General features: G+C 39.0%; 1 protein-coding gene across 5 annotated transcripts; it reads left to right on the plus strand.

The window, feature by feature from the left end:
• Positions 1–5,057: 5,057 nt before the first annotated feature.
• Positions 5,058–51,003, plus strand: LOC139561368 (Fc receptor-like protein 5). Of its 5 annotated transcripts, none has more exons than XR_011672116.1 (8): positions 5,058–5,177; positions 16,023–16,067; positions 31,126–31,386; positions 36,357–36,632; positions 36,912–37,154; positions 42,025–42,110; positions 48,402–48,443; positions 50,390–51,003. XR_011672116.1 is itself a non-coding variant. In XM_071378399.1 (8 exons), exons 1-8 carry the CDS (start codon positions 5,147–5,149, stop codon positions 50,410–50,412), a joined length of 1,029 nt encoding a protein of 342 aa, XP_071234500.1. In that variant the 5' UTR covers positions 5,058–5,146; the 3' UTR covers positions 50,413–51,003. The 5 variants fall into 5 exon arrangements, 4 of the variants coding, with proteins under 4 accessions (XP_071234500.1, XP_071234501.1, XP_071234502.1 ...); XM_071378399.1 differs by having other exon boundaries at positions 42,003–42,110; XM_071378400.1 differs by lacking the exon at positions 48,402–48,443 and having other exon boundaries at positions 42,003–42,110.
• The last annotated feature ends 21,086 nt before the right edge of the window (positions 51,004–72,089 follow it).

Here is a 72,089-nt window from a genome sequence, read left to right on the forward strand (position 1 = left end):
CCATCCCGGATCATCAAAAAAGCTGACTAGCATAGCCTAGCCTAACGCGACAGGGATATCATATAATATAATTTTCATGAAATCACAAGTCCAATACAGCAAATGAAAGATAAACATCTTGTGAATCTAGCCATCATTTCCGATTTTAAAAATGTTTTACAGCGAAAACACAATATGTATTTCTATTAGCTAACCACCATCAACCGCATATTTTCCCAAAAAATTTACCGCATAGGTAGCTATCACAAAACCGACCAAATAGAGATATAATTAGTCACTAACGAAGAAACAACTTCATCAGATGACAGTCTTATAACATGTTATACAATAAATATGTTTTGTTCGAAAATGTGCATATTTGAGGTATAAATCATAGTTTTACATTGCAGCTACCATCAAAAATATCACCAAAGCAGCCAGCCAATAAATACAGAGAGCAACGTGAAATACCTAAATACTCATCATAAAACATTTATGAAAAATACATGGTGTACAGCAAATGAAAGATAAACATCCTGTGAATCCAGCCAATATTTCTGATTTTTTAAGTGTTTTACAGCAAAAACACAATATAGCATTATATTAGCTTACTACAATAGCCTACCACACTACCGCATTCATTCATCAAGGCACGTTAGCGATAGCAATAGGCACGTTAGCGTTAGCGAATAAACCAGCAAAAGATATTAAATTTCACTAACCTTCATAAACCTTCCTCAGATGACAGTCCTATAACATCAGGTTATACATACACTTGTGTTTTGTTCGAAAATGTGCATATTTAGAGCTGAAATCCGTGGTTATACAACGTAGCATAACGTAGCATAACGTGCAAACGTAGCATCTTTTTCCCAGAATGTGTAGATATTTCTATTAGACTCTCACCTATTCTGACCAAATAGCTATTCATAAACATTACAAAAAAATACATGTTGTATAGGAAACGATAGATCCATTAGTTCTTAATGCAATCGCAGTGTTAGAATTCTAAAAATATCTTCATTACGACATAAGACTTACAAAATATGACTAAACATTTTCCACAGAAATACGAAATAACATCATAAATGGTTCTTACTTTTGCTGAGCTTCCATCAGAATCTTGTACAAGGAGTCCTTTGTCCAGAATAAATCGTTGTTTGGTTTTAAAATGTCCTCTTCTCCTGTCGAATTAGCAACCTTAGCTAGCCAAGTGGCGCGAAGATGTCCATCTTCACCTAGCGCAGAGAACGGACAACTCCAAAACTCCCGATAAACGTTGAATAACCTGATAAAACTATAATGAAAAAACATTCTTTACGATGATATTATCACATGTATCAAATAAAATCAAAGCCGGAGATATTAGCCGTCTATACCGAACGCTTTTCAGAAGCCAATGCTGATGTCCTTCCTGCGCCTTGGTAGACAAAGGAAATTGTGGTCACGTCATTCCAAGAGCTCTTGTTCGACCTCAGATCAAGCTAGACACCCCATTCTACCTCCCACTGCCTGTTGACATCTAGTGGAAGGCGTACGAAGTGCATGTATATCCATAGATTTCAAGCAATTGAATAGGAAGGCCCTGGAACAGAGCCTCGATTTCAGATTTTTCACTTCCTGTCAGGAAGTTTGCTGCAAAATGAGTTCTGTTTTACTCACAGATATAATTCAAACGGTTTTAGAAACTTGAGAGTGTTTTCTATCCAATAGCAATAATAATATGCATATTGTACGATCTAGAATAGAGTACGAGGCAGTTTAATTTGGGCACGATTTTTTACAAAGTGGAAACAGCTCCCCCATATTGACAAGAAGTTTAATCAAATGGCCACTAAGACTATTTACCCCCAAGCAATAAGACTGCTGAACAATTAATCAAATGGCCAACCAGACTATTTACCCCCAAGCCATAAGACTGCTGAACAATTAACTTCTACTTGCTACGCATCCCGGATCCGGGAGCACCCCCCACAGTAAAAAAGCTGACTAGCATAGCCTAGCATAGCGTCACAAGTAAATACTAGCATCTAAATATCATTAAATCACAAGTCCAAGACACCAGATGAAAGATACAGATCTTGTGAATCCAGCCATCATTTCTGATTTTTAAAATGTTTTACAGGGAAGACACAATATGTAAATAGATTAGCTAACCACGATAGCAAAAGACACAACTTTTTTTTCCCACCATTTTTTTCCTGCATGGGTAGCTATCACAATTTCGACCAAATAAAGATATATATAGCCACTAACCAAGAAACAACTTCATAAGATGACAGTCTGATAACATATTTATTGTATAGCATATGTTTTTTTAGAAAAACTTGCATATTTCAGGTATAAATCACAGTTCTACATTGCAGCTGCAATCTGAAATAGTGCCGAAGCTGCCAGAATAATTACAGAGACCAACGTCAAATACCTAATTACACATCTTAAAACATTTCTGAAAAATACACAGCTTACAGCAAATGAAAGCCCAACATCTTGTGAATCCAGCCAATATGTAAGTGTTTTACAGCGAAAACACAATATAGCATTATATTAGCTTAGCACAATAGCCAGAAACACAAGCAATTTACCAGCAGCACAGGTTAGCGATCGTAACAATCCAGCAAAAGATATATAATTTTTGACTAACCTTGATATACTTCATCAGATGACAGTCCTGTAACATCATATTACACAATGCATATAGGTTTTGTTCGAAAATGTGCATATTTAGCAGCACAAATCGTGGTTATACAATGTGATCAGTGGCAACAGTTCATGCATTCTGGCCGGCGCCATCTTGGAAAGGCACCTAATCTAATCAATAAATAATCGTAAACTTGACTAAAAAATACAGGTTGGACAGCAAATGAAAGATGCATTAGTTATTAATGCAACCGCTGAGTTAGATTTTTAAAATTAACGTTACTAGACATACAGTGTGCGTTACAGCCAGACCAGTGCCGCAATAATGGCGGACAAATCCGTTTACATTTTTCCACATAAATACGGAATAACATCATAAATAGCTCTTACTTTTGGACGAGCTTCCATCAGAATCTTGGGCAAGTTGTCCTTTGTCCAAAAGAATCGTTGCTTGGTTGTAAAACGTCGTCTTCAACTTCAGAATTAGCAGCTAACAATAGCTACGTGGCACACACATGTCCAAATCCTCAAACGCAATACTACGGAAATTCCGAAAATAACAATATACTCGCATAAACTGATATAACTCGGTTTAAAATAACTTCGTTATGATGTTTCTAACACCTATATCGAATTAAATTACAGATGGAAATATCTAAGGCCGATAACTGAGCGTTTCAAAATGCCATCCTGAGGTCTTGCTTTGCGTAATGACGAACGTCGAAAAGAGAGCTCCCTTCGTTCCTTGGCCTTTTATAAGGTCTGAGATCTACGTAGAAACTCCATTCCAATTCTCATTGGTTACTGACATCCAGGGGAAGGCGGGTGCAGTTCATGTCGACCCATAGGATACATACATGCTTTAAACTGATCTGAGAACAGAGCCTCGTTCCTGTCATGAATTTCGCTGCAGAAAGAGTTCTGGTTCACCCACAGACATAATTCAAACGGTTTTAGAAACTAGAGATTGTTTTCTATCCAATAGTAATAATAATATGCATATTGTACGAGCAAGAATTGAGTATGAGGCAGTTTAATTTGGAGACGATATTTTCCAAAGTGGAAACAGCACCCCCTATATTGAGAAAAGGTTAATCAAATGGCCACTAAGACTATTTACCCCCAAGCCATAAGACTGCTGAACAATTAATCAAATTGCCGACTAAGACTATTTACCCCCCCTTTGTTTTTACACTGCTGCTACTCGCTGTTTATTATTTGTGCATGATCACTTTACAAATTACCTCGACTAACCTGTACCCCAGCACATTGACTTGGTACCGGTACCCCTTGTATATAGCCTCATTTTTGTTATGTCATTTTCTTGTGATACTTTTTGATTCGATTTTTTTATTTAGTAAATATTTTCTTAACTCTATTTCTTGAACTGCATTGTTGGTTAAGGGCCTGTCAGTAAACATTTCATGGTAAGGTCTACAACTGTTGTATTCAGCGCATGTGACAAATAACATTTGATTTGATTTTGCCTTGATGTCAGCTTTGCACACACTTGGCATTCTCTTAACCAGATTCACCTGGAATGCTTTTCACTCTGTGGTCCAACTCATCCCAAACCATCTCAATTGGGTTGAGGTTGGGTGATTGTGGAGGCCAGGTCATCTGATGCAGCAATCCATCACTCTCCTTCTTGGTCAAATAGCCCTTACTCAACCTGGTGGTGTGTTGGGTCATTGTCCTGTTGAAAAACAAATGATAGTCCCACTAAGCGTAAACCAGATGGAATGGAGTATCGCTGCAGAATGCTGTGCTAGCCACGTTTGTTAAGTGTGCCTTGAATTCTAAATAAATCACAAACACCGTCACCAGCAAAGCACACCAACACCATCACACCTCCTCCTCCATGCTTCACGGTGGGAACCACACATACAGAGTAGACTAGAGGTCAATCCTCTCAGATCTACATTAGCAGGGGTTAGAGGTCAAGCCTCTCAGATCTCAGTAGTGACTGATAGTAGGGGTTAGAGGTCAATCCTCTCAGATCTACAGTAGTGACTGATAGTAGGGGTTAGAGGTCAATCCTCTCAGATCTCAGTAGTGACTGATAGTAGGGGTTAGAGGTCAATCCTCTCAGATCTACAGTAGTGACTGATAGTAGGGGTTAGAGGTCAATCCTCTCAGATCTACAGTAGTGACGGATAGTAGGGGTTAGAGGTCAGTCCTCTTAGATCTACAGTAGTGAATGATATTAGGGGTCAGGGGTCAACCCTCTCAGAACTACAGTAGTGGCTGATAGTAGGGGTTAGAGGTCAATCCTCTCAGAATAACACAGTTGAGCACATGGGAATGGTTGGCATAAACGGATATGACCCTAGTCCAGGGGTGGGAGGAGTGGCAATGAAGAAATATACAGTGGTAGAGGAAGTATAGACACAGTAATCTACTCTCTCTTCCTCTGTTTCATACGTCGTCAGCAGGGTCTTGTGTGTGGTCAAAACAGGAAGGAGGAGGAGTACAGTTTTTAGTCTATAACTGGAGATCACAGAGTCTCACTCAGCAGCAAGACAGGATGGAACTCACACCACTCTGCTGGCAGCTCTGTAAGTTCTCACTCGCTCTCTCTCTGTGTGTGTGTGTGTGTGTGTGTGTGTGTGTGTGTGTGTGTGTGTGTGTGTGTGTGTGTGTGTGTGTGTGTGTGTGTGTGTGTGTGTGTGTGTGTGTGTGTGTGTGTGTGTGTGTGTGTGTGTCTCGGCAGGTAAGATGGAACACATCTATCTTATGATTATCTGTACGGTTTAATACAGCGGGAAGGTTGAGCTAAAATCTGTATTGTTTAATATTTACAGTTGAAGTCGGAAGTTTACATGCAGTTAGGTTGGAGTCATTAAAACTTGTTTTTCAACTACTCCACACATTTCTTGTCAAGAAACTATAGTTTTGGCAAGTTGGTTAGGACATCTACTTTGTGCATGACAAAAGTAATTTTTCCAACAATTGTTTACAGACAGATAATTTCACTTATAATTCACTGTATCACATTTCCAGTGGGTCAGAAGTTTACGTACACTAAGTTGACTGTGCCTTTAAACAGCTTGGAAAATTCCAGAAAACAATGTCATGGCTTTAGAGGCTTCAGATAGGCTAATTGACATAATTTGAGTCAATTGGAGGTGTACCTGTGGATGTATTTCAAGGCCTACCTTCAAACTCAGTGTCTCTTTGCTTGACATCATGGGAAAATCAAAAGAAATCAGCCAAGAACTCAGAAAAAAAATTGTAGACCTCCACAAGTCTGGTTCATCCTTGGGAGCAATTTCCAAACCCCTGAAGGTACCACACTTTCAGCATGACAATGATCCCAAACACACCGCCCGGGCAATGAAGGAGTGGCTTCGTAAGAAGCATTTCAAGGTCCTGGAGTGGCCTAGCCAGTCTCCAGATCTCAACCCCATAGAAAATCTTTGGAGGGAGTTGAAAGTCTGTGTTGCCCAGCAACAGCCCCAAAACATCACTGCTCTAGAGGAGATCTGCATGGAGGAATGGGCCAAAATACCAGCAACAGTGTGTGAAAACCTTGTGAAGACTTACAGAAAACGTTTGACCTCTGTCATTGCCAACAAAGGGTATATAACAAAGTATTGAGATAAACTTTTGTTATTGACCAAATACTTATTTTCCACCATAATTTGCAAATAAATTCATTAAAAATCCTACAATGTGATTTTCTGGATTTTCTTTTCTCATTTTGTCTGTCATAGTTGAAGTGTACATATGATGAAAATTACAGGCCTCTCTCATCTTTTTAAGTGGGAGAACTTGCACAATTGGTGGCTGACTAAATACTTTTTTGCCTCACTGTATATCGACAGAACCTGAAATGCCGTTCAGAAGAAAAAAAAAACGCGGTTTGCAAATGCACATGGAGACAAAGATCGTACTTTTTGGAGAAATGTCCTCTGGTCTGATGAAACAAAAATAGAACTGTTTGGCCATAATGACCATTGTTATGTTTGGAGGAAAAAGGGGGAAGCTTGCAAGCTGAAGACACCATCCCAACCGTGAAGCACGAGGGTGGCAGCATCATGTTGTGGGGGTGCTTTGCTGCAGGAGGGGCTGGTGCACTTCACAAAATAGATGGCTTAATAAGGATGGAAAACGATGTGGATATATTGAAGCAACATCTCAAGACATCAGTCAGGAAGTTAAAGCTTGGTTGCAATTGGGTCTTCCAAATGGACAATGACCCCAAGCATACTTCCAAAGTTGTGGCAAAATGGCTTAAGGACAACAAAGTCAATATATTGGAGTGTCCATCACAAAACCCTGACCTCAATCCTACAGAAAATTTGTTAGCAGAACTGAAAAAGCGCTTGTGAGCAAGGAGGCCTACACACATGACTCGGTTACACCAGCTCTGTCAGGAGGAATGGGCCAAAATTCACCCAACTTATTGTTGGAAGCTTGTGGAAAGCTACCCGAAATATTTGACCAAAGTTAAACAATTTAAAGGCAATGCTTCCAAATACAAAATGAGTGTATGTAAACATCTGACCCACTTGGAATGTGATGCTGACAAACATAATTCTCTCTACTATTTTTCTGACATTTCACATTCTTAAAATAAAGTGGTGATCCTAACTGACCTAAGACAGGGCATTTTTACTTGGATTAAATGTCAGGAATTGTGAAAAACAGAGTTTAAAACCTCTAACGGCCCTCTACCCCGGGTCCGGGATCACCCCCCACCCCCCCCACACTGATTAGCATAGCTAGCATAGCTTCACAAGTAGATAGTAGCATCTGAATATCATTAAATCACAAGTCCAAGACACCAGATGAAAGATACAGATCTTGTGAATAAACCCATCATTTCTGTTTTTTAAAATGTTTTACAGGGAAGACACAATATGTAAATCTATTAGCTAACCACGTTAGCAAAATACACCATCTTTGTTTGTCCACCATTTTTTCTCTCCACCACTAGCTATCACCAATTCGGCTAAACTAAGATATTGATAGCCACAAACCAAGAAAAAAACTCATCAGATGACAGTCTGATAACATATTTATGGTATAGGATAGGTGTTGTTAGAAAAAAGTGCATATTTCAGGTAGAAATCACAGTTTACAATTGCACCGACCATCACAAATCGACTAGAATTACTAGATAGAGCAACGTGTATGACCAATTTACTCATCATAAAACATTTCATAAAAATAGACAAAGCATAGCAATGGAAAGACACAGTTCTTGTGATTTCAGACCATATTTCAGATTTTCTAAGCGTTTTTCAGCGAAAACACAATAAATCGATAAGTTAGCATACCACATGTGCAAACGTTAGTAGAGCATCGATTCAAGTCAAAGAGAACTATAACGTAATCATCGCCAAAATATATTAATTTTTTCACTAACCTTCTCAGAATTCTTCCGATGACACTCCTGTAACATCATTTTACAACATACATATACAGTTTGTTCGAAAATGTGCATATTTAGCCATACAAAACCGTGGTTATACAATGGAAATAGTCACAACTCAAGCCTCAAAATGAGGGACGTCAGCTTTCAGAGTGATCTAGTTTAATCGAAAGCTAATCATATACTTGACTAAAAAATACAGGGTTGACAGGAATCGAAAGACAAATTAGTTCTTAATGCAACCGCTGACTTACATTTAAAAAATTATCCTTACTTTTCAATACAGGGTTCGCCAAGTGAAGCTATACCAAACAAAATGGCGAAATATGCGTTTAAAATATTTCGACAGAACAACGATTTATCATATTAAATATTGCTTACTTTGAGCTGTTCTTCCATCAGATTCTTGGGCAATGTATCCTTTCTATGTTATAAACTTATTTTGGTCGATAGATGTCCTCTGTCCTTCGAAATGTCCACTAACAACGACCGAGACCCCGAGACGTTCCCAAAGCTTAAAAGTGCACGACAAAGAAATTCCTCAGAATCGCACTAAACGGATATAAATTGCTATAAAACGGTTCAAATTATCTACATTATGATGTTTTTAACAACTATAACGAGTAAAAACATGACCAGACAAATATTACTGGTTAAACAACGATTTGGAATGAGGCAAGTCCGATGTCCTTCACGCTTCAGGCGCGCGACGAGAAAGGGAGGTACCCCCACGTTTTGTTCTGTTATGGTGGCTGTGATTGTGCAATCGACTCCATTCAAAACGTGATGACGTACAGACACCCAGAGGAAGACGTAGGCAGTGTCGGTTTCTTCATAGCATTGACTGTCGCCTTAAAAACAGACTCCAGATCAGGGGTAAACATTTCTGAAATCTGACCCCTGTCATGAAAAGTGCTGTAGATATAGTTCTGTACCACTCAGAGACAAAATTCCAACGGCTATAGAAACTAGAAAGTGTTTTCTATCCAATAATAACAATAATATGCATATTGTACGATCAAGAATTTAGCACGAGGCAGTTTAATTTGGAGACCCAAATATGCTAATGCAGAACAGCACCCCCTATAGTTCCAAGAAGTTAAATGTATTTGGCTAAGGTGTATGTAAACGTCCAACTTCAACTGCATATAGTTTAATATCTATATGGTATAATATCTATATGATTTAATATCTATATATTTAAATATCTATATATTTTAATATCTGTATGGTTTAATATCTATATAGTTTAATATCTATATAGTTCAATATCTGTATGGTTTAATATCTATATAATTTAATATCTGCATGGTTTAATATCTATATGGTTCAATATCTATATAGTTTAATATCTATATAGTTTAATATCTGTATGGTTTAATATCTATATGGTTTAACCTGTTGAGGACAGAGGGCGCTATTTTCACTTTGGGGGAAAATCGTGCCCAATTTAAACGGCCTCGTACTCAATTCTTGCTCGTACAATATGCATATTATTATTACTATTGGATGGAAAACACTCTCTAGTTTCTAAAACCGTTTGAATTATATCTGTGAGTAAAACAGAACTCATTTTGCAGCAAACTTCCTGATCAGGAAGTGGAAAATCTGAAAACGATGCTCTGTTCTAGGGCCTGCCTATAAATGGGCTTGATACGTATTAGTATACATGCACGTCATACACCTTCCACTAGATGTCAATAGGCAGTGAGAGAAGAAATGGAGTGTTTCTCTTGGTCTGAGGTGGAATAAAAGCTCTTGGCATGACGTGACACCCATTTCCTGTTTTCTGGAAAGCGCGAGAAGGAGCCTGGGATTGCCTTCTGGAAAGCTGTTGTTATAGACTGCTAATATCTCCGGCTTTGATTTTATTTGATAAATGTGACAATATCATCGTAAAGTATGTTTTTTCAATATAGTTTTATTAGGTTATTGAAATTTATTCGGGACGTTAGGCGTGTTGCGTTGTGTGCCTTTGTTCAGGAAGGAGAGCTTTGAGCCACTTGGCTAGTGTGCTTGCTAATTCAAGAGGGAAAAAGGACATTCTAAAACCAAACAACGATTGTTCACGACAAAGGACCTCTTGTACAACATTCTGATGGAAGATCTTCAAAAGTAGGACCCATTTTATGATGCTATTTCATATATCTGTCGACCTTGTGTACTATTAGTTTTGCGCCCAGGTTTTGGTTTCTCTCGCCATAACGTAAGCCTTATGTCGTAATGAAGTTATTTTTAGAATTCTAACACGGCGATTGCATTAAGAACTAATGTATCTATCGTTTCCTATACAACATGTATTTTTTAGTAACGTTTATGAATAGTTATTTGGTCAGAATAGGTGAGTTTTAGAAAAATATCCGCACATTCTGGGAAAAGATGCTACGTTAGCACAATGTATAACCACTGATTTCAGCTCTAAATATGCACATTTTCGAACAAAATATAAGTGTATGTATAACCTGATGTTCTCGGACTGTCATCTGATGAAGCTTATGAAAGTTAATCAAAAATTATATATCTTTTGCTGGTTTGTTACGATCGCTAACTTTTGCTGCTGGTAAATGGCTTGTGTTTCTGGCTATTGTGGTAAGCTAATATAATGCTATATTGTGTTTTCGCTGTAAAACACTTAAAAAATCTGAAATATTGGCTGGATTCACAAGATGCTTGTCTTTCATTTGCTGTACACCATTCATTTTTCAGAAATGTTTTATGATGAGTATTTAGGTATTCCATGTTGGTCTCTATAATTACTCTGGCTGCTTCGGTGCTATTTTTGGATGGAAAAAATTGTGCCCAAAATTGTGCAATGTAAAACTATGATTTATGCCTCAAATATGCAAATGTTTCGAACAAAACATAAATGTATTGTATAACATGTTATAACTGTCATCTGATGAAGTTGTTTCTTGGTTAGTGACTAATTTTATCTCTATTTTGTCGGTTTTGTGAAAACTACCTATGCGGTGGAAACATGGTGAAAATATGCGGTTGTGTGTTTGGCTATTTGGCCACAATGCTAGCCAAGGTTACTAACATTCCCACCCTCTCTTGGCGCAAAGAACGGAAAACTCCAAAAGTCCCAATAAACGTTGAATAAACTGATAAAACTCGGTTGAAAAAACCTACTTTATGATGTTATTATCATATGTATCAAATAAAATCAGAGCCAGAGATATTCGCCGTGTAAACCGAACACTTTTCAGAAGGCAATGTCGAGCTCCGCCGCGCGCCTGAGAAGACAAAGACATTTCCAGACCTGACACTCCAAAAGCTCTTGTTCGGCCTCAGATCAAGCTAGACACCCCATTCCACCTTCCACTGCCTGTTGACATCTAGTGGAAGGCCTATGAAGTGCATGCATATCGATAAATATAAGGCAATTGAATAGGCAGGCCCTGAAACAGAGCCTCGTTTTCAGATTTTTCACTTCCTGTATGGAAGTTTGCTGTTCTGTTTTACTCACAGATATAATTCAAACAGTTTTAGAAACTTGAGAGTGTTTTCTATCCAATAGTAATAATAATATGCATATTGTATGATCTAGAAAAGAGTACGAGGCCGTTTCATTTGGGCACAATTTTTTCCAAAGTGAAAACTGCGCCCCCCCCTCCCTATTGACAAGAAGTAATATCTGTATGGTTTAATATCTATATAGTTTAATATCTGTATAATCAAATCAAATCAAATCAAATTTTATTTGTCACATACACATGTTCAGTAGATGGTAATGCGAGTGTAGCAAAATGCTTGTGCTTCTAGTTCCGACAATGCAGTAATAACCAACAAGTAATCTAACCTAACAATTTCACAACAACTGCCTTATACACACAAGCGTAAAGGAATGAAAGAATATGTACATAAAGATATATGAATGAGTGATGGTACAGAACGGCATAGGCAAGATGCAGTAGATGGTAAGAGTACAGTATATACATATGAGATGAGTAATGTAGGGTATGTAAACACATACAAGTGGCATAGTTTGAAGTGGCTAGTGATTCATTTTTTACATACATTTTTACATTATTAAAGTGGCTGGAGTTGAGTCAGCAGCCACGTGGTGGCTGTTAAACAGTCTGATGGCCTTGAGATAGAAGCCGCTTTTCAGTCTCTCGGTCCCTGTTTTGATGCACCTGTACTGACCTCGCCTTCTGGATGATAGCGGGATGAACAGGCAGTGGCTCGGGTGGTTGTTGTCCTTGATGATCTTTATGGCCTTCCTGTGACATCGGGTGGTGTAGATGTCCTGGAAGGCAGGTAGTTTGCCCCCGGTGATGCGTTGTGCAAACCTCACTACCCTCTGGAGAGCCTTACAGTTGTGGGCGGAGCAGTTGCCGTACCAGGAGGTGATACAGCCCGACAGGATGCTCTCGATTGTGCATCTGTAAAAGTTTGTGAGTGTTTTTGATGACAAGCCAAATTTCTTCAGCCTCCTGAGGTTGAAGAGGCGCTGCTGCGCCTTCTTCACCACGCTGTCTGTGCGGGTGGACCAATTCAGTTTGTCCGTGATGTGTACGCCGAGGAACTTAAAACTTTCTATGCTCTCCACTACTGTCCCATCGATGTGGATAGGGGGGTGCTCCCTCTGCTGTTTCCTGAAGTCCACGATCATCTCCTTTGTTTTGTTGATGTTGAGTGTGAGGTTATTTTCCTGACACCACACTCCGAGGGCCCTCACCTCCTCCCTGTAGGCCGTCTCGTCGTTGTTGGTAATCAAGCCTACCACTGTAGTGTCGTCTGCAAACTTGATGATTGAGTTGGAGGCGTGCATGGCCACACAGTCGTGGGTGAACAGGGAGTACAGGAGAGGGCTCAGAACACACCCCTGTGGGGCCCCAGTGTTGAGGATCAGCGGGGTGGAGATGTTGTTACCTACCCTCACCACCTGGGGGTGGCCCGTCAGGAAGTCCAGGACCCAGTTGCACAGGGCGGGGTCAAGACCCAGGGTCTCGGGCTTGATGACAAGTTTGGAGGGTACTATGGTGCTAAATGCTGAGCTGTCGTCGATGAACAGCATTCTCACATAGGTATTCCTCTTGTCCAGATGCGTTAGGGCAGTGTGTGTGGTTGCGATCGCGTCGTCTGTGGACCTATTGGGCGATAAGCAAATTGGAGTGTGTCTAGGGTTTTCAGGTAGGGTGGAAGTGATATGGTCCTTGACTAGTCTCTCAAAGCACTTAATGATGACGGAAGTGAGTGCTACGGGGCGGTAGTCGTTTAGCTCAGTTACCTTAGCTTTCTTGTATTGTTCTCAAAGTGAGCGAAGAAGTTGTTTAGTCTGTCTGGGAGCAAGACATCCTGGTCCGCGACTGGTCTGGTTTTCCTTCTGTAGTCTGTGATTGACTGCAGACCCTGCGACATACCTCTTGTGTCTGAGCCTTTGAATTGCGACTCTACTTTGTCTCTATTCTGATGCTTAGCTTGTTTGATTGCCTTGCGGAGGGAATAGCTACACTGTTTGTATTTGGTCATGTTTCCGGTCACCTTGCCCTAATTAAAAGCAGTTGTTCGCGCTTTCAGTTTTGCGCGAATGCTGCCATCAACCCACGGTTTCTGATTTGGGAATGTTTTAATAGTTGCTGTGGGTACGACGTCGCCGATGCACTTGCTAATAAACCCGCTCACAGAATCAGCGTATTCGTTAATGTTGTTGTTTGACGCAATGCTGAAGATATCCGAGTCCACGTCATCGAAGCAATCTTGAAGCGTGGAATCAGATTGGTCGGACCAGCGTTGAACAGACCTGAGGGCGGGAGCTTCCTGTTTTAGATTTTGTCTATTGGCTGGAAGCAACAAAATGGAGTCGTGGTCAGCTTTTCCGAAAGGAGAGCGGGGGAGGGACTTATATGCGTCACGGAAGTTAGAATAACAATGTTCCAGGGTTTTACCAGCCCGGGTAGCACGATATGTTGATAGAATTTAGGGAGTCTTGTTTTCAGATTAGCCTTGGGATATGTGATTTCCGGTTTACACAGAGTCAAATGAAGTTCGTTCTGGGCCATCGATCTGTCTGCTTGGGGGGGAATATATGCGGTTGTGATTATAATCGAAATATAATATACATAGATTATATACATAGATTAATTATAATATACATAGATGCATGGGGTAATTGGACTCTAGCCTTGTCTCAGCCAGGTCAGCGGGGGGTTAATGGGACTGTAGTCTTGTCTCAGACAGGTCAGACAATCTGGACCCTCTCTTTCTAAAAATCTTCGATTAAATTGATGCAACCCCTTTTACTATCCTGTTCAACTTCTTTCGTATCGTCTGAGATCCCCAAAGATTGGAAAGCTGCCACGGTCATCCCTCTCTTCAAAGGGGGGGACACTCTAGACCCAAACTGCTACAGACCAATAACTATCCTACCCTGCCTTTCTAAGGTCTTCGAAAGCCAAGTTAACTGACAGATCACCGACCATTTCGAATCCCACTGTACATTCTCCACTATGCAATCTGGTTTCCGAGCTGGTCATGGGTGCACCTCAGCCACGCTCAAGGTCGTAAACGTTATCATAACCGCCATCGATAAAAGACAATACTGTTTCAGCCGTATTCATCGACCTGGACAAGGCATTCGACTCTGTCAATCATTGCATTTTTATCGGCAGACTCAACAGCCTTGCTTTCTCAAATGACTGCCTCGTCTGGATCACCAACTACTTCTCAGACAGAGTTCAGTGTGTCAAATCGGAGTGCCTGTTGTCCGGACCTCTGGCAGTATCTATGGGGTGCCACAGGGTTCAAATCTAGGGCCGACTCTTTTCTCAGTATACATCAATGATGTTGCTCTTGCTGCTGGTGATTCTCTGATCCACCTCTAGTCAGACGACACCATTCTGTAAACTTCTGGCCCTTCTTTGGACACTGTGTTAACTAACCTCCAGACGAGCTTCAATGCCATACATTTCTCCTTCCGTGGCCTCCAACTGCTCTTCACTGGAAGTAAAACTAAATGCATGCTCTTCAACCGATTGCTGCCAGCACCTTGCCGCCCATCCAGCATCTACTCTGTATTGTTCTTGCTTAGAATATGTGGACAATTACAAACACCTAGGTGTCTGGTTAGACTGTAAACTCTCCTTCCAGACTCACAATAAGCATCTCCAATCCAAAATTAAACCTAGAATTGGCTTTCTATTTCGCAACAAAGCATCCATACCCTGGTAAAACTGAATATCCTACCGATCCTTGACTTTGGCGATGTCATTCATAAAATAGCCTCCAACACTCTACTCAGCAAATTGCATGCAGTATTTCACAGTACCATCTGTTTTGTCACCAAAGCCCCATATAATACCCACCACCGCGATCTGTATGCTCTCGTTGGCTGGCCCTCGCTTTATATTTGTCCCCAAACCCACTGGCTCCAGGTCATCTATAATCTTTGCTAGGTAAAGTCCTGCCTTTTCTCAGCTCACTGGTCACCATAGCAGCACCCACCCGTAGTACGCGCTCCTGCAGGTATATTTCACCGCTCACTCCCAAAGCCTATTCCTCCTTTGGTCGCCTTTCCTTCCAGTTCTCTGCTGTCAATGACTGTAACGAATAACAGTAACAATTATTTGATGAAGTATTACATTTGGCCTTTACTACTATAACCCATAGAAACACATTGAATACCACATTCATAAATGGCAAAAAAAACTGTCAAAAAATGTAAAATAAGGAATAATGTTTTGAAGTTTCTGTCCTATATCAATGAGATATGTGACTCACCACCTGGATTCGGTTTTGAAATGTTGTTTTTTTACATTGGATAAAAGTAGAGCTACAAAATGGTGGATCATACACTACAGTTGAGGAACAATGGGAAAGTGATTCTTCTTTGTAAGCTGATCAACTTGTAAACTCACTTTTGAGAAAATTTGGTATCTATGATTTGGTATCTAGTGAAGAGCTCTTTGTCTACACCCATTCAGCATCGTTCACACTCTCTTAAGGAAATTAATATCTGTGGTGCTGCTCAGTCTTTACATCATGTAGAAATAGTGATAGTTCTCTCCGTGTGTTTCAGTGCTGTTGAGTACACTGGTATACTCTACCCTCGGACAAGGTGGAGGTGAGTACATTTCTCTATATTCATCACCTGTTCTATAATAGTACATTTCTCTATATTTATCACCTGTTCTATAATAGTAACATTTCTCTATATTCATCACCTGTTCTATAATAGTACATTTCTCTATATTTATCACCTGTTCTATAATAGTAACATTTCTCTATATCCATCACCTGTTCTATAATAGTAACATTTCTCTATATCCATCACCTGTTCTATAATAGTAACATTTATCAATATCCATCACCTGTTCTATAATAGTAACATTTCTCTATATTCATCACCTATTCCATAGTAGTAACATTTCCCTTGCTCTCTCTCAGCCAATCATCAGTCGTTTGTGTAAGTCCTGTGCTTGATGAATGTCCTTCCCTGCTAAAAGTCTGTTGTCAATTTGTTTACTGTGAAATAGCATTGTATCTGGTTGAACACAATTTTTTCCAGAAGTTTACTAAGGTTTGGTAACAGGCTGATTGGTTGGCTATTGGAGCCAGTAAAGGGCACTATTCTTAGGTAGCGGAATGAGTTTAGCTTCCCTCCAGGCCTGAGGGCAAACATTCTCTACTAGGTTCAAATTGAAGATATGGCAAATAGGAGTGGCAATATCGTCCGCTATTATCCTCAGTAATTTTCCATCCATCCAATAATTTCACACTGACTTTACAGAAATCAAAAGTACAATTCTTGTTCTTTCATAATTTGGTCAGATAATTGGATGTGTATTGTCAGCATTTGTTGCTGGCATGTCATAACTAAGTTTGCTTATCTTGCCAATGAATTTCTCTGATTCAACCCTGTTGTAAAGTGTTGATAAATGTAGCTCTGATTGAACCATGTTGTAAAGTGTTGATAAATGTAGCTCTGATTGAACCATGTTGTAAAGTGTTGATAACTGTAGCTCTGATTGAACCATGTTTAAAGTGTTGATAACTGTATCTCTGATTGAACCATGTTGTAAAGTGTTGATAACTGTATCTCTGATTGAACCATGTTGTAAAGTGTTGATAACTGTATCTCTGATTGAACCATGTTGTAAAGTGTTGATAACTGTATCTCTGATTGAACCATGTTGTAAAGTGTTGATAACTGTGTCTCTGATTGAACCATGTTGTAAAGTGTTGATAACTGTAGCTCTGATTGAACCATGTTGTAAAGTGTTGATAACTGTACCTGATAAAAAGTAAAGTAGTGCCAATCAGTTGGGCTGCCAGACTTATTTTCCATATCTTTTGCCTCATCTCTCTCAACCATACAACTTTTGAATTCCTCATCAATCCACAGGGATAACTGTTTTTACAGTCATTTTCTTAATGGGTGCTTGGTTATTAGTAACTGGAATAAGCAATTTTATAAATGTGTCAAGTTCACCATCTGGTTGCTCCTCATTAGACACCACGGACCAGCAAATATTCTTTATATCGTCAACATATGAATCTCTACCAAACTTATTGTATGACTTCTTATACACTATATTAGGCCCAGCCTTTGGAAGTTTGGATTTCCTAGATATGGCTACTATATTGTGATCACTACATCCTGTGGATCTGTAAACTGTTTTACAGAAACACATTTCTGCAGCGTTAGTAAAGATGTGATCAATAGATGTTGATGATTTCATAGATATCATCCTAACCAACTTGCCCTCCAAATACACCTCTGCTGTTTTCAATCAAGATCTCAGCAATCACTGCCTCATTGCCTGCATCCGTAATGGGTCTGCGGTCAAACGACCACCCCTCATCACTGTCAAACGCTCCCTAAAACACTTCAGCGAGCAGGCCTTTCTAATCGAAATGCCCCGGGTATCCTGGAACGATATTGACCTCATCCCGTCAGTAGAGGATGCCTGGCTATTCTTTAAAAGTGCCTTCCTCACCAAAAGGTTCTGGGACACTGTAAAGTCCATGGAGAATAACAGCACCTCCTCCCAGCTGCCCACTGCACTGAGGCTAGGAAATATTGTTACCACCGATAAATCCACTATAATTGAACATTTCAATAAGCATTTTGATACGGCTGGCCATGCTTTCACCTGGCTACCCCTACCCCGGTCAACAGCCCTGCGCTCCCCGAAGCAACTCGCCCAAACCTCCCCCATTTCTCCTTCACCCAAACCCAGATAGCTGATGTTCTGAAAGAGCTGCAAAATCTGGACCACTACAAATCAGCTGGGCTACAAATCAGACAATCTTGACAATCTGGCCACTCTTTTCTAAAATGATCTGCCGAAACTGTTGCAACCCCTATTACTTGCCTGTTCAACCTCTCTTTCGTATCGTCTGAGATTCCCATAGATTGGAAAGCTGACGCAGTCATCCCACTCTTCAAAGGGGGAGACACGCTAGACCCAAACTGTTACAGACCTATATCTATTCTACCCTGCCTTTCTAAGGTCTGCTCTTCAACCGATTGCTGCCCGCACCTGCCCGCCCATCCAGCATCACTACTCTGGACGGCTCTGACTAAGAATACGTGGACAACTACAAATACCTAGGCGTCTGGTTAGACTGTTAACTCTGCTTCCAGACTCACATTAAGCATCTCCAATCCAAAATTAAATCTAGAATCGGCTTCCTATTTCGCCGCAAAGCATCCTTCACTCATGCTGCCAAACATACCCTCGTAAAACTGACCATCAAACCGATCCTCGACTTCAGCGATGTCATTTATAAAATAGCCTCCAAAACCCTACTCAACAAATTGGATGCAGTCTATCACAGTGCCATCCATTTTGTCACCAAAGATCCATATACTACCCACCACTGCGACCTGTACGCTCTCGTTGGCTGGCCCTCGCCTCATACTCGTCGCCAAACCCACTGGCTACAGGTTATCTACAAGTCTCTGCTAGGTAAAGCCCCGCCTTATCTCAGCTCCAGCAGGTTTATCTGTTATGTTATATGAAGTGTTGTACCTGCTGATACAACAGGTGTATTATGAAGTGTTGTAATACAACAGGTGTATTATGAAGTGTTGTACCTGCTGATACAACAGGTGTTATATGAAGTGTTGTAATACAACAGGTGTTATATGAAGTGTTGTAATACAACAGGTGCTATATGAAGTGTTGTAATACAACAGGTGTTATATGAAGTGTTGTACCTGCTGATACAACAGGTGTATTATGAAGTGTTGAAATACAACAGGTGTTATATGAAGTGTTGTAATACAACAGGTGTTATATGAAGTGTTGTACCTGCTGATACAACAGGTGTTATATGAAGTGTTGTAATACAACAGGTGTATTATGAAGTGTTGTAATACAACAGGTGTTATATGAAGTGTTGTACCTGCTGATACAACAGGTGTATTATGAAGTGTTGTAATAAAACAGGTGTTATATTAAGTGTTGTAATACAACAGGTGTATTATGAAGTGTTGTAATACAACAGGTGTATTATGAAGTGTTGTAATAAAACAGGTGTTATATTAAGTGTTGTAATACAACAGGTGTATTATGAAGTGTTGTAATACAACAGGTGTTATATGAAGTGTTGTAATACAACAGGTGTATTATGAAGTGTTGTACCAGCTGATACAACAGGTGTTATAAGAAGTGTTGTACCTGCTGATACAACAGGTGTATTATGAACTGTTGTAATACAACAGGTGTTATATGAAGTGTTGTACCTGCTGATACAACAGGTGTATTATGAAGTGTTGTAATAAAACAGGTGTTATATTAAGTGTTGTAATACAACAGGTGTATTATGAAGTGTTGTAATACAACAGGTGTTATATGAAGTGTTGTAATACAACAGGTGTATTATGAAGTGTTGTACCAGCTGATACAACAGGTGTTATAAGAAGTGTTGTACCTGCTGATACAACAGGTGTATTATGAACTGTTGTAATACAACAGGTGTTATATGAAGTGTTGTACCTGATGATACAACAGGTGTTATATGAAGTGTTTTAATACAACAGGTGTATTATGAAGTGTTGTACCTGCTGATACAACAGGTGTATTATGAAGTGTTGTAATACAACAGGTGTTATATGAAGTGTTGTAATACAACAGGTGTTATATGAAGTGTTGTAATACAACAGGTGTTATATGAAGTGTTGTACCTGCTGATACAACAGGTGTATTATGAAGTGTTGTAATACAACAGTTGTATTATGAAGTGTTGTAATTCAACAGGTGTTATATGAAGTGTTGTAATACAACAGTTGTATTATGAAGTGTTGTAATTCAACAGGTGTTATATGAAGTGTTGTACCTGCTGATACAACAGGTGTATTATGAAGTGTTGTACCTGCTGATACAACAGGTGTATTATGAAGTGTTGTACCTGCTGATACAACAGGTGTTATATGAAGTGTTGTAATACAACAGGTGTTATATGAAGTGTGGTAATACAACAGGTGTTATATGAAGTGTTGTACCTGCTGATACAACAGGTGTATTATGAAGTGTTGTAATACAACAGGTGTTATATGAAGTGTTGTAATTCAACAGGTGTTATATGAAGTGTTGTACCTGCTGATACAACAGGTGTTATATGAAGTGTTGTAATTCAACAGGTGTTATATGAAGTGTTGTACCTGCTGATACAACAGGTGTATTATGAAGTGTTGTACCTGCTTACACAACAGGTGTATTTTGAAGTGTTGTAATACAACAGGTGTTATATGAAGTGTTGTAATACAACAGGTGTTATATGAAGTGTTGTAATACAACAGGTGTTATATGAAGTGTTGTAATACAACAGGTGTTATATGAAGTGTTGTAATACAACAGGTGTTATATGAAGTGTTGTAATACAACAGGTGTTATATGAAGTGGTGTACCTGCTGATACAACAGGTGTATTATGAAGTGTTGTAATACAACAGGTGTTATATGAAGTGTTGTAATACAACAGTTGTATTATGAAGTGTTGTAATTCAACAGGTGTTATATGAAGTGTTGTACCTGCTGATACAACAGGTGTATTATGAAGTGTTGTACCTGCTGATACAACAGGTGTATTATGAAGTGTTGTACCTGCTGATACAACAGGTGTTATATGAAGTGTTGTACCTGCTGATACAACAGGTGTATTATGAAGTGTTGTACCTGCTGATACAACAGGTGTATTATGAAGTGTTGTAATACAACAGGTGTTATATGAAGTGTGGTAATACAACAGGTGTTATATGAAGTGTTGTACCTGCTGATACAACAGGTGTATTATGAAGTGTTGTAATACAACAGGTGTATTATGAAGTGTTGTAATACAACAGGTGTATTATGAAGTGTTGTAATACAACAGGTGTTATATGAAGTGTTGTAATTCAACAGGTGTTATATGAAGTGTTGTACCTGCTGATACAACAGGTGTTATATGAAGTGTTGTAATTCAACAGGTGTTATATGAAGTGTTGTACCTGCTGATACAACAGGTGTATTATGAAGTGTTGTACCTGCTTACACAACAGGTGTATTATGAAGTGTTGTAATACAACAGGTGTTATATGAAGTGTTGTAATACAACAGGTGTTATATGAAGTGTTGTAATACAACAGGTGTTATATGAAGTGTTGTAATACAACAGGTGTTATATGAAGTGTTGTAATACAACAGGTGTTATATGAAGTGTTGTAATACAACAGGTGTTATATGAAGTGTTGTACCTGCTGATACAACAGGTGTATTATGAAGTGTTGTAATACAACAGGTGTTATATGAAGTGTTGTAATACAACAGTTGTATTATGAAGTGTTGTAATTCAACAGGTGTTATATGAAGTGTTGTACCTGCTGATACAACAGGTGTATTATGAAGTGTTGTACCTGCTGATACAACAGGTGTATTATGAAGTGTTGTACCTGCTGATACAACAGGTGTTATATGAAGTGTTGTAATACAACAGGTGTTATATGAAGTGTGGTAATACAACAGGTGTTATATGAAGTGTTGTACCTGCTGATACAACAGGTGTATTATGAAGTGTTGTAATACAACAGGTGTATTATGAAGTGTTGTAATACAACAGGTGTATTATGAAGTGTTGTAATACAACAGGTGTTATATGAAGTGTTGTAATTCAACAGGTGTTATATGAAGTGTTGTACCTGCTGATACAACAGGTGTTATATGAAGTGTTGTAATTCAACAGGTGTTATATGAAGTGTTGTACCTGCTGATACAACAGGTGTATTATGAAGTGTTGTACCTGCTTACACAACAGGTGTATTATGAAGTGTTGTAATACAACAGGTGTTATATGAAGTGTTGTAATACAACAGGTGTTATATGAAGTGTTGTAATACAACAGGTGTTATATGAAGTGTTGTAATACAACAGGTGTTATATGAAGTGTTGTAATACAACAGGTGTTATATGAAGTGTTGTACCTGCTGATACAACAGGTGTTATATGAAGTGTTGTACCTGCTGACACAACAGGTGTTATATGAAGTGTTGTAATACAACCGGTGTTATATGAAGTGTTGTACCTGCTGATACAACAGGTGTATTATGAAGTGTTGTACCTGCTGATACAACAGGTGTTATATGAAGTGTTGTACCTGCTGATACAACAGGTGTATTATGAAGTGTTGTACCTGCTGATACAACAGGTGTATTATGAAGTGTTGTAATACAACAGGTGTTATATGAAGTGTTGTTCCTGCTGATACAACAGGTGCTATATGAAGTGTTGTAATACAACAGGTGTTATATGAAGTGTTGTACCTGCTGATACAACAGGTTTATTATGAAGTGTTGTAATACAACAGGTGTTATATGAAGTGTTGTAATACAACAGGTGTATTATGAAGTGTTGTAATACAACAGGTGTTATATGAAGTGTTGTACCTGCTGATACAACAGGTGTTATATGAAGTGTTGTAATACAACAGGTGTATTATGAAGTGTTGTACCTGCTGATACAACAGGTGTTATATGAAGTGTTGAAATACAACAGGTGTTATATGAAGTGTTGTACCTGCTGATACAACAGGTGTTTTATGAAGTGTTGTAATACAACAGGTGTATTATGAAGTGTTGTACCTGCTGATACAACAGGTGTATTATGAAGTGTTGTAATACAACAGGTGTTATATGAAGTGTTGTACCTGCTGATACAACAGGTGTATTATGAAGTGTTGTACCTGCTGATACAACAGGTGTATTATGAAGTGTTGTACCTGCTGATACAACAGGTGTATTATGAAGTGTTGTACCTGCTGATACAACAGGTGTATTATGAAGTGTTGTACCTGCTGATACAACAGGTCTATTATGAAGTGTTGTAATACAACAGGTGTTATATGAAGTGTTGTAATACAACATGTGTTATATGAAGTGTTGTAATACAACAGGTGTTATATGAAGTGTTGTACCAGCTGATACAACAGGTGTTATATGAAGTGTTGTAATACAACAGGTGTTATATGAAGTGTTGTAATACAACAGGTGTTATATGAAGTGTTGTACCAGCTGATTCAACAGGTGTTATATGAAGTGTTGTAATACAACAGGTGTTATATGAAGTGTTGTAATACAACAGGTGTTATATGAAGTGTTGTAATACAACAGGTGTTATATGAAGTGTTGTACCTGCTGATACAACAGGTGTATTATGAAGTGTTGTAATACAACAGGTGTATTATGAAGTGTTGTAATACAACAGGTGTATTATGAAGTGTTGTAATACAACAGGTGTTATATGAAGTGTTGTACCTGCTGATACAACAGGTGTATTATGAAGTGTTGTACCAGCTGATACAACAGGTGTATTATGAAGTGTTGTACCTGCTTACACAACAGGTGTATTATGAAGTGTTGTAATACAACAGGTGTTATATGAAGTGTTGTAATACAACAGGTGTTATATGAAGTGTTGTAATACAACAGGTGTTATATGAAGTGTTGTAATACAACAGGTGTTATATGAAGTGTTGTACCTGCTGATACAACAGGTGTATTATGAAGTGTTGTAATACAACAGGTGTTATATGAAGTGTTGTACCTGCTGATACAACAGGTGTATTATGAAGTGTTGTACCTGCTGACACAACAGGTGTATTATGAAGTGTTGTAATACAACAGGTGTATTATGAAGTGTTGTACCTGCTGATACAACAGGTGTTATATGAAGTGTTGTACCTGCTGACACAACAGGTGTTATATGAAGTGTTGTAATACAACCGGTGTTATATGAAGTGTTGTACCTGCTGATACAACAGGTGTATTATGAAGTGTTGTAATACAACAGGTGTTATATGAAGTGTTGTACCTGCTGATACAACAGGTGTTATATGAAGTGTTGTACCTGCTGATACAACAGGTGTATTATGAAGTGTTGTACCTGCTGATACAACAGGTGTATTATGAAGTGTTGTACCTGCTGATACAACAGGTGTATTATGAAGTGTTGTACCTGCTGATACAACCGGTGTTATATGAAGTGTTGTACCTGCTGATACAACAGGTGTATTATGAAGTGTTGTACCTGCTGATTCAACAGGTGTATTATGAAGTGTTGTACCTGCTGATACAACAGGTGTATTATGAAGTGTTGTACCTGCTGATACAACAGGTGTATTATGAAGTGTTGTAATACAACAGGTGTTATATGAAGTGTTGTTCCTGCTGATACAACAGGTTTATTATGAAGTGTTGTAATACAACAGGTGTTATATGAAGTGTTGTAATACAACAGGTGTTATATGAAGTGTTGTACCTGCTGATACAACAGGTGTATTATGAAGTGTTGTAATACAACAGGTGTATTATGAAGTGTTGTACCTGCTGATACAACAGGTGTTATATGAAGTGTTGTAATACAACAGGTGTTATATGAAGTGTTGTACCTGCTGATACAACAGGTGTTATATGAAGTGTTGAAATACAACAGGTGTTATATGAAGTGTTGTACCTGCTGATACAACAGGTGTTTTATGAAGTGTTGTAATACAACAGGTGTATTATGAAGTGTTGTACCTGCTGATACAACAGGTGTATTATGAAGTGTTGTACCTGCTGATACAACAGGTCTATTATGAAGTGTTGTAATACAACAGGTGTTATATGAAGTGTTGTAATACAACATGTGTTATATGAAGTGTTGTAATACAACAGGTGTTATATGAAGTGTTGTAATACAACAGGTGTTATATGAAGTGTTGTACCAGCTGATTCAACAGGTGTTATATGAAGTGTTGTAATACAACAGGTGTTATATGAAGTGTTGTAATACAACAGGTGTTATATGAAGTGTTGTACCAGCTGATACAACAGGTGTTATATGAAGTGTTGTAATACAACAGGTGTTATATGAAGTGTTGTAATACAACAGGTGTTATATGAAGTGTTGTACCAGCTGATTCAACAGGTGTTATATGAAGTGTTGTAATACAACAGGTGTTATATGAAGTGTTGTAATACAACAGGTGTTATATGAAGTGTTGTAATACAACAGGTGTTATATGAAGTGTTGTACCTGCTGATACAACAGGTGTATTATGAAGTGTTGTAATACAACAGGTGTATTATGAAGTGTTGTAATACAACAGGTGTTATATGAAGTGTTGTACCTGCTGATACAACAGGTGTATTATGAAGTGTTGTACCAGCTGATACAACAGGTGTATTATGAAGTGTTGTAATACAACAGGTGTTATATGAAGTGTTGTAATACAACATGTGTTATATGAAGTGTTGTAATACAACAGGTGTTATATGAAGTGTTGTAATACAACAGGTGTATTATGAAGTGTTGTAATACAACAGGTGTTATATGAAGTGTTGTAATACAACAGGTGTTATATGAAGTGTTGTACCTGCTGATACAACAGGTGTATTATGAAGTGTTGTAATACAACAGGTGTTATATGAAGTGTTGTAATACAACATGTGTTATATGAAGTGTTGTAATACAACAGGTGTTATATGAAGTGTTGTAATACAACAGGTGTATTATGAAGTGTTGTAATACAACAGGTGTTATATGAAGTGTTGTAATACAACAGGTGTTATATGAAGTGTTGTACCTGCTGATACAACAGGTGTATTATGAAGTGTTGTAATACAACAGGTGTTATATGAAGTGTTGTACCTGCTGACACAACAGGTGTATTATGAAGTGTTGTAATACAACAGGTGTTATATGAAGTGTTGTACCTGCTGATACAACAGGTGTATTATGAAGTGTTGTACCTGCTGATACAACAGGTGTATTATGAAGTGTTGTACCTGCTGATACAACAGGTGTTATATGAAGTGTTGTAATACAACCGGTGTTATATGAAGTGTTGTACCTGCTGATACAACAGGTGTATTATGAAGTGTTGTACCTGCTGATACAACAGGTGTTATATGAAGTGTTGTAATACAACCGGTGTTATATGAAGTGTTGTACCTGCTGACACAACAGGTGTTATATGAAGTGTTGTAATACAACCGGTGTTATATGAAGTGTTGTACCTGCTGATACAACAGGTGTATTATGAAGTGTTGTACCTGCTGATACAACAGGTGTATTATGAAGTGTTGTACCTGCTGATACAACAGGTGTATTATGAAGTGTTGTACCTGCTGATACAACAGGTGTATTATGAAGTGTTGTACCTGCTGATACAACAGGTGTTATATGAAGTGTTGTAATACAACAGGTGTATTATGAAGTGTTGTACCTGCTGATACAACAGGTGTTATATGAAGTGTTGAAATACAACAGGTGTTATATGAAGTGTTGTACCTGCTGATACAACAGGTGTTTTATGAAGTGTTGTAATACAACAGGTGTATTATGAAGTGTTGTACCTGCTGATACAACAGGTGTATTATGAAGTGTTGTAATACAACAGGTGTATTATGAAGTGTTGTACCTGCTAATACAACAGGTGTATTATGAAGTGTTGTACCTGCTGATACAACAGGTGTATTATGAAGTGTTGTACCTGCTGATACAACAGGTGTATTATGAAGTGTTGTAATACAACAGGTGTATTATGAAGTGTTGTACCTGCTGATACAACAGGTGTATTATGAAGTGTTGTACCAGCTGATACAACAGGTGTATTATGAAGTGTTGTACCTGCTGATACAACAGGTGTATTATGAAGTGTTGTACCTGCTGATACAACAGGTGTATTATGAAGTGTTGTAATACAACAGGTGTTATATGAAGTGTTGTACCTGCTGATACAACAGGTGTTATATGAAGTGTTGTAATACAACAGGTGTTATATGAAGTGTTGTACCAGCTGATACAACAGGTGTTATATGAAGTGTTGTAATACAACAGGTGTTATATGAAGTGTTGTAATACAACAGGTGTTATATGAAGTGTTGTACCAGCTGATTCAACAGGTGTTATATGAAGTGTTGTAATACAACAGGTGTTATATGAAGTGTTGTAATACAACAGGTGTTATATGAAGTGTTGTAATACAACAGGTGTTATATGAAGTGTTGTAATACAACATGTGTTATATGAAGTGTTGTAATACAACAGGTGTTATATGAAGTGTTTTACCAGCACCTTGATTATTCATAGAGAACCTGCCGTGCATTAACCTGTGTAGCCCCGGGGTTCCGCTAGCCCGCCCACATTCCACTGAAAAGGCAGCGCGAAATTCAAAAAATATTTTTTCGAAATATTGAACTTTCACACATTAACAAGTCCAATACAGCAAATGAAAGATAAACATCTTGTGAATCCAGCCAACATGTCCGATTTTTAAAATGTTTTACAGCGAAAACACCACGTATATTTATGTTAGCTCACCACCAAATACAAAAAAGCACAGACATTTCTTTCACAGCACAGGTAGCTTGCACAAAACCGACCAAATAGAGATAGAATTAGTCACTAACCAAGAAACAACTTCATCAGATGACAGTCTTATAACATGTTATACAATAAATCTATGTTTTGTTCGAAAAATTTGCATATTTCAGGTATAGATCATAGTTTTACATTGCAGCTACAATCACAAATAGCACCGAAGCAGCTAGAACAATTACTGAGACCAACGTGAAATACCTAAATACTCATCATAAAACATTTATGAAAAATACATGGTGTACAGCAAATGAAAGATAAACATCTTGTGAATCCAGCCAATATTTCAGATTTTTTAAGTGTTTTACAGCGAAAAAACACAATATAGCATTATATTAGCTTACCACAATAGCCACAATAGCCAAAAACACAACCCATTTATCAGCAGCAAAAGTTAGCGATCGCAAAAAAACTGCAAAAGATATATAATTTTTCACTAACCTTGACAAGCTTCATCAGATGACAGTCCTATAACATCAGGTTGTACAATACACTTTTGTTTTGTTCGAAAATGTGCATATTTAGAGCCGAAATCTGTGGTTATACATTGTGAAAACGTAGCAACTTTTTCCCAGAATCTCCGGATATATTTCTGACACTCACCCATTCTGACCAAATAACTATTCATAAACTTTACTAAAAAATACATGTTGTACAGCAAATTAATGATACACTAGTTCTTAATGCAATCGCCGTGTTAGAATTCTAAAAATAACTTTAGTACGACATACAGCTTACATTATAGCGAGACAGCGCCAAAAATCAGGGCGGAAAATAATAATCAACATTTTCGACAGAAATACGAAATAACATCCTAAATGGTTCTTACTTTTGCTGAGCTTCCATCAGAATCTTGTACAAGGGGTCCTTTGTCCAGAACAATCGTTGTTTGGTTTTATAATGTCCTTTTTTCCTGTCGAATTAGCAACCAAAATCTAGCCAAGTGGCGCGAAGCTGTCCATCTCCACGAAACGCAGAGAACGGAACACGCCAAAACTCCCGATAAACTTTCAATAATCTGCTAAAACTATATTGAAAAAACATACTTTACGATGATATTATCACATTTATCAAATAAAATCAAAGCCGGAGATATTAGCCGTCTATAACGAAAGCTTTTCAGAAGTCAATCCAGAGTTCCTTCCCGCGCCTTGCTGAACAAAGGAAATTGGGGTCATGTCATTCCAAGAGCTCTCTTTTGACCTCAGATCAAGCTATACACCCCATTTCATCTCTCACTGCCTGTTGACATCTAGTGGAAGGCGTATGAAGTGCATGTATATCCATAGATTTCAAGCAAATGAATAGGGAGGCCCTGGAACAGAGCCTCGATTTCAGATTTTTCACTTCCTGACAGGAAGTTTGCTGCAAAATGAGTTCTGTTTTACTCACAGATATAATTCAAACGGTTTTAGAAACGTGAGAGTGTTTTCTATCCAATAGTAATAATAATATGCATATTGTACGATCTAGAATAGAGTACGAGGCCGTTTAAATTGGGCACGATTTTTTCCCAACGTGAAAATAGCGCCCTCTATCCCAAACAGGTTTTAAAGGGGCAATCTGCAGTTGCTACATTTATTTTTGGATTTAATGAAGATTTTCCACATGTTGTTACGTTATTCTGAAATGGATTTAAAAAAAAAGGTTCTCATCAATCTGTACATTATATATACGTATATATATATTTTTTAATATACATTTGCTAGAATAAGATAAAACCTTTTTTTCACTTTGTCATTATGGGGTATTGTATATATATATACACCAGGATATATATATATATATATATACAATATCCCATAATGACAAAGTGAAAAAAAGGTTTTTACTTATTCTAGCAAATGTATATAAAAATATATAATTACCTTTTTCACGGCGCAACTAGAGAATATTATATAGTTTACCACCATCTGATCGAGTCAGAAAACAGGAAGGTTATATCGTTTACCACCATCTGATCTAGTCAGAATACAGGAAGGTTATATAGTTTAACATCTGATCTAGTCAGAATACAGGAAGGTTATATAGTTTAACATCTGATCTAGTCAGAATACAGGAAGTTTATATAGTTTAACATCTGATCTAGTCAGAATACAGGAAGGTTATATAGTTTAACACCATCTAGTCAGAATATAGGAAGGTTATATAGTTTAACACCATCTAGTCAGAATACAGGAAGGTTATATAGTTTAATAACACCATCTAGTCAGAATACAGGAAGGTTATATAGTTTAACATCATCTGATCTAGTCAGAATACAGGAAGGTTATATAGTTTAACATCATCTGATCTAGTCAGAATACAGGAAGGTTATATAGTTTAACATCTGATCTAGTCAGAATACAGGAAGGTTATATAGTTTAACTCCATCTGATCTAGTCAGAATACAGGAAGGTTATATAGTTTAACACCATCTGATCTAGTCAGAATACCGGAAGGTTATATAGTTTAACACCATCTAATCTAGTCAGAATACAGGAAGGTTATATAGTTTAACACCATCTAGTCAGAATACAGGAAGGTTACATAGTTTATTAACTCAACAACTTTTGTGGATTGGGGTGATCAGTCCTTGGTTCCAAATATTGGGGAAGATGCCAGAGCTAAGGATGATGTTAAAGAGTTTAAGTATAGCCAATTGGAATTAGTTGTCTGTAGATTTTATCATTTCACTTAGGATACCATCAACACCACAGGCCTTTTAGGTTGGAGGGTTTGTATTTTGTCCTGTAGTTCATTCAAGATAATTGGAGAATCCAGTGAGTTCTGGTCGTCTTTAATAGTTGATTCTAGGATTTGTATTTGATCATGTGTATGTTTTTGCTGTTTGTTCTTTGTTATAGAGCCAAAAAGATTGTAGAAGTTGTTTATCCATAAATCTCCATTTTGGATAGATAATTCTTCATGTTGTTGTTTGTTTAGTGTTTTCCAATTTTCCCAGAAGTGGTTGGAGTCTATGGATTCTTCAATGACATTCAGTTGATTTCTGATGTGGTGTTCCTTCTTTTTCCGTAGTCCATTTCTGTATTGTTTTAGTGATTCACCATAGTGAAGGCAAAGGCTCAGGTTTTCTGGGTTTCTATGTTTTTGGTTGGATAGGTTTCTCAATATTTTTCTTCGGTTCTTCAAACCATTTGTCATTGTTGTTCATTTTCTTTGATTGTATCTCTCTCTCTCTCTCTCTCTCTCTCTCTCTCTCTCTCTCTCTCTCTCTCTCTCCCTCTCTCTCTCTCTCTCTCTCTCTCTCAAATCTCTCCCTCTCAAATCTCTCTTTCAGCCTCTCTGAGCATCAGTCCGGACAGTTCTCAGTTCTTTAAATATAAGTCTGTCTCTCTGAGCTGTGAAGTTCAGGGGAACTCTGCTGGATGGAGACTGAAGAGAAACACAGTCTATGGGGAGCGTTCAGATTGTGGAAGAAAATGGGGAAAACAACAAGGGTCTTCATGCATCGTGTCACTAATACCATCAGACAGTGGAGTGTACTGGTGTGAGTCTGGGTCTGGAGAACACAGCAATGCTGTCAACATCACAGTACCTGGTATGTCCACGAACACCATCTACTAACATTATAGTGTTTAGTGGTTCATCTGGTTTCAGATAGCTGATGATATGTTTATATATGATGTTTATATTTTATATACAGCTGGATCTGTGATCCTGCGAGAGGTCCCGGGTTCATATCCCGGATGAGCCCCCACTTATGTTACAAATCCCTTTTGGCCCGACAGTCTAGGGGGGGATGGTAGTGGGACCCGTAACACAACTCATGCAAATTATAGTAGTGAAAACGTAACAGTGAGAACAAATAACACAGACAACTTAATTACCGTCAAACACTAAATGTTTATTTAAAAACACACGGTAATGGGGGGAGCAGGAAAAGGGGCTGAGCGGGACCCAAGAAATGAAATAATAATAATTCAAAACACCCCTAAGCTAGACTAGCCTACTTCACAAATAGCTAACTAACCAAAAATACATGGGGTGGTCCGCCCAGTTCTAACTAGTGTTTTTATAACAAAGTTTACCTACGGGTAGTGTAGCCCAAGGGCAACTTGTCTGGTTACCCCCTTTTCCCACCATCAAACAAACACTCTGGGTGATAGGCGCTTGACACACGGTGCGTAATTGATAAGGATTTTAACACCTGTTTGAAGAGTTTGGATAGGAAATTGGTACCTTGATCACTTTGTACAACCATAGGTAATCCGAATGTCGTGAAGAATTTTATTAAGGCTTTACTCACTACCGGGGCTGTAATCCTACGCAGAGGAATGGCCTCGGGGTATCTTGTTGCCATACACATAATTGTCAACAGAAACTGGTTACCCGATTTTGTCTTCGGTAACGGTCCAACACAATCAACCACCACATGTTCGAATGGTTCACCTATGACAGGTATTGGACAAAGAGGAGCGGGAGGAATAACCTGATTTGGTTTTCCTGTTGTCTGACATGTGTGGCAGGTACGACAGTACTGAGCCACATCTTGTTTTAAACCTGGCCAAAAGAAATGGCGAAGGATCCGATCATATGTTTTTGTGATTCCTAAATGACCAGACCATGGGTGATCATGAGCAAGGGATAACACATTTTGTCGAAAGGCTGTAGGAATCACTATTTGGTAAACAGCATTCCAATCTCCGCCCGCGTCATCATGGGATGTCCATTTACGCATGAGGAGATTACCATCAATGAAGTAAGCCACGTTTTTCTTCTTTACCTCTTCCAATGAGACAACACTAGAAAAACATTTAGCAAGCTTGGTGTCAACCTTTTGGTTAGCAACCAGCTGCTCACGAGTGACTGGTAACTGTATTGCATCAGCAATAAGTTCAACATTCTTCGCTTCTTTCCTGGGCTGTTTGTCAGAGGTGATCAGCTTCCCAGAGGTAGCGCACAACCCATCCTCTTGATCATCCTCTTTGAACAGAACAGTGTTCGACAAATCTATCACGTCACTCTCTTGTCGTGCCTGAGCACGAGTGACAGCACAAGCAGGGAACACATGTGGATAACTCTGTGCCAGCTCATCGGAGAGAGAGTGGTCACTTTTATCCATTACCTCCAAAACGGGTACTACCTTTCCTCCGGCAATATCGTTACCCATTATAAAGGTCACACCTTTTATTGGCAACCTAGGACGTACCCCCACTCTGAATATTCCACTGATTAACTCAGAGTGTACTTTCACAAAGTGCAATGGCACTGGAACAAAACCCATTTCAATACCCTGAACTAACACACTGGAACCACAGTATGTATCGTCGGATAAGGGCAACACATCAGACAATATAAACGACTGCGCCGCACCAGTATCTCTAAGGATTTTAACCGGACGCTGAGACGCTTCGTCATTCGCTAGGGACACAAACCCCTCGAAAATGAACGGTTCATAACTACGGTCGGGAACTGGGTCTTTCAAAATACATTTACCCTTAGGCACCTGTTTCGTTTCAGACCTCACAACCGTACGAATTAGACCAACACCTGTTGGTGGCTTGGCACGAAGAGGCATCCCTTGTTTACGTTTTAGCAGGAAGCAATCATTAATCATATGTCCCACCTTATGACAATAGAAACAGGGGCGCTCATTTTTCTGGCGTGCTTGATATACTGCTGGCCGACTAGGGCTATAAGTAGGCAATTCTGTAACTCTACTCTCAGTATGAGCCGAAAACACACTCTTGTGCGTCAACACAAACTCGTCTGCCAACACAGACGCTTCTGACAGGGAGGATACTTTCTGTTCGTTTAGGTACACTACAATGCGTTCCGGTAAGCAATTTTTTAACTCTTCCAACAAGATTAACTCCCGGAGAGAGTTAAAATCAGTTACCTTGCTAGCAGCATGCCATTTATCAAACAGATTTCCCTTCTCTCTAGCAAATTCCACATAAGTCTTACTAGAAGACTTTTTATGAGACCTAAATCTCTGTCGGTATGCCTCAGGCACAAGCTCATAGGCGCGAAGAACAGTAGCTTTGACCACTTCATAATTTAAACTGTCTTCAAGAGGTAGCGCTGACAAAACCTCTTGGGCTTTACCAGTTAATTTACACTGAAGTAATAGGCACCATACCTCTTCAGGCCATTTCAAGGCTACGGCTATACGTTCAAATACACAAAAATAGGAGTCAACCTCTGACTCTCTGAACACAGGTACTAAGGCAATCTGCCTACTAATGTCAAAAGTGTTGGAAGCTACAGCTGGTGAGGACTCCTCACTAACAGTCGCTGCAGGCCTGAAGGCTAGCCTCGCTGTCTCTGCCTCCAGTTCCATCTGGCGCATTTTTAACTCTTTTTCTGCCTCAATTTTACACATCTCCATTTTTAACTCCATCTGCCGCTGTTCTGCCTCAATTTTACACTGCCGCTGTTCTCGTTCTGCCTCAAGTTTACACATCTCCAACTGGAGAGTCTCTCGCCTAATTTGGGCTCTCTCTTCCGCCTCCAGTTGGAACTGTACGGAACGGACATCCCTCCTGGCATCACCGGTTGAAAGTGGGGAGAGTGGATCAAAACGGGGCAATGTGGCAGGTGCTTTAGCCTCGCCCTCAGACACCACTGGGCTTAGAGGAGCAGCAACATCCCCTACAGGGGTAGTAGGCTCAGGCAGCGGTAATACAAGCACCTGCTCTTCCAACAAAACATTTAACACTAGTTGTTGAACCTCCGCTTTAACTAAACCCGGCGGAATCGATACCGAATAATGGTCAGCCAAGGTCATTAAATCTACCCTACGACATCTATCAAAAACCTCCCACGAAGGGTTATCCAAAAAAGGACTTCAAATCAAAAGTAGCCATCTTGAACTACCACACAAGAGCCAACCAAAATAGCAAACACTAATGCTACTTCAGCTATAACGTTCAACACTGAACTAGACCACTAAAACAATCTGCACAAGTGGTATGGGTGTCAGCAATGACAGATCCCGGATGAGCCCCCACTTATGTTACGAATCCCTTTTGGCCCGACAGTCTAGGGGCGATGGTAGTGGGACCCGTAACACAACTCATGCAAATTATAGTAGTGAAAACGTAACAGTGAGAACAAATAACACAGACAACTTAATTACCGTCAAACACTAAATGTTTATTGATAAACACACGGTAAATGGGGGGAGCAGGAAAAGGGGCTGAGCGGGACCCAAGGAATGAAAGAATAATAATTCAAAACACCCCTAAGCTAGACTAGCCTACTTCACAAATAGCTAACTAACCAAAAATACATGGGGTGGTCCGCCCAGTTCTAACTAGTGTTTTTAACAATCTTTAACTACGGGTAGTGTAGCCCAAGGGCAACTTGTCTGGTTACCCCCTTTTCCCACCATCAAACAAACACTCAAACAACATAACCAAAACAATACTCAGAGGTGGGGACAAAGTGACATGTAGCTGCAAACCATACAAGCGATCTAACAGAAGTAACAGAAGGCATGTTACAAAGAGATTGAGCTGGGGAGAAAACAACTGACAGGGGTTTTAAACCAAGGGAAAGGGACTGTGATTGGGTAAGGGAAAAGGAGCAGGTGTCTTCTGATTAGCGACTGATTGATGACTGATTGGGGAATGATGATGGTCACCTGTGAGTAGGGGAGAAGGAGAGAAAAGATATACACACAGGATACACACAGAACACTTGTATCCGTAACACCTGTTTATATATTATATACCGCTGGAGCTGTGATCCTGGAGAGACCTGTTTATATATGATGTTTATATATTATAGACAGCTGGAGCTGTGATCCTGGAGATACCTGTTTATATATTATATACAGCTGGAGCTGTGATCCTGGAGAGACCTGTTTATATATGATGTTTATATATTATAGACAGATGGAGCTGTGATCCTGGAGAGACCTGTTTATATATAATGTTTATATATTATATACAGCTGGAGCTGTGATCCTGGAGAGACCTGTTTATATATGATGTTTATATATTATATACAGCTGGTGCTGTGATCCTGGAGAGACCTGTTTATATATTATATACAGCTGGAGCTGTGATCCTGGAGAGACCTGTTTATATAGGATGTTTATATATTATATACAGCTGGAGCTGTGATCCTGGAGAGACCTGTTTATATAGGATGTTTATATATTATATACAGCTGGTGCTGTGATCCTGGAGAGACCTGTTTATATATGATGTTTATATATTATATATAGTTGAAGCTGTGATCCTGGGGAGTCAGAAACTGAATCTGGTGTAGACTGGTAGAACAAATCAAAGTTAAACTCAGATGTGATACAGACTCAGCTCTGGAATATATTACAACAGTACAGAAATCCGACTGACACTCAACGTATCTCTGTCTCTCTCTGTCTCTCGGTCTATGTCTCTCTGTCTATGTCTCTCTCGCTTTCTCTCTCTCTCTCTTTCTATGGCTCTCTCTCTCTATGTCTCTCTCTTTCTATGTCTCTCTCTGTCTGTATCTCTGTCTCTCTCTCTCTCTCTCTCTCTCTCTCTTCCGTCCTCTCGCTCTCTCGCTCTCGCTCAGTTCTCTTTAATCCAGCGTCTCTGAGCGTCAGTCCTGACAGTTCTCAGTTCCTTAAATATGAGTCTGTCTCTCTGAGCTGTGAGGTTCAGGGGAACTCTGCTGGATGGAGACTGAAGAGATACACAGCCTATGGGGAGCGTTCAGATTGTGGAAGAAAATGGGGAAAACCAGAAGGGTCTTCATGCATCGTGTATCTAATACCATCACACAGTGGAGTGTACTGGTGTGAGTCTGGGTCTGGAGAACACAGCAATGCTGTCAACATCACAGTACCTGGTATGTCCACAAACACCATCTACTAACATTATAGTGTTTAGTGGTTCATCTGGTTTCAGATAGCTGATGTTATGTTTATATATGATGTTTATATATTATATACAGCTGGAGCTGTGATCCTGGAGAGACCTGTTTATATATGATGTTTATATATTATATACAGCTGGTGCTGTGATCCTGGAGAGACCTGTTTATATATGATGTTTATATATTATATACAGCTGGTGCTGTGATCCTGGAGAGACCTGTTTATATATGATGTTTATATATTATATACAGATGGAGCTGTGATCCTGGAGAGCCCTGCCCTTCCTGTGACTGAGGGAGATTCTGTGACCCTGCACTGCAGATATCAGGGAACTCCCTCTGACCTCACAGCTGATTTTTACAAAGATGGATCCCTCATCAGGAATGAGACTACAGGAGAGATGACCATCCCTGCAGTATCCAGGTCAGATGAAGGACTCTACAAGTGTACCAACTCTAAAGGAGAATCACCAGAGAGCTGGATGACTGTGACAGGTGAGAATATGAGAATCCCTGACTTTCAGATTATTTGGTCTTTCTTTACACTGTTAATTGGTGCTAAAACCTGCATTATAAACTGGGGTGGTTCGAGCCCTGAATGCTGACTGGCTGGAAGCTACCAGCATGACAACATATTTATGTTTACTGCTCTAATTACGTTGGAAACCAGTTTTTTCAATAAGGCACCTATGAGGGTTGTGGTATATTGTCAATATACCATGGCTAAGGTCAGTATCCAGGCACTCCGCATTGCGTCATGCCAAGAACAGCCCTTAGCCGTGGTATATTTCAGTGAAAATGCCCTCAAAGTGTTTGGAGGATATATCAGCATGGGTGTTGTTAGGCCCGAGACGAGGGCATTACCACTTTTATACAAAAGGTTAACAACATATTCAAATAATGTTTGACATATTTTCATAAAAAACGTTATTTTCATGAATTTATTCTTACTATTTCATCCTTCCACAAGATATAGTCGCGACACAAATAAAATAAAAAGAGGTCGAACCACCAGACACCTTGGTGTACCGGGATTCAGAGCCTGAGAGTTTGGAGCTGATGGTGGCTGTTTGTGATACATTTTGCCTTCTTAGCTTTTTGATGTTGCCCAGAAATACATGATTGGAGGGGGTGAATTCAGAGTCCTTCATACTGCACCAGCTGTGACAGAAGGGCGGTTCATTTAGAAACTGGTTGAGCCCACTACGGAGAGTCCTTCATAAGACACCAGCTGTGACAGAAGGGCGGTTCATTTAGAAACTGGTTGAGCCCACTACAGAGTCCCAGATAGCTACTTAAACTGTACTGCTCCCCCTTCCCATGTCCTACATTTCCATAAACCGTCGGAGAAGGATGTTAAACTCTTCCTTATTTATAGTTTTGAAGTCAACATCTTTTTTCTTCTGTGCTAGCCAGCCCTCGAAGCAAAAGCCAGTTTGTTTTCTGAACTTAGTTTCTGTTGATGCTGCTTTTCTCTAGGTCATTCAATGCAGTAATCAATATGTCTGGCATTATTACCATCTCTCCACCAGTCATCTATAGTCTGGTACTATTACCATCTCTCTACCAGTCATCTATAGTCTGGTATTATTAGCATCTCTCTACCAGTCATCTATAGTCTGGTACTATTACCATCTCTCTACCAGTCATCTATAGTCTGGTATTAATAACATCTCTCTACCAGTCATCTATAGTCTGGTATTAATACCATCTCTCTACCAGTCATCTATAGTCTGGTATTAATACCATCTCTCTACCAGTCATCTATAGTCTGGTATTAATACCATCTCTCTACCAGTCATCTATAGTCTGGTATTAATACCATCTCTCTACCAGTCATCTATAGTCTGGTATTATTACCATCTCTCTACCAGTCATCTATAGTCTGGTATTAATAACATCTCTCTACCAGTCATCTATAGTCTGGTATTAATACCATCTCTCTACCAGTCATCTATAGTCGTGACTGGAGAGACAGACAGAAAGGTTTATATAAATCCCTGCTGTTGAAAACCAACTGTCTAAAAGATATGTTTAGATGTTGTTTTTTTTGCTTTTTCAATTTTTTTTGAGAGGAATGGAAGATTCGATATAGTCCGATAGTTTTTTATATTTTCTGGGTCAAGGTTTGGCTTTTTCAAGAGAGGCTTTATTACTGCCCCTTTTAGTGAGTTTGGTACACGTCCGGTGGATAGAGAGCCATTTATTATGTTCAACATAGGAGGGCCAAGCACAGGAAGCAGCTCTTTCAGTAGTTTAGTTGGAATAGGGTCCAGTATGCAGCTTGAAGGTTTAGAGGCCATGACAGTAGTAGACAAGGCATATTGACATTAGAGAGAAGCATAAAGCAATCACAGGTGTTGATTGGGAGAGCTAAGACAACAACGGGTGAGACAACAACGGGTAAACAGCTAAGACAACAACAACAGGTAAACAGCTAAGACAACAACAACGGGTAAACAGCTAAGACAACAACAACGGGTAAACAGCTAAGACAACAACAACGGGTAAACAGCTAAGACAACAACAACGGGTAAACAGCTAGGACAACAACAACGGGTAAACAGCTAAGACAACAACAACGGGTAAACAGCTAGGACAACAACAACGGGTAAACAGCTAAGACAACAACAACGGGTCAACAGCTAGGACAACAGCAACGGGTCAACACCTAAGACAACAACAACGGGTTAACAGCTAAGACAACAACAACGGGTCAACAGCTAGGACAACAACAACGGGTAAACAGCTAGGACAACAACAACGGGTCAACAGCTAGGACAACAACAACGGGTAAACAGCTAGGACAACAACAACGGGTAAACAGCTAGGACAATAACAACGGGTAAACAGCTAGGACAACAACAACGGGTCAACAGCTAGGACAACAACAACGGGTAATCAGCTAAGACAACAACAACGGGTCAACAGCTAAGACAACAACAACGGGTCAACAGCTAGGACAACAACAACGGGTAAACAGCTAGGACAACAACAACGGGTCAACAGCTAAGACAACAACAACGGGTAAATGGCGATGAATGGGCAGAGAGGGTCAGTTTTAATCTTTCTCGCCCAGGGGTTCCGCTAGCGGAACACCCACAACATTCCGCTGCCTTCGCAGAGCGCAAAATTCAAAAAATATTTTTTTGAAATATTTAACTTCCACACATTAACAAGTCCAATACAGCAAATTAAAGATAAACATCTTGTGAATCCAGCCAACACTGGGCTAAAGCTGGAGAATATTGCCGCTCTCGTGAAGAGCTGGAGGCAGCTAAAGCTGAGAGGCGGATGTATGAGGAGGCAGCACGGAAGCGTGGCTGGAAGCCAGAGAGGCAGCCCCAAAAATGTCTTGAAGTCAGGTAGGAGACCTGCGCCAACTTCCCGGGCTTACCATGGAGAGCGAGAGTACGGGCAGACACCATGTTATGCGGAAGAGCGCACGGTGTCTCCTGTAAGTGTTGGGCAGGCTCGGTGTTCAAGAGCTCCAGTACGCCTTCACGGTCCGGTATATCCGGTGCCACCTCCTCGCCCCAGCCCAGTACCACCAGTGCCAACACCACGCACCAGGCTTACTGTGCGTCTCCAGAGCCCTGTACACACTGTTCCTTCTCCCCGCACTCGCCCTGAGGTGCGAGCCCTCAGCCCAGTACCACCCACCAGTGCCGGTACCACGCACCAGGCTTATAGTGCGCCTCGAGAGTCCAGTGTTCCCTGTTCCTGCTCCCCGCACTAGCCTTGAGGTGCGTGTCCTCAGCCCAGTACCACCAGTTCCGGCACCACGCACCAGGCCTACTGTGCGCCTCAGCAGGTGAGAGTCTGCCCGTCTGCCCAGCGCCATCTGAGCTGCCCGTCTGCCCAGCGCCATCTGAGCTGCCCATCTGCCCAGCGCCATCTGAGCTGCCCGACTGCCCAGCGCCATCTGAGCCGCCCGTCTGCCCAGCGCCATCTGAGCCGCCCGTCTGCCCAGCGCCATCTGAGCCGCCCGTCTGTCCAGCGCCATCTGAGCCGTCCGCCAGTCAGGAGCTGCCAGAGCCGCCCGCCAGTCAGGAGCTGCCAGAGCCGCCGCCAGTCAGGAGCTGCCAGAGCCGCCGCCAGTCAGGAGCTGCCAGAGCCGCCGCCAGTCAGGAGCTGCCAGAGCCGCCCGCCAGTCAGGAGCTGCCAGAGCCGCCGCCGGTCAGGAGCTGCCAGAGCCGCCCGCCAGTCAGGAGCTGCCAGAGCCGCCCGCCAGTCAGGAGCTGCCAGAGCTGCCCTCCAGTCATGAGCCGCCCTCCAGTGAGCCGCCCTCCAGTCATGAGCCGCCCTCCAGTCATGAGCCGCCCTCCAGTCATGAGCCGCCCTCCAGTCATGAGCTAGCCTCTAGTCATGAGCTAGCCTCTAGTCATGAGCTGGCCTCCAGTCATGAGCTGGCCTCCAGTCATGAGCTGCCCTCCAGTCATGAGTTGCCATTAGTCCGGAGCTACCTCTCAGTCCAGAGCTACCTCTCAGTCCGGAGCTACCTCTCAGTCCGGAGCTACCTCTCAGTCCGGAGCTACCTCTCAGTCCGGAGCTACCTCTCAGTCCTGAGCTACCTCTCGGTCCTGAGCTACCTCTCAGTCATGAGCTGCCCTTCAGTCAGGAGGAGTTTCCTCAGTCCAGAGGCGCTCCTCAGTCCAGTGGGGACTTTTGTTAGGGTTCCTAGGTCAAGGACGGCGGCGAGGGTCGCCACTCAAAGGACGCTAAGGAGGTGGACAAAGACAATGGTGGAGTGGGTCCCTCGTCCAGCGCCAGAGCCACCACCGCGGAGAGATGCCCACCCAGACCCTCCCCTATAGGTTTAGGTTGTGCGGTCGGAGTCCGCACCTTGGGGGGAGGGGGGGGGGGGGGGGGGTACTGTCACGTTCTGACCATAGTTCGTTTGTGTTTTCCTTGTTTTAGTGTTGGTCAGGACGTGAGCTGGGTGGGCATTCTATGTTTTGTGTTTCTATGTTGGGTATGTTGTTTGGCCTAATATGGTTCTCAATCAGAGGCAGGTGTTTGTCATTGTCTCTGATTGGGAACCATATTAAGGTAGCCTGTTTTGTGTGGGGATTTGTGGGTGGTTGTTTCCTGTCTTTGTGTTTCTCTGCACCAGATAGGGCTGTTTCGTTTTGCCACGTTTGTTATTTGATTAAAATATGTTGAACACAGAATACGCTGCGTCTTGGTCCGATCCCTGCTACACCTCTTCAGACGAAGAGGAGGAAGGCTGCCGTTACAATTATGAACAGAATAACATGAAAATAAACTGAACATTTACATTATGAACATAATAACTAACCATACCTTGCCATTACCATCTCTATCCACCACCATCTCTAGTTTTGTCCATGTCTCTGCTCAGGCTGTTGTGTAGTCTACTGGTAGGGTCTCCCTACCTGCTGGTGACCATCATACTGCTGGTGAAATGCTGCAGGAGCAGGACTCAAGGTGAGAACCTGAGTATATACAGGATCACCTCAATCCAACAAAATACCTGTTGTAAATCATAATTATATCACAAGGACTGACAAAACTGTAGTAGCTCTGACTGAACCATGTTGTAAAGTGTTGATAACTGTATCTCTGATTGAACCATGTTGTAAAGTGTTGATAACTGTAGCTCTGATTGAACCATGTTGTAAAGTGTTGATAACTGTATCTCTGATTGAACCATGTTGTAAAGTGTTGATAACTGTAGCTCTGATTGAACCATGTTGTAAAGTGTTGATAACTGTATCTCTGATTGAACCATGTTGTAAAGTATTGATAACTGTAGCTCTGATTGAACCATGTTGTAAAGTGTTGATAACTGTATCTCTGATTGAACCATGTTGTAAAGTGTTGATAACTGTAGCTCTGATTGAACCATGTTGTAAAGTGTTGATACCTGTTTCTCTTATTGAACCATGTTGTAATGATAACTGTATCTCTGATTGAACCATGTTGTAAAGTGTTGATAACTGTAGCTCTGATTGAACCATGTTGTAAAGTGTTGATAACTGTAGCTCTGATTCAACCATGTTGTAAAGTGTTGATAACTGTGTCATGTTTTGTCATTGATTATCATGTCTTGTCCCTGTGCTTCCCTTCTATTCGTTTCCCTCTGCTGGTCTTATTAGGTTCTTTCCCTCTTTCTATCCCTCTCTCTCCCCCTCCCTCTCTCCCTCTCTCGCTCTCTCTCTCTATCGTTCCGTTCCTGCTCCCAGCTGTTCCTCATTCTCCTAACTACCTCATTTACTCTTTCACACCTGTCCCCTATTTTGCCCTCTGATTAGAGTCCCTATTTCTCCCTCTGTTTTCCGCTTCTGTCCTTGTCGGATCCTTGTTTGATGTTTGCTGTTCTGTGTCCTTGTTCCGCCCTGTCGTGTTTTTGCCTTCTTCAGATGCTGCGTGTGAGCAGGTGTCTATGTCAGCTACGGCCTGTGCCTTCCCGAAGCGACCTGCAGTCTGTGGTCGCGTCTCCAGTCGTTCCTCTCTACTGACGAGAGGATTTCAGTTTTCCTGTTTTGGATTTACCTAAGATAATATCCAGGAGTATCGTTTTTTGTTTAAGACTGGAATAAAGACTCTGTTTCTATTAAGTCGCTTTTGGGTCCTCATTCACCAGCATAACAGAAGGATCCGACCAAGAATGGACCCAGCGACTACGGATTCTCGCAACACTGCCGTCGAGTTCCAGGGAGCAATGCTCGGCAGACACGAGCAGGAATTGTCTGCTGCTCGTCATGCCGTTGAGACCCTGGCCGCTCAGGTCTCCGACCTCTCAGGACAGTTTCAGAGTCTTCGTCTCGTGCCACCAGCTACTTCCTGGTCTTCCGAGTCTCCGGAACCTAGGGTTAATAACCCACCATGTTACTCTGGGCAGCCCACTGAGTGTCGCTCCTTTCTCACCCAGTGTGATATTGTGTTCTCTCTCCAGCCCAACACATACTCAAGAGAGAGAGCTCGGATCGCTTACGTCATATCACTCCTTACTGGTCGGGCTCGGGAGTGGGGCACAGCTATCTGGGAGGCAAGGGCTGAGTGTTCTAACGATTATCAGAACTTTAAAGAGGAGATGATACGGGTTTTTGATCGTTCAGTTTTTGGGAAGGAGGCTTCCAGGGCCCTGGCTTCCCTATGTCAAGGTGATCGATCCATAACGGATTATTCTATAGAGTTTCGCACTCTTGCTGCCTCCAGTGACTGGAACGAGCCGGCGTTGCTCGCTCGTTTTCTGGAGGGACTCCACGCTGAGGTTAAGGATGAGATTCTCTCCCGGGAGGTTCCTTCCAGCGTGGACTCTTTGATTGCACTCGCCATCCGCATAGAACGACGGGTAGATCTTCGTCACCGAGCTCGTGGAAGAGAGCTCGCGTTAACGGTGTTCCCCCTCTCCGCATCTCAACCATCTCCTCCCACCGGCTCAGAGACTGAGCCCATGCAGCTGGGAGGTATTCGCATCTCGACTAAGGAGAGGGAACGGAGAATCACCAACCGCCTTTGCCTCTATTGCGGTTCTGCTGGGCATTTTGTCATGTCATGTCCAGTAAAAGCCAGAGCTCATCAGTAAGCGGAGGGCTACTGGTGAGCGCTACTACTCAGGTCTCTCCATCAAGATCCTGTACTACCTTGTCGGTCCATCTACGCTGGACCGGTTCGGCTGCTTCCTGCAGTGCCTTGATAGACTCTGGGGCTGAGGGTTGTTTTATGGACGAAGCATGGGCTCGGAAACATGACATTCCTCTCAGACAGTTAGGGAAGCCCACGCCCATGTTCGCCTTAGATGGTAGTCTTCTCCCCAGTATCAGATGTGAGACACTACCTTTAACCCTCACAGTATCTGGTAACCACAGTGAGACCATTTCCTTTTTGATTTTTCGTTCACCTTTTACACCTGTTGTTTTGGGTCATCCCTGGCTAGTATGTCATAATCCTTCTATTAATTGGTCTAGTAATTCTATCCTATCCTGGAACGTTTCTTGTCATGTGAAGTGTTTAATGTCTGCTATCCCTCCTGTTTCTTCTGTCCCCTCTTCTCAGGAGGAACCTGGTGATTTGACAGGAGTGCCGGAGGAATATCATGATCTGCGCACGGTCTTCAGTCGGTCCAGAGCCAACTCTCTTCCTCCTCACCGGTCGTATGATTGTTGTATTGATCTCCTTCCGGGGACCACTCCCCCTCGGGGTAGACTATACTCTCTGTCGGCTCCCGAACGTAAGGCTCTCGAGGATTATCTGTCTGTTTCTCTCGACGCCGGTACCGTGGTGCCTTCTTCCTCTCCCGCCGGAGCGGGGGGTTTTTTTGTTAAGAAGAAGGACGGTACTCTGCGCCCCTGCGTGGATTATCGAGGGCTGAATGACATAACGGTTAAGAATCGTTATCCGCTTCCCCTTATGTCGTCAGCCTTCGAGATTCTGCAGGGAGCCAGGTTCTTTACTAAGTTGGACCTTCGTAACGCTTACCATCTCGTGCGCATCAGAGAGGGGGACGAGTGGAAAACGGCGTTTAACACTCCGTTAGGGCATTTTGAATACCGGGTTCTGCCGTTCGGTCTCGCTAATGCTCCAGCTGTCTTTCAGGCATTAGTTAATGATGTACTGAGAGACATGCTGAACATCTTTGTTTTCGTTTACCTTGACGATATCCTGATTTTTTCACCGTCACTCGAGATTCATGTTCAGCACGTTCGACGTGTACTCCAGCGCCTTTTAGAGAATTGTCTCTACGTGAAGGCTGAGAAGTGCGCCTTTCATGTCTCCTCTGTCACATTTCTCGGTTCTGTTATTTCCGCTGAAGGCATTCAGATGGATCCCGCTAAGGTCCAGGCTGTCAGCGATTGGCCCGTTCCTAAGTCACGTGTCGAGTTGCAGCGCTTTCTCGGTTTCGCTAATTTCTATCGGCGTTTCATTCGTAATTTCGGTCAAGTGGCTGCCCCTCTCACAGCTCTGACTTCTGTCAAGACGTGCTTTAAGTGGTCCGGTTCCGCCCAGGGAGCTTTTGATCTCCTCAAGAAGCGTTTTACATCCGCTCCTATCCTTGTTACTCCTGACGTCACTAAACAATTCATTGTCGAGGTTGACGCTTCAGAGGTGGGCGTGGGAGCCATTCTGTCCCAGCACTTCCATTCTGACGATAAGGTCCATCCTTGCGCTTATTTTTCTCATCGCCTGTCGCCATCGGAACGCAACTATGATGTGGGTAACCGCGAACTGCTTGCCATCCGCTTAGCCATAGGCGAATGGCGACAGTGGTTGGAGGGGGCGACCGTCCCTTTTGTCGTTTGGACTGACCATAAGAACCTTGAGTACATCCGTTCTGCCAAACGACTTAATGCACGTCAAGCTCGTTGGGCGTTGTTTTTCGCTCGTTTCGAGTTCGTGATTTCTTATCGCCCGGGAAATAAGAACACCAAGCCTGATGCCTTATCCCGTCTCTTTAGTTCTTCTGTGGCTTCTACCGACCCCGAGGGGATTCTCCCTGAAGGGCGTGTTGTCGGGTTGACTGTCTGGGGAATTGAGAGACAGGTAAAGCAAGCACTCACTCACACTGCGTCGCCGCGCGCTTGTCCTAGTAACCTTCTGTTCGTTCCTGTCTCTACTCGTCTGGCTGTTCTTCAGTGGGCTCACTCTGCCAAGTTAGCTGGCCACCCCGGCGTTCGGGGTACGCTTGCTTCTATTCGCCAGCGGTTTTGGTGGCCTACTCAGGAGCGTGACACGCGCCGTTTCGTGGCTGCTTGTTCGGACTGCGCGCAGACTAAGTCAGGTAACTCTCCTCCTGCCGGTCGTCTCAGACCGCTTCCCATTCCTTCTCGACCATGGTCTCACATCGCCTTAGACTTTATTACCGGTCTGCCTTCGTCTGCGGGGAAGACTGTGATTCTTACGGTTGTCGATAGGTTCTCTAAGGCGGCACATTTCATTCCCCTCGCTAAGCTTCCTTCCGCTAAGGAGACGGCACAAATCATCATTGAGAATGTGTTCAGAATTCATGGCCTCCCGTTAGACGCCGTTTCAGACAGAGGCCCGCAATTCACGTCACAGTTTTGGAGGGAGTTCTGTCGTTTGATTGGTGCTTCCGTCAGTCTCTCTTCCGGGTTTCATCCCCAGTCTAACGGTCAAGCAGAAAGGGCCAATCAGTCGATTGGTCGCATATTACGCAGCCTTTCTTTTCGAAACCCTGCGTCTTGGGCAGAACAGCTCCCCTGGGCAGAATACGCTCACAACTCGCTTCCTTCGTCTGCTACCGGGCTATCTCCGTTTCAGAGTAGTCTTGGGTACCAGCCTCCTCTGTTCTCGTCCCAGCTCGCCGAGTCCAGCGTTCCCTCCGCTCAGGCTTTTGTCCAACGTTGTGAGCGCACCTGGAGGAGGGTCAGGTCTGCACTTTGCCGTTACAGGGCGCAGACTGTGAGAGCCGCCAATAAACGTAGGATTAAGAGTCCTAGGTATTGTCGCGGTCAGAGAGTGTGGCTTTCCACTCGTAACCTTCCCCTTACGACAGCTTCTCGCAAGTTGACTCCGCGGTTCATTGGTCCGTTCCGTGTCTCTCAGGTCGTCAATCCTGTCGCTGTGCGACTGCTTCTTCCGCGACATCTTCGTCGCGTCCACCCTGTCTTCCATGTCTCCTGTGTCAAGCCTTTTCTTCGCGCCCCCGTTCGTCTTCCCTCCCCCCCCCCCATCCTTGTCGAGGGCGCACCTATTTACACGGTACGGAAGATCATGGACATGCGTTCTCGGGGACGTGGTCACCAGTACTTAGTGGATTGGGAGGGTTACGGTCCTGAGGAGAGGAGTTGGGTTCCATCTCGGGACGTGCTGGACCGTTCGTTGATTGATGATTTCCTCCGTTGCCGCCAGGGTTCCTCCTCGAGTGCGCCAGGAGGCGCTCGGTGAGTGGGGGGGTACTGTCATGTTTTGTCATTGATTATCATGTCTTGTCCCTGTGCTTCCCTTCTATTCGTTTCCCTCTGCTGGTCTTATTAGGTTCTTTCCCTCTTTCTATCCCTCTCTCTCCTCCTCCCTCTCTCCCTCTCTCGCTCTCTCTCTCTATCGTTCCGTTCCTGCTCCCAGCTGTTCCTCATTCTCCTAACTACCTCATTTACTCTTTCACACCTGTCCCCTATTTTGCCCTCTGATTAGAGTCCCTATTTCCCCCTCTGTTTTCCGCTTCTGTCCTTGTCGGATCCTTGTTTGATGTTTGCTGTTCTGTGTCCTTGTTCCGCCCTGTCGTGTTTTTGCCTTCTTCAGATGCTGCGTGTGAGCAGGTGTCTATGTCAGCTACGGCCTGTGCCTTCCCGAAGCGACCTGCAGTCTGTGGTCGCGTCTCCAGTCGTTCCTCTCTACTGACGAGAGGATTTCAGTTTTCCTGTTTTGGATTTACCTAAGATAATATCCAGGAGTATCGTTTTTTGTTTAAGACTGGAATAAAGACTCTGTTTCTATTAAGTCGCTTTTGGGTCCTCATTCACCAGCATAACAAACAGTAGCTCTGATTGAACCATGTTGTAAAGTGTTGATAACTGTATCTCTGATTGAACCATGTTGTAAAGTGTTGATAACTGTAGCTCTGATTGAACCATGTTGTAAAGTGTTGATAACTGTATCTCTGATTGAACCATGTTGTAAAGTGTTGATAACTGTATCTCTGATTGAACCATGTTGTAAAGTGTTGATAACTGTATCTCTGATTGAACCATGTTGTAAAGTGTTGATAACTGTAGCTCTGATTGAACCATGTTGTAATGATAACTGTCTGTTTAGGTGAAACCAGGGTACCCAGGAAGACACACCAAGACCAATTAGGTGAGTTTCTACCTTACAACACAACAGCTACAGGGGCACAATATGGTATTCTGAACACAGTGTGTACTATAGTATGTTACCTCTTAGTAGAAGTAGAAAGTAGGACGGTTTGAGTCAACTACCACAATATGGTATTCTGAACACAGTGTGTACTATATTATGTACCTCTTAGTAGAAGTAGAAAGTAGGATGGATTAGAGTCAACTAACAAAATATGTCACTGATATGAATACAAAAATGTACCTTTATTTAACAAGTCAGTTAAGAACAAATTCTTATTTTCAATGATGGCCTAGGAACTGTGGGTTAACTTCACTAGGGTATGTGGGACGGTAGCGTCCCACCTCGTCAACAGCCAGTGAAACTGCAGGGCGCCAAATTCAAATACAGAAATATTATAAAAATTCAGAAAACAAAACATATTTTAAATAGGTTTACAGATTAACTTCTTGTGAATCCAAACACGGTGTCAGATTTAAAAAATGCTTTACGGCGAAAGCATACCTTACGATTATTTGAGAACATAGTCCACTAGACAATTCATTACAAACAGTAACCAGCCAAGTAGAACAGTTACACAAGCCAGAAATAGAGATACAATTAATCCCTTACCTTTGATGATCTTCATATGGTTGCACTCAGCAGAAATTCATTTACTCAATAAATGTTCCTTTTGTTCGATAAAGTCTCTTTATATCGAAAAACCTCCGTTTTGTTCGGGCGTTTTCTTCAGTAATCCACATGCTCAAACGCAGTCAAAACAGGAAGACAAAGAAATCCAAATTGTATCAGTAAAGTTCATAGAAACATGTCAAATTATGTTTATATTCAATCCTCAGGTCCTCAGGTTGTTTTTAGACTAAATAATCGATAATATTTCAACCGGACAATAACGTCGTCAATTTAAAAGGTTAACAAGAAAGGCTATCTCTGTCGTGCGCATGAAAAAGCTCTGTGACACTTTAGGGTCCAGTCATTCCGACTGCTCTTATTCCCTCATTTTTCAGAATACAAGCCTGAAACAATTTCTAAAGACTGTTGACATCTAGTGGAAGGCATAGAAACTGCAATTTGAGTCCTAAGTCAATGGATACTGTAATGACATTGAATAGAAAACTACAAACCCCCCCGTAAAACTACTTCCTGAATGGATTTTCCTCAGGTTTTCGCCTGCCAAATCAGTTCTGTTATACTCACAGACACTATTTTAACAGTTTTGGAAACTTTAGAGTGTTTTGCATATCATATCTTCTGGGCCCCAGAAGCAGGCAGTTTAATTTGGGCATGCATTTCATCCAAAATTCCAAATGCTGCCCCCTACCCTAGTGAAGTTAACTGCCTTGTTCAGGGGCAGAACGACAGATTTTTACCTTGTCAGCTCGGGGATTTGATATTGCAACCTTGCAGTTACTAGTCCAACACTCTAACCGATAGGCTACCTGCATTTAGAAGTAAATAGCCTGGGTATTGACAAGGAGTAAATATCACAGGTATTGATGAGGACTAAATAGCCAAGGGATTCATAAGGAGTAATTATCCCATGTATTTATAAGGAGTAAATAACCTGGGTATTTATAAGGAGTAAATAGCCCAGGTATTGTTAAGTAGTAAAAAGACCAGGTATTGATAAGTAGTAAATAGCCCAAGTATTGATAAGTAGTAAATAGCCCAGGTATTGATAATGAGGAAATAGCCCAGGTTTTGATAAATAGTCCTGGTTTTAATAAATGGTAAAAAGCCCTGGTATTGATAATTAGTAAATTGCCCTGGTATTGATAAGGGAGAACTGGACATAAGCAGGAGCCTCATTGGAAGTAATTTGATAGGATTCTAAGTAGCACAGTATTGACTAGTAAATCATCTGATCTGATTAACATTTCTAAGTGGTTCTGTATTGGATAAGTAAATACATGGCCACACTGATGAACTACTTCTGTGTTGAACAGGTGATCATGTTGAAGAAGAGTGAGGCTGAGATCACCTGATCACCATAACAACCATCAGAATGGAACTCATGGAATTCTAATATAGAACTGTGAGTCACAATGCTGTATGTTGTTACATTGTAGCTCCACCTGCTGGAACAATAGTGGCATTTGATCAAATGTGATCTATTAACTGATACATGTATTATTCTGATTGGAATGTGTTTTAATATAATGTTGTGTTGTATATTCATTCATCAGCTTTAACATCAGTCATATACTGGTCATATACTGTAGAGCATTATGGTTGATACATTGTAAATGCCTTCACCTTTTATGTCAATACAGATCAACTGATAGGTGTTGAGGTTCAGGTTCAGTATAATGTTATACCGTTACATGTTACAGAGTTAGAAAACATACAGTAGAGGAGAATTCAATTATTCTAAATATTTTCTATATTTTCCCATTTTGGTCTCTATAGTAGTTCATCATTATTCTATTTAAACATGAAACTTATGTAGGCCTATTGTTTAATTTTGGTTGTTTTGTGAAAAATGATAATTATTCTATTAATCATCTTGCTAAGATATTGCTTTTGTCTTTGTAGCATATAGAATTAAATAAATGATTTTCCTCAATCATGTAGCCTGTTTTTTTATCTGTTCTGAATGACATCACAACCAGTTTGTTTTTAATCCCCTTACAGCCCCCAGGGCCTTGAGTATCTTCTAAATGCTCCATTCCAGGTTCCCTCTACAGCTCCCAGAGCCTTGAGTATCTTCTAAATACTCCATTCCAGGTTCCCCCTACAGCCCCAAGGTCCTTGAGTATCTTCTAAATACTCCATTCCAGGATTCCCCTACAGCCCCCAGGGCCTTGAGTATCTTCTAAATGCTCCATTCCAGGTTCCCCCTACAGCCCCCAGGACCTTGAGTATCTTCTAAATACTCCATTCCAGGTTTCCCTTACAGCCCCCAGGGCCTTGAGTATCTTCTAAATGCTCCATTCCAGGTTCCCCCTACAGCCCCCAGGGCCTTGAGTATCTTCTAAATACTCCATTCCAGGTTTCCCTTACAGCCCCCAGGGCCTTGAGTATCTTCTAAATGCTCCATTCCATGTTCCCCCTACAGCCCCCAGGTCCTTGAGTATCTTCTAAATGCTCCATTCCAGGTTTCCCCTACAGCCCTCAGTAATTTCTGCCATACTGCTCACAACTATCTAGTCAACAACTGCCAGTGAAAGTCACATTTATTTTATATGATCAATGTTCTGCACATCCCAGGTTGTTGTAAAATGAAATATTTACTACAGCCTACTTGTTGTCCAGTGGCTGTAAATCTTGGTGGGGATTTTTCTTCTTCGATGTTTGTTGTGTTTGTTATGAATATTGTATCATGTTGTGTTTGTTATGAATGATGTAGCATGTTGTGTTATGAATGATGTAGCACGTTGTGTTATGAATGATGTAGCATGTTGTGTTATGAATGATGTAACATGTTGTGTTTGTTATGAATGATGTAGCATGTTGTTTTATAAATTATGTAGCATGTTGTGTTATGTATGATGTGGCATGTTGTGTTTGTTATGAATATTGTATCATGTTGTGTTTGTTAAGGATGATGTAGCATGTTGTTTTTGTTATGAATGATGTAGCATGCTATGTTTGTTATGAATGATGTAGCATGTTGTGTTATGAATGAATATTGTATCATGTTGTGTTTGTTTGCATCCTGTAGCTCTAACTCCAAAAAGTTCTGGGATACTGTAAAGTCCATGGAAAACAAGAGCACCTCCTCCCAGCTGTCCACTGCACTGAGGCTAGGTAACACGGTCACCACTGATAAGTCCGTGATAATCGAGAACTTCAACAAACATTTCTCAATGGCTGGCCATGCCTTCCTCCTGGCGACTCCAACCTTGGCCAACAGCCCCGCCCCCCCCGCTGCTACTCGCCCAAGCCTCCCCAGCTTCTCCTTTACCCATATCCAGATAGCAGATGTTCTGAAAGAGCTGGAAAACCTGGACCCATACAAATCAGCTGGGCTTGACAATCTGGACCCCCTATTTCTGAAACTGTCCGCCGCCATTGTCGCACCCCCTATTACCAGCCTGTTCAACCTCTCCTTCGTATCATCTGAGATCCCCAAGGATTGGAAAGCTGCCGCGGTCATCCCCCTCTTCAAAGGGGGAGACACCCTGGACCCAAACTGTTACAGACCTATATCCATCCTGCCCTGCCTATCTAAGGTCTTCGAAAGCCAAGTCGACAAACAGATCACTGACCATCTCGAATCCCACCGTACCTTCTCCGCTGTGCAATCCGGTTTCCGAGCCGGTCACGGGTGCACCTCAGCCACGCTCAAGGTACTAAACGATATCATAACCGCCATCGATAAAAGACATTACTGTGCAGCCGTCTTCATCGACCTGGCCAAGGCTTTCGACTCTGTCAATCACCATATTCTTATCGGCAGACTCAGTAGCCTCGGTTTTTCTAATGACTGCCTTGCCTGGTTCACCAACTACTTTGCAGACAGAGTTCAGTGTGTCAAATCGGAGGGCATGTTGTCCGGTCCTCTGGCAGTCTCTATGGGGGTACCACAGGGTTCAATTCTCGGGCCGACTCTTTTCTCTGTATACATCAATGATGTTGCTCTTGCTGCGGGCGATTCCCTGATCCACCTCTACGCAGACGACACCATTCTATATACTTCCGGCCCTTCCTTGGACACTGTGCTATCTAACCTCCAAACGAGGTTCAATGCCATACAACACTCCTTCCGTGGCCTCCAACTGCTCTTAAACGCTAGTAAAACCAAATGCATGCTTTTCAACCGTTCGCTGCCTGCACCCGCACGCCCGACTAGCATCACCACCCTGGACGGTTCTGACCTAGAATATGTGGACATCTATAAGTACCTAGGTGTCTGGCTAGACTGCAAACTCTCCTTCCAGACTCATATCAAACATCTCCAATCCAAAATCAAATCAAGAATCGGCTTTCTATTCCGCAACAAAGCCTCCTTCACTCACGCCGCCAAACTTACCCTAGAAAAACTGACTATCCTACCGATCCTCGACTTCGGCGATGTCATCTACAAAATAGCTTCCAATACTCTACTCAGCAAACTGGATGCAGTTTATCACAGTGCCATTCGTTTTGTTACTAAAGCACCTTATACGACCCACCACTGCGACCTGTATGCCCTAGTCGGCTGGCCCTCGCTACATGTTCGTCGTCAGACCCACTGGCTCCAGGTCATCTACAAGGCTATGCTAGGTAAAGTGCCGCCTTATCTCAGTTCACTGGTCACGATGGCTACACCCACCCGCAGCACGCGCTCCAGCAGGTGTATCTCACTGATCATCCCTAAAGCCAAAACCTCATTTGGACGCCTTTCCTTCCAGTTCTCTGCTGCCTGCGACTGGAACGAATTGCAAAAATCTCTGAAGTTGGAGACTTTTATCTCCCTCAACAACTTTAAACATCTGCTATCCGAGCAGCTAACCGATCGCTGCAGCTGTACATAGTCCATCGGTATATAGCCCACCCAATTTACCTACCTCACCCCCCATACTGCTTTTATTTATTTACTTTTCTGCTCTTTTGCACACCAGTATCTCTTCTTGCACATGATCATCTGATGATTTATCACTCCAGTGTTAATCTGCTAAATTGTAATTATTCGATTTATTGCCTACCTCATGCCGTTTGCACACATTGTATATAGATTCTCTTTTTTTTCTACCATGTTATTGACTTGTTTATTGTTTACTCCATGTGTAACTCTGTGTTGTCTGTTCACACTGCTATGCTTTATCTTGGCCAGGTCGCAGTTGCAAATGAGAACTTGTTCTCAACTAGCCTACCTGGTTAAATAAAGGTGAAATAAAATAAAAAATATAAAAAAATGAATGATGTAGCGTTTTGTGTTTGTTATGAATGATGTAGCATGTTGTGTTTGTTATGAATTATGTATCATGTTGTGTTTGTTATGAATGATGTAGCATGTTGTGTTATGAATGATGTAGCATCTTTTGTTTGTTCTGATGGATGTAGTATGTTCTGATTGTTATGAATGATGTAGCGTTTTGTGTTTGTTATGAGTGATGTAGCATGTTATGTTATGAATGATGTAGCATGTTGTGTTTGTTATGAATTATGTAGCATGTTGTGTTTGTTATGAATGATGTAGCATGTTGTGTTTGTTAAGAATGATGTAGCGTGTTGTGTTATGAATAATGTAGCATGTTGTGTTTGTTATGAATGTTATAGCGTGTTGTGTTATGAATGACATAGCATGTTGTTTTATAAATGATGTAGCATGTTGTGTTATGTATGATGTAGCATGTTGTGTTTGTTATGAATATTGTATCATGTTGTGTTTGTTATGAATATTGTATCATGTTGTGTTTGTTATGAATGATGTAGCATGTTATGTTTGTTATGAATGATGTACCGTGTTGTGTTATGAATGATATAGCATGTTGTTTTATGAATGATGTAGCATGTTGTTTTATGAATGATGTAGCATGTTGTGTTATGTATGATGTAGCATGTTGTGTTTGTTATGAATATTGTATCATGTTGTGATTGTTATGAATGATGTAGCATGTTGTGTTTGTTATGAATGATGTAGCATGTTGTGTTTGTTATGAATGATGTACCGTGTTGTGTTATGAATGATGTAGCATGTTGTGTTATGAATGATGTAGCATGTTGTGTTTGTTATGAATGATGTAGCATGTTGTGTTATGAATGATGTAGCATGTTATGTTTGTTATGAATGATGTACCGTGTTGTGTTATGAATGATATAGCATGTTGTTTTATGAATGATGTAGCATGTTGTTTTATGAATGATGTAGCATGTTGTGTTATGTATGATGTAGCATGTTGTGTTTGTTATGAATGATGTAGCATGTTGTGTTATGAATGATGTAGCATGTTGTGTTATGAGTGATGTAGCTTGTTGTGTTATGAATGATGTAGCATGTTGTGTTATGAATGATGTAGCATGTTGTGTTTGTTATGAATGTTATAGCGTGTTGTGTTATGTATGACATAGCATGTTGTTTTATAAATGATGTAGCATGTTGTGTTATGAATGATGTAGCTTGTTTTGTTATGAATGATGTAGCATGTTGTGTTATGAATGATGTAGCATGTTGTGTTTGTTATGAATGATTTAGCGTGTTGTGTTATGTATGACATAGCATGTTGTTTTATAAATGATGTAGCATGTTGTGTTATGTATGATGTAGCATGTTGTGTTTGTTATGAATGATGTAGCATGTTGTGTTATGAATATTGTATCATGTTGTGTTTGTTATGAATGATGTAGCATGTTGTGTTTGTTATGAATGATGTAGCATGTTGTGTTTGTTATGAATGATGTACCGTGTTGTGTTATGAATGATATAGCATGTTGTTTTATGAATGATGTAGCATGTTGTGTTATGTATGATGTAGCATGTTTTGTTTGTTATGAATATTGTATCATGTTGTGATTGTTATGAATGATGTAGCATGTTGTGTTATGAATGATGTAGCATGTTTTGTTTGTTCTGATAGATGTAGCATGTTGTGTTTGTTATGAGTGTTATAGCGTGTTCTGTTATGAATGATGTAGCATTTTGTGTTATGAATGATGTAGCATGTTTTGTTTGTTATGAATGATGTAGCATGTTGTGTTTGTTATGAATGATGTAGCATGTTGTGTTATGAATGAATATTGTATCATGTTGTGTTTGTTATGAATGATGGAGCATGTTGTGTTATGAATGATGTAGCATGTTGTGTTTGTTATGAAGGATGCAGCACGTTGTGTTATGAATGAATATTGTATCATGTTGTGTTTGTTATGAATGATGGAGCATGTTGTATTATGAATGATGTAGCGTGTTGTGTTCTGAATGATGTAGCATGTTGTGTTTGTTATGAATGATGTAGCATGTTGTGTTATGAATGATGTAGCATCTTTTGTTTGTTCTGATGGATGTAGTATGTTCTGTTTGTTATGAATGATGTAGCGTTTTGTGTTTGTTATGAGTGATGTAGCATGTTATGTTATGAATGATGTAGCATGTTGTGTTTGTTATGAATTATGTAGCATGTTGTGTTTGTTATGAATGATGTAGCATGTTGTGTTATGAATAATGTAGCATGTTGTGTTTGTTAAGAATGATGTAGCGTGTTGTGTTATGAATAATGTAGCATGTTGTGTTTGTTATGAATGTTATAGCGTGTTGTGTTATGAATGACATAGCATGTTGTTTTATAAATGATGTAGCATGTTGTGTTATGTATGATGTAGCATGTTGTGTTTGTTATGAATATTGTATCATGTTGTGTTTGTTATGAATATTGTATCATGTTGTGTTTGTTATGAATGATGTAGCATGTTATGTTTGTTATGAATGATGTACCGTGTTGTGTTATGAATGATATAGCATGTTGTTTTATGAATATTGTATCATGTTGTGATTGTTATGAATGATGTAGCATGTTGTGTTATGAATGATGTAGCATGTTGTGTTTGTTATGAATGATGTAGCATGTTGTGTTTGTTATGAATGATGTACCGTGTTGTGTTATGAATGATGTAGCATGTTGTGTTATGAATGATGTAGCATGTTGTGTTTGTTATGAATGATGTAGCATGTTGTGTTATGAATGATGTAGCATGTTATGTTTGTTATGAATGATGTACCGTGTTGTGTTATGAATGATATAGCATGTTGTTTTATGAATGATGTAGCATGTTGTTTTATGAATGATGTAGCATGTTGTGTTATGTATGATGTAGCATGTTGTGTTTATGAATGATGTAGCACGTTGTGTTATGAATGATGTAGCATGTTGTGTTTGTTATGAATGTTATAGCGTGTTGTGTTATGTATGACATAGCATGTTGTTTTATAAATGATGTAGCATGTTGTGTTATGAATGATGTAGCTTGTTGTGTTATGAATGATGTAGCATGTTGTGTTATGAATGATGTAGCATGTTGTGTTTGTTATGAATGATTTAGCGTGTTGTGTTATGTATGACATAGCATGTTGTTTTATAAATGATGTAGCATGTTGTGTTATGTATGATGTAGCATGTTGTGTTTGTTATGAATGATGTAGCATGTTGTGTTATGAATATTGTATCATGTTGTGTTTGTTATGAATGATGTAGCATGTTATGTTTGTTATGAATGATGTACCGTGTTGTGTTATGAATGATATAGCATGTTGTTTTATGAATGATGTAGCATGTTGTGTTATGTATGATGTAGCATGTTTTGTTTGTTATGAATATTGTATCATGTTGTGATTGTTATGAATGATGTAGCATGTTGTGTTATGAATGATGTAGCATGTTTTGTTTGTTCTGATAGATGTAGCATGTTGTGTTTGTTATGAGTGTTATAGCGTGTTCTGTTATGAATGATGTAGCATTTTGTGTTATGAATGATGTAGCATGTTTTGTTTGTTATGAATGATGTAGCATGTTGTGTTTGTTATGAATGATGTAGCATGTTGTGTTATGAATGAATATTGTATCATGTTGTGTTTGTTATGAATGATGGAGCATGTTGTGTTATGAATGATGTAGCATGTTGTGTTTGTTATGAAGGATGCAGCACGTTGTGTTATGAATGAATATTGTATCATGTTGTGTTTGTTATGAATGATGGAGCATGTTGTATTATGAATGATGTAGCGTGTTGTGTTCTGAATGATGTAGCATGTTGTGTTTGTTATGAATGATGTAGCATGTTGTGTTTGTTATGAATGATGTAGCATGTTGTGTTATGAATGAATATTGTATCATGTTGTGTTTGTTATGAATGATGGAGCATGTTGTGTTATGAATGATGTAGCATGTTGTGTTTGTTATGAAGGATGCAGCACGTTGTGTTATGAATGAATATTGTATCATGTTGTGTTTGTTATGAATGATGGAGCATGTTGTATTATGAATGATGTAGCGTGTTGTGTTCTGAATGATGTAGCATGTTGTGTTTGTTATGAATGATGTACCATGTTGTGTTGTGAATGATGTAGTATGTTGTGTTATGAATGATGTAGCATGTTGTGTTTGTTATGAATGATGTAGCATGTTGTGTTTGTTATGAATGATGTAGCATGTTGTGTTGTGTTATGAATGATGTAGCATGTTTTGTTTGTTCTGATAGATGTAGCATGTCATGTTTGTTATGAATGATGTAGCGTTTTGTGTTTGTTATGAATGATGTAGCATGTTATGTTATGAATTATGTAGCATGTTGTGTTATGAATGATGTAGCATGTTGTGTTATGAATGATGTAGCTTGTTGTGTTATGAATGATGTAGCATGTTGTGTTATGAATGATGTAGCATGTTGTGTTATGAATGATGTAGCATGTTGTGTTGTGTTATGAATGATGTAGCATGTTGTGTTGTGTTATGAATGATGTAGCATGTTTTGTTTGTTCTGATAGATGTAGCATGTCATGTTTGTTATGAATGATGTAGCGTTTTGTGTTTGTTATGAATTATGTATCATGTTGTGTTTGTTATGAATGATGTAGCGTTTTGTGTTTGTTATGAATGATGTAGCATGTTATGTTATGAATGATGTTGCATGTTGTGTTTGTTATGAATTATGTATCATGTTGTGTTTGTTATGAATGATGTAGCATGTTGTGTTATGAATGATGTAGCATTTTTTGTTCGTTCTGATAGATGTAGTATGTTCTGTTTGTTATGAATGATGTAGCGTTTTGTGTTTGTTATGAGTGATGTAGCATGTTGTGTTTGTTATGAATTATGTAGCATGTTGTGTTTGTTATGAATGATGTAGCATGTTGTGTTTGTTATGAATGATGTAGCGTGTTGTGTTATGAATGATATAGTGTGTTGTGTTTGTTATGAATAATGTAGCATGTTGTGTTTGTTATGAATAATGTAGCGTGTTTGTTATGAATGATGTAGCATGTTGTGTATGTTATGAATGATGTAGCGTGTTTGTTATGAAGGATGTAGCATGTTGTGTTTGTTATGAATGATGTAGCATGTTGTGTTTGTCAATGAATGATGTAGCATGTTGTGTTTGTCAATGAATGATGTAGCATGTTGTGTTTGTTATGAATGATGTACCGTGTTGTGTTATGAATGATATAGCATGTTGTTTTATGAATGATGTAGCATGTTGTTTTATGAATGATTTAGCATGTTGTGTTATGTATGATGTAGCATGTTGTGTTTGTTATGAATATTGTATCATGTTGTGATTGTTATGAATGATGTAGCATGTTGTGTTATGAATGATGTAGCATGTTGTGTTTGTTATGAATGATGTAGCATGTTATGTTTGTTATGAATGATGTACCGTGTTGTGTTATGAATGATATAGCATGTTGTTTTATGAATGATGTAGCATGTTGTTTTATGAATGATGTAGCATGTTGTGTTATGAATGATGTAGCATGTTGTGTTTGTTATGAATGATGTAGCATGTTATGTTTGTTATGAATGATGTACCATGTTGTGTTATGAATGATATAGCATGTTGTTTTATGAATGATGTAGCATGTTGTTTTATGAATGATGTAGCATGTTGTGTTATGAATGATGTAGCTTGTTGTGTTATGAATGATGTAGCATGTTGTGTTATGAATGATGTAGCTTGTTGTGTTATGAATGATGTAGCATGTTGTGTTGTGTTATGAATGATGTAGCATGTTGTGTTGTGTTATGAATGATGTAGCATGTTTTGTTTGTTCTGATAGATGTAGCATGTCATGTTTGTTATGAATGATGTAGCGTTTTGTGTTTGTTATGAATGATGTAGCATGTTATGTTATGAATGATGTTGCATGTTGTGTTTGTTATGAATTATGTATCATGTTGTGTTTGTTATGAATGATGTAGCATGTTGTGTTATGAATGATGTAGCATCTTTTGTTTGTTCTGATGGATGTAGTATGTTCTGTTTGTTATGAATGATGTAGCGTTTTGTGTTTGTTATGAGTGATGTAGCATGTTATGAATGATGTAGCATGTTGTGTTTGTTATGAATTATGTAGCATGTTGTGTTTGTTATGAATGATGTAGCGTGTTGTGTTATGAATAATGTAGCATGTTGTGTTTGTTATGAATGATGTAGCATGTGTTATGAATGATGTAGCGTGTTGTGTTATGAATGATATAGCATGTTGTGTTTGTTATGAATAATATAGCATGTTGTGTTTGTTATGAGTGTTATAGCGTGTTCTGTTATGAATGATGTAGCATTTTGTGTTATGAATGATGTAGCATGTTATGTTATGAATGATGTAGCATGCTGTGTTTGTTATGAATGATGTAGCATGTTGTGTTTGTTATGAATGATGTACCGTGTTGTGTTTGTTATGAATGATGTAGCATGTTGTGTTATGAATGATGAAGCATCTTTTGTTTGTTCTGATAGATGTAGTATGCTCTGTTTGTTATGAATGATGTAGCATGTTGTGTTTGTTATGAATTATGTAGCATGTTGTGTTTTTTATGAATGATGTAGCATATTGTGTTTGTCAATGAATGATGTAGCATGTTGTGTTTGTCAATGAATGATGTAGCATGTTGTGTTTGTTATGAATGTTATAGCGTGTTGTGTTATGAATGACATAGCATGTTTTTTTATAAATGATGTAGCATGTTGTGTTATGTATGATGTAGCATGTTGTGTTTGTTATGAATATTGTATCATGTTGTGATTGTTATGAATGATGTAGCATGTTGTGTTATGAATGATGTAGCATGTTTTGTTTGTTCTGATAGATGTACCATGTTCTGTTTGTTATGAATGATGTACCGTGTTGTGTTATGAATGATATAGCATGTTGTTTTATGAATGATGTAGCATGTTGTTTTATGAATGATGTAGCATGTTCTGTTATGTATGATGTAGCATGTTGTGTTTGTTATGAATATTGTATCATGTTGTGATTGTTATGAATGATGTAGCATGTTGTGTTATGAATGATGTAGCATGTTTTGTTTGTTCAGATAGATGTACCATGTTGTGTTTGTTATGAACGATGTAGCATGTTGTGTTTGTTATGAATTATGTATCATGTTGTGTTTGTTATGAATGATGTAGCATGTTGTGTTATGAATGATGTAGCATGTTGTGTTGTGTTATGAATGATGTAGCATGTTGTGTTGTGTTATGAATGATGTAGCATGTTTTGTTTGTTCTGATAGATGTAGCATGTCATGTTTGTTATGAATGATGTAGCGTTTTGTGTTTGTTATGAATGATGTAGCATGTTATGTTATGAATGATGTTGCATGTTGTGTTTGTTATGAATTATGTATCATGTTGTGTTTGTTATGAATGATGTAGCATGTTGTGTTATGAATGATGTAGCATTTTTTGTTCGTTCTGATAGATGTAGTATGTTCTGTTTGTTATGAATGATGTAGCGTTTTGTGTTTGTTATGAGTGATGTAGCATGTTGTGTTTGTTATGAATTATGTAGCATGTTGTGTTTGTTATGAATGATGTAGCATGTTGTGTTATGAATAATGTAGCATGTTGTGTTTGTTATGAATGATATAGTGTGTTGTGTTTGTTATGAATAATGTAGCGTGTTTGTTATGAATGATGTAGCATGTTGTGTATGTTATGAATGATGTAGCGTGTTTGTTATGAAGGATGTAGCATGTTGTGTTTGTTATGAATGATGTAGCATGTTGTGTTTGTCAATGAATGATGTAGCATGTTGTGTTTGTCAATGAATATTGTATCATGTTGTGTTTGTCAATGAATGATGTAGCATGTTGTGTTTGTTATGAATGATGTACCGTGTTGTGTTATGAATGATATAGCATGTTGTTTTATGAATGATGTAGCATGTTGTTTTATGAATGATTTAGCATGTTGTGTTATGTATGATGTAGCATGTTGTGTTTGTTATGAATATTGTATCATGTTGTGATTGTTATGAATGATGTAGCATGTTGTGTTATGAATGATGTAGCATGTTGTGTTTGTTATGAATGATGTAGCATGTTATGTTTGTTATGAATGATGTACTGTGTTGTGTTATGAATGATATAGCATGTTGTTTTATGAATGATGTAGCATGTTGTTTTATGAATGATGTAGCATGTTGTGTTATGAATGATGTAGCATGTTGTGTTTGTTATGAATGATGTAGCATGTTATGTTTGTTATGAATGATGTACCATGTTGTGTTATGAATGATATAGCATGTTGTTTTATGAATGATGTAGCATGTTGTTTTATGAATGATGTAGCATGTTGTGTTATGAATGATGTAGCTTGTTGTGTTATGAATGATGTAGCATGTTGTGTTATGAATGATGTAGCTTGTTGTGTTATGAATGATGTAGCATGTTGTGTTGTGTTATGAATGATGTAGCATGTTGTGTTGTGTTATGAATGATGTAGCATGTTTTGTTTGTTCTGATAGATGTAGCATGTCATGTTTGTTATGAATGATGTAGCGTTTTGTGTTTGTTATGAATGATGTAGCATGTTATGTTATGAATGATGTTGCATGTTGTGTTTGTTATGAATTATGTATCATGTTGTGTTTGTTATGAATGATGTAGCATGTTGTGTTATGAATGATGTAGCATCTTTTGTTTGTTCTGATGGATGTAGTATGTTCTGTTTGTTATGAATGATGTAGCGTTTTGTGTTTGTTATGAGTGATGTAGCATGTTATGTTATGAATGATGTAAGATGTTGTGTTTGTTATGAATTATGTAGCGTGTTGTGTTTGTTATGAATGATGTAGCATATTGTGTTATGAATAATGTAGCATGTTGTGTTTGTTATGAATGATGTAGCACGTGTTATGAATGATGTAGCGTGTTGTGTTATGAATGATATAGCATGTTGTGTTTGTTATGAATAATGTAGCATGTTGTTTTATGAATGATGTAGCATGTTGTGTTATGAATGATGTAGCTTGTTGTGTTATGAATGATGTAGCATGTTGTGTTGTGTTATGAATGATGTAGCATGTTGTGTTGTGTTATGAATGATGTAGCATGTTTTGTTTGTTCTGATAGATGTAGCATGTCATGTTTGTTATGAATGATGTAGCGTTTTGTGTTTGTTATGAATGATGTAGCATGTTATGTTATGAATGATGTTGCATGTTGTGTTTGTTATGAATTATGTATCATGTTGTGTTTGTTATGAATGATGTAGCATGTTGTGTTATGAATGATGTAGCATCTTTTGTTTGTTCTGATGGATGTAGTATGTTCTGTTTGTTATGAATGATGTAGCGTTTTGTGTTTGTTATGAGTGATGTAGCATGTTATGAATGATGTAGCATGTTGTGTTTGTTATGAATTATGTAGCATGTTGTGTTTGTTATGAATGATGTAGCGTGTTGTGTTATGAATAATGTAGCATGTTGTGTTTGTTATGAATGATGTAGCATGTGTTATGAATGATGTAGCGTGTTGTGTTATGAATGATATAGCATGTTGTGTTTGTTATGAATAATATAGCATGTTGTGTTTGTTATGAGTGTTATAGCGTGTTCTGTTATGAATGATGTAGCATTTTGTGTTATGAATGATGTAGCATGTTATGTTATGAATGATGTAGCATGCTGTGTTTGTTATGAATGATGTAGCATGTTGTGTTTGTTATGAATGATGTACCGTGTTGTGTTTGTTATGAATGATGTAGCATGTTGTGTTATGAATGATGAAGCATCTTTTGTTTGTTCTGATAGATGTAGTATGCTCTGTTTGTTATGAATGATGTAGCATGTTGTGTTTGTTATGAATTATGTAGCATGTTGTGTTTTTTATGAATGATGTAGCATATTGTGTTTGTCAATGAATGATGTAGCATGTTGTGTTTGTCAATGAATGATGTAGCATGTTGTGTTTGTTATGAATGTTATAGCGTGTTGTGTTATGAATGACATAGCATGTTTTTTTATAAATGATGTAGCATGTTGTGTTATGTATGATGTAGCATGTTGTGTTTGTTATGAATATTGTATCATGTTGTGATTGTTATGAATGATGTAGCATGTTGTGTTTGTTATGAATTATGTAGCATGTTGTGTTTGTTATGAATGATGTAGCGTGTTGTGTTATGAATAATGTAGCATGTTGTGTTTGTTATGAATGATGTAGCATGTGTTATGAATGATGTAGCGTGTTGTGTTATGAATGATATAGCATGTTGTGTTTGTTATGAATAATATAGCATGTTGTGTTTGTTATGAGTGTTATAGCGTGTTCTGTTATGAATGATGTAGCATTTTGTGTTATGAATGATGTAGCATGTTATGTTATGAATGATGTAGCATGCTGTGTTTGTTATGAATGATGTAGCATGTTGTGTTTGTTATGAATGATGTACCGTGTTGTGTTTGTTATGAATGATGTAGCATGTTGTGTTATGAATGATGAAGCATCTTTTGTTTGTTCTGATAGATGTAGTATGCTCTGTTTGTTATGAATGATGTAGCATGTTGTGTTTGTTATGAATTATGTAGCATGTTGTGTTTTTTATGAATGATGTAGCATATTGTGTTTGTCAATGAATGATGTAGCATGTTGTGTTTGTCAATGAATGATGTAGCATGTTGTGTTTGTTATGAATGTTATAGCGTGTTGTGTTATGAATGACATAGCATGTTTTTTTATAAATGATGTAGCATGTTGTGTTATGTATGATGTAGCATGTTGTGTTTGTTATGAATATTGTATCATGTTGTGATTGTTATGAATGATGTAGCATGTTGTGTTATGAATGATGTAGCATGTTTTGTTTGTTCTGATAGATGTACCATGTTCTGTTTGTTATGAATGATGTACCGTGTTGTGTTATGAATGATATAGCATGTTGTTTTATGAATGATGTAGCATGTTGTTTTATGAATGATGTAGCATGTTCTGTTATGTATGATGTAGCATGTTGTGTTTGTTATGAATATTGTATCATGTTGTGATTGTTATGAATGATGTAGCATGTTGTGTTATGAATGATGTAGCATGTTTTGTTTGTTCAGATAGATGTACCATGTTGTGTTTGTTATGAACGATGTAGCATGTTGTGTTTGTTATGAATTATGTATCATGTTGTGTTTGTTATGAATGATGTAGCATGTTGTGTTATGAATGATGTAGCATGTTGTGTTGTGTTATGAATGATGTAGCATGTTGTGTTGTGTTATGAATGATGTAGCATGTTTTGTTTGTTCTGATAGATGTAGCATGTCATGTTTGTTATGAATGATGTAGCGTTTTGTGTTTGTTATGAATGATGTAGCATGTTATGTTATGAATGATGTTGCATGTTGTGTTTGTTATGAATTATGTATCATGTTGTGTTTGTTATGAATGATGTAGCATGTTGTGTTATGAATGATGTAGCATTTTTTGTTCGTTCTGATAGATGTAGTATGTTCTGTTTGTTATGAATGATGTAGCGTTTTGTGTTTGTTATGAGTGATGTAGCATGTTGTGTTTGTTATGAATTATGTAGCATGTTGTGTTTGTTATGAATGATGTAGCATGTTGTGTTATGAATAATGTAGCATGTTGTGTTTTATGAATGATATAGTGTGTTGTGTTTGTTATGAATAATGTAGCGTGTTTGTTATGAATGATGTAGCATGTTGTGTATGTTATGAATGATGTAGCGTGTTTGTTATGAAGGATGTAGCATGTTGTGTTTGTTATGAATGATGTAGCATGTTGTGTTTGTCAATGAATGATGTAGCATGTTGTGTTTGTCAATGAATATTGTATCATGTTGTGTTTGTCAATGAATGATGTAGCATGTTGTGTTTGTTATGAATGATGTACCGTGTTGTGTTATGAATGATATAGCATGTTGTTTTATGAATGATGTAGCATGTTGTTTTATGAATGATTTAGCATGTTGTGTTATGTATGATGTAGCATGTTGTGTTTGTTATGAATATTGTATCATGTTGTGATTGTTATGAATGATGTAGCATGTTGTGTTATGAATGATGTAGCATGTTGTGTTTGTTATGAATGATGTAGCATGTTATGTTTGTTATGAATGATGTACTGTGTTGTGTTATGAATGATATAGCATGTTGTTTTATGAATGATGTAGCATGTTGTTTTATGAATGATGTAGCATGTTGTGTTATGAATGATGTAGCATGTTGTGTTTGTTATGAATGATGTAGCATGTTATGTTTGTTATGAATGATGTACCATGTTGTGTTATGAATGATATAGCATGTTGTTTTATGAATGATGTAGCATGTTGTTTTATGAATGATGTAGCATGTTGTGTTATGAATGATGTAGCTTGTTGTGTTATGAATGATGTAGCATGTTGTGTTATGAATGATGTAGCTTGTTGTGTTATGAATGATGTAGCATGTTGTGTTGTGTTATGAATGATGTAGCATGTTGTGTTGTGTTATGAATGATGTAGCATGTTTTGTTTGTTCTGATAGATGTAGCATGTCATGTTTGTTATGAATGATGTAGCGTTTTGTGTTTGTTATGAATGATGTAGCATGTTATGTTATGAATGATGTTGCATGTTGTGTTTGTTATGAATTATGTATCATGTTGTGTTTGTTATGAATGATGTAGCATGTTGTGTTATGAATGATGTAGCATCTTTTGTTTGTTCTGATGGATGTAGTATGTTCTGTTTGTTATGAATGATGTAGCGTTTTGTGTTTGTTATGAGTGATGTAGCATGTTATGTTATGAATGATGTAAGATGTTGTGTTTGTTATGAATTATGTAGCGTGTTGTGTTTGTTATGAATGATGTAGCATATTGTGTTATGAATAATGTAGCATGTTGTGTTTGTTATGAATGATGTAGCACGTGTTATGAATGATGTAGCGTGTTGTGTTATGAATGATATAGCATGTTGTGTTTGTTATGAATAATGTAGCATGTTGTTTTATGAATGATGTAGCATGTTGTGTTATGAATGATGTAGCTTGTTGTGTTATGAATGATGTAGCATGTTGTGTTGTGTTATGAATGATGTAGCATGTTGTGTTGTGTTATGAATGATGTAGCATGTTTTGTTTGTTCTGATAGATGTAGCATGTCATGTTTGTTATGAATGATGTAGCGTTTTGTGTTTGTTATGAATGATGTAGCATGTTATGTTATGAATGATGTTGCATGTTGTGTTTGTTATGAATTATGTATCATGTTGTGTTTGTTATGAATGATGTAGCATGTTGTGTTATGAATGATGTAGCATCTTTTGTTTGTTCTGATGGATGTAGTATGTTCTGTTTGTTATGAATGATGTAGCGTTTTGTGTTTGTTATGAGTGATGTAGCATGTTATGAATGATGTAGCATGTTGTGTTTGTTATGAATTATGTAGCATGTTGTGTTTGTTATGAATGATGTAGCGTGTTGTGTTATGAATAATGTAGCATGTTGTGTTTGTTATGAATGATGTAGCATGTGTTATGAATGATGTAGCGTGTTGTGTTATGAATGATATAGCATGTTGTGTTTGTTATGAATAATATAGCATGTTGTGTTTGTTATGAGTGTTATAGCGTGTTCTGTTATGAATGATGTAGCATTTTGTGTTATGAATGATGTAGCATGTTATGTTATGAATGATGTAGCATGCTGTGTTTGTTATGAATGATGTAGCATGTTGTGTTTGTTATGAATGATGTACCGTGTTGTGTTTGTTATGAATGATGTAGCATGTTGTGTTATGAATGATGAAGCATCTTTTGTTTGTTCTGATAGATGTAGTATGCTCTGTTTGTTATGAATGATGTAGCATGTTGTGTTTGTTATGAATTATGTAGCATGTTGTGTTTTTTATGAATGATGTAGCATATTGTGTTTGTCAATGAATGATGTAGCATGTTGTGTTTGTCAATGAATGATGTAGCATGTTGTGTTTGTTATGAATGTTATAGCGTGTTGTGTTATGAATGACATAGCATGTTTTTTTATAAATGATGTAGCATGTTGTGTTATGTATGATGTAGCATGTTGTGTTTGTTATGAATATTGTATCATGTTGTGATTGTTATGAATGATGTAGCATGTTGTGTTATGAATGATGTAGCATGTTTTGTTTGTTCTGATAGATGTACCATGTTCTGTTTGTTATGAATGATGTACCGTGTTGTGTTATGAATGATATAGCATGTTGTTTTATGAATGATGTAGCATGTTGTTTTATGAATGATGTAGCATGTTCTGTTATGTATGATGTAGCATGTTGTGTTTGTTATGAATATTGTATCATGTTGTGATTGTTATGAATGATGTAGCATGTTGTGTTATGAATGATGTAGCATGTTTTGTTTGTTCAGATAGATGTACCATGTTGTGTTTGTTATGAACGATGTAGCATGTTGTGTTTGTTATGAATTATGTATCATGTTGTGTTTGTTATGAATGATGTAGCATGTTGTGTTATGAATGATGTAGCATGTTGTGTTGTGTTATGAATGATGTAGCATGTTGTGTTGTGTTATGAATGATGTAGCATGTTTTGTTTGTTCTGATAGATGTAGCATGTCATGTTTGTTATGAATGATGTAGCGTTTTGTGTTTGTTATGAATGATGTAGCATGTTATGTTATGAATGATGTTGCATGTTGTGTTTGTTATGAATTATGTATCATGTTGTGTTTGTTATGAATGATGTAGCATGTTGTGTTATGAATGATGTAGCATTTTTTGTTCGTTCTGATAGATGTAGTATGTTCTGTTTGTTATGAATGATGTAGCGTTTTGTGTTTGTTATGAGTGATGTAGCATGTTGTGTTTGTTATGAATTATGTAGCATGTTGTGTTTGTTATGAATGATGTAGCATGTTGTGTTATGAATAATGTAGCATGTTGTGTTTGTTATGAATGATATAGTGTGTTGTGTTTGTTATGAATAATGTAGCGTGTTTGTTATGAATGATGTAGCATGTTGTGTATGTTATGAATGATGTAGCGTGTTTGTTATGAAGGATGTAGCATGTTGTGTTTGTTATGAATGATGTAGCATGTTGTGTTTGTCAATGAATGATGTAGCATGTTGTGTTTGTCAATGAATGATGTAGCATGTTGTGTTTGTTATGAATGATGTACCGTGTTGTGTTATGAATGATATAGCATGTTGTTTTATGAATGATGTAGCATGTTGTTTTATGAATGATTTAGCATGTTGTGTTATGTATGATGTAGCATGTTGTGTTTGTTATGAATATTGTATCATGTTGTGATTGTTATGAATGATGTAGCATGTTGTGTTATGAATGATGTAGCATGTTGTGTTTGTTATGAATGATGTAGCATGTTATGTTTGTTATGAATGATGTACTGTGTTGTGTTATGAATGATATAGCATGTTGTTTTATGAATGATGTAGCATGTTGTTTTATGAATGATGTAGCATGTTGTGTTATGAATGATGTAGCATGTTGTGTTTGTTATGAATGATGTAGCATGTTATGTTTGTTATGAATGATGTACCATGTTGTGTTATGAATGATATAGCATGTTGTTTTATGAATGATGTAGCATGTTGTTTTATGAATGATGTAGCATGTTGTGTTATGAATGATGTAGCTTGTTGTGTTATGAATGATGTAGCATGTTGTGTTATGAATGATGTAGCTTGTTGTGTTATGAATGATGTAGCATGTTGTGTTGTGTTATGAATGATGTAGCATGTTGTGTTGTGTTATGAATGATGTAGCATGTTTTGTTTGTTCTGATAGATGTAGCATGTCATGTTTGTTATGAATGATGTAGCGTTTTGTGTTTGTTATGAATGATGTAGCATGTTATGTTATGAATGATGTTGCATGTTGTGTTTGTTATGAATTATGTATCATGTTGTGTTTGTTATGAATGATGTAGCATGTTGTGTTATGAATGATGTAGCATCTTTTGTTTGTTCTGATGGATGTAGTATGTTCTGTTTGTTATGAATGATGTAGCGTTTTGTGTTTGTTATGAATGATGTAGCATGTTATGTTATGAATGATGTTGCATGTTGTGTTTGTTATGAATTATGTATCATGTTGTGTTTGTTATGAATGATGTAGCATGTTATGTTATGAATGATGTAAGATGTTGTGTTTGTTATGAATTATGTAGCGTGTTGTGTTTGTTATGAATGATGTAGCATATTGTGTTATGAATAATGTAGCATGTTGTGTTTGTTATGAATGATGTAGCACGTGTTATGAATGATGTAGCGTGTTGTGTTATGAATGATATAGCATGTTGTGTTTGTTATGAATAATGTAGCATGTTGTTTTATGAATGATGTAGCATGTTGTGTTATGTATGATGTAGCATGTTGTGTTTGTTATGAATGATGTAGCATGTTGTGTTATGAATGATGTAGCATGTTGTGTTATGAATGATGTAGCTTGTTGTGTTATGAATGATGTAGCATGTTGTGTTATGAATGATGTAGCATGTTGTGTTGTGTTATGAATGATGTAGCATGTTGTGTTGTGTTATGAATGATGTAGCATGTTTTGTTTGTTCTGATGGATGTAGTATGTTCTGTTTGTTATGAATGATGTAGCGTTTTGTGTTTGTTATGAGTGATGTAGCATGTTATGTTATGAATGATGTAGCATGTTGTATTTGTTATGAATTATTTAGCATGTTGTGTTTGTTATGAATGATGTAGCATGTTGTGTTATGAATAATGTAGCATGTTGTGTTTGTTATGAATGATGTAGCGTGTTGTGTTATGAATAATGTAGCATGTTGTGTTTGTTATGAATGATGTAGCATGTGTTATGAATGATGTAGCGTGTTGTGTTATGAATGATATTGCATGTCGTGTTTGTTATGAATAATGTAGCATGTTGTTTTATGAATGATGTAGCATGTTGTGTTATGAATAATGTAGCATGTTGTGTTTGTTATGAATGATGTAGCGTGTTGTGTTATGAATAATATAGCATGTTGTGTTTGTTATGAATGATGTAGCATGTGTTATGAATGATGTAGCGTGTTGTGTTATGAATGATATAGCATGTTGTGTTTGTTATGAATAATGTAGCATGTTGTTTTATGAATGATGTAGCATGTTGTGTTATGAATGATGTAGCATGTTGTGTTATGAATGATGTAGCTTGTTGTGTTATGAATGATGTAGCATGTTGTGTTATGAATGATGTAGCATGTTGTGTTGTGTTATGAATGATGTAGCATGTTGTGTTGTGTTATGAATGATGTAGCATGTTGTGTTATGAATGATATAGCATGTTTTGTTTGTTCTGATGGATGTAGTATGTTCTGTTTGTTATGAATGATGTAGCGTTTTGTGTTTGTTATGAGTGATGTAGCATGTTATGTTATGAATGATGTAGCATGTTGTGTTATGAATAATGTAGCATGTTGTGTTTGTTATGAATGATGTAGCATGTGTTATGAATGATGTAGCGTGTTGTGTTATGAATGATATAGCATGTTGTGTTTGTTAAGAATGATGTAGCATGTTGTGTTTGTCAATGAATGATGTAGCATGTTGTGTTTGTTATGAATGATGTAGCATGTTGTGTTTGCTATGAATGATGTAGCGTGTTTGTTATGAATGATGTAGCATGTTGTGTTTGTTAAGAATGATGTAGCATGTTGTGTTTGTCAATGAATGATGTAGCATGTTGTGTTTGTCAATGAATGATGTAGCATGTTGTGTTTGCTATGAATGTTATAGCGTGTTGTGTTTGTTATGA

The sequence above is a fragment of the Salvelinus alpinus genome, chromosome 31 (assembly GCF_045679555.1).
Source record: "Salvelinus alpinus chromosome 31, SLU_Salpinus.1, whole genome shotgun sequence".
Lineage (NCBI taxonomy): Eukaryota > Metazoa > Chordata > Actinopteri > Salmoniformes > Salmonidae > Salvelinus > Salvelinus alpinus.

Coding starts and splice junctions, on each gene's coding strand:
- LOC139561368 (XM_071378399.1), top strand. CDS start 5,147: ATGGAACTCACACCACTCTGCTGGCAGCTCT. Junction 37,155..42,002: donor GAGCTGGATGACTGTGACAG/GTGAGAATATGA, acceptor CACCATCTCTAG/TTTTGTCCATGTCTCTGCTC. Junction 48,444..50,389: donor GACACACCAAGACCAATTAG/GTGAGTTTCTAC, acceptor TGTGTTGAACAG/GTGATCATGTTGAAGAAGAG.